Source organism: Ornithodoros turicata, unplaced genomic scaffold, assembly GCF_037126465.1.
Source record: "Ornithodoros turicata isolate Travis unplaced genomic scaffold, ASM3712646v1 Chromosome26, whole genome shotgun sequence".
NCBI lineage: Eukaryota > Metazoa > Arthropoda > Arachnida > Ixodida > Argasidae > Ornithodoros > Ornithodoros turicata.
In genome coordinates, this window is record NW_026999348.1 from 88,919 (window position 1) to 160,819 (window position 71,901).

At 47.5% G+C, this 71,901-nt stretch overlaps 5 protein-coding genes and 1 long non-coding RNA gene across 6 annotated transcripts; 5 read left to right on the plus strand and 1 right to left on the minus strand.

Moving 5' to 3' along the window:
- Window positions 1-2,679: 2,679 nt before the first annotated feature.
- LOC135373586 (uncharacterized) lies at window positions 2,680-6,357 on the plus strand. The gene has a single exon (XM_064606683.1). It carries the CDS (start codon window positions 2,680-2,682, stop codon window positions 6,355-6,357), a length of 3,678 nt encoding a protein of 1,225 aa, XP_064462753.1.
- Window positions 6,358-17,582: 11,225 nt separating this feature from the next.
- LOC135373587 (uncharacterized) lies at window positions 17,583-18,590 on the plus strand. The gene has a single exon (XM_064606685.1). The coding sequence runs from the start codon at window positions 17,583-17,585 to the stop codon at window positions 18,588-18,590; it is 1,008 nt and encodes a 335-aa protein (XP_064462755.1).
- A 317-nt stretch (window positions 18,591-18,907) lies between these two features.
- On the plus strand, window positions 18,908-21,204 carry LOC135373588 (uncharacterized). Its single transcript, XM_064606686.1, has 2 exons — window positions 18,908-19,354; window positions 19,450-21,204. Exons 1-2 carry the CDS (start codon window positions 18,908-18,910, stop codon window positions 21,202-21,204), a joined length of 2,202 nt encoding a protein of 733 aa, XP_064462756.1.
- Window positions 21,205-21,218: 14 nt separating this feature from the next.
- Window positions 21,219-22,553, plus strand: LOC135373589 (uncharacterized). The gene has a single exon (XM_064606687.1). The coding sequence runs from the start codon at window positions 21,219-21,221 to the stop codon at window positions 22,551-22,553; it is 1,335 nt and encodes a 444-aa protein (XP_064462757.1).
- Window positions 22,554-42,865: 20,312 nt separating this feature from the next.
- LOC135373606 (uncharacterized) lies at window positions 42,866-45,194 on the plus strand. Its single transcript, XR_010416510.1, has 2 exons — window positions 42,866-43,293; window positions 44,463-45,194. It is a non-coding gene; the product is annotated as an uncharacterized LOC135373606 (long non-coding RNA).
- Window positions 45,195-46,617: 1,423 nt separating this feature from the next.
- LOC135373590 (uncharacterized protein K02A2.6-like) lies at window positions 46,618-47,973 on the minus strand. Its single transcript, XM_064606688.1, has one exon. The coding sequence runs from the start codon at window positions 47,971-47,973 to the stop codon at window positions 46,618-46,620; it is 1,356 nt and encodes a 451-aa protein (XP_064462758.1).
- Window positions 47,974-71,901: the final 23,928 nt, after the last annotated feature.

Genomic DNA, 71,901 nt, shown 5'->3' on the forward strand with positions numbered 1-71,901 from the left:
CTTAGTTATTGTGTATATTTGGTAGCGCCCCTTCGCGGATTGTACGCGACAGTTTTCTTCGTTTTCATTTTGGAACCGGGACTGTTGTGCTGATGCATGGAGCGAAGCCGACGTGCTCCCGTCCCGCTTATGAAGACTGTCTTTTTACCGTACTTTGAGTTATGTATGGTTTAGCCTTCTGATTAAATGTGTGCAACTAAGTAACGTCCTCATTGAGATCAGAAAAGTAAAAAGACACTTCGCTCTGACGGCTGCTCTCCGTACGCAAGGCTTCGGGACCATCATGGAACACAGCACTAGCAACGAGGCTGCGGGTGACGCTTCCAGTGTTGGAGCATCTCAAGCTACTCGACCAAAACGCAAGGTGACTTTGTCGCTAAAGGCATTGGAAAGGTTCGAGTCTGATAAAGAAGAATTCGAAGTCAAGTTAGACAGGGCATGGGAGGAAACGGAAGTGTGCCTGTCGAACATTTCAACTACTGCTTCTGCCGAGGTCATACAACGGACGCTGAACGAGTTAAGGGCCAGCTTCAAGGGGTATCAACTTCTCTCGGAAAAGTATTTTACCTTCCTCACACGGATCGACACCGAGGAGAGCCTCCAAGTACGAGACGTACAAAAGGCTATTGATAAAGAACGCGATACTTTGGTCCAGAGGACAGTTATAGAAGCAAAGCAGCGTTTGGAGATCCTTCTGGAAACAGCTTCGCTTCGTTCTAATTATTCCGGACATTCCACGCTTTCAAGACGTTCCATGAGATCTGCGCGGTCCAACATTTCTTCTGTGAGTGCGTCAGCAGCGAGAGCGAGGGCCGATGCTGAAGCTGCCAAGGCCCGCTCGGCTTACAGTAGGAAGGAGGCAGAAATGAAACTTGAAAGAGCTCGTATGGTGGAGGAAGAACAGATGGCAGCTGCTGCCGCCAGGCGCAAGAGAGTGGAATGGGAGGCCAACTTACAATTACTTCGGGAAGAGAAGGAAGCAGCTGCGGTCGAAGCGCAGGCCAGGACACTTGAGGCAGCTGCTGACACAGAAACCGCTAAACTCGACGACGTTACAGTGGATGGAGATGGTTCGGTCCAGCAAGCCAAAGATTACTTGCTACACCGAACTATAAACCTAGACGACGGTTCACGTATGGCTGGACGAAGTTCACTTGGAACAGGCGACTTACAGCTTCAAAGGACTGATGTTCACGGCGGAGACATACACGGAGCACAGACCAATACGAGCACAAGTCTTCCACGCTGTAATCCACACGCGTCTTGGCAAACGGATATACCAAAGCAGTCTTACAACGCAAGCACGCTCGGAACTGGTTTAGAGATGTGTTCTTCTGCTCCTTTTAACGTAACGCCTGCGAGCATTATACCTACTGGTCAACGGATGGAAATGGACCCTCTTCACACGGCTTTAAGGCCTGAAGTCGAAGAATTTAGAATGGCCAACGCTCGCCACGAGCCTGTTAACCATGTGCCAGTCACAGAGGCCGTCGACAGAACGACGACAGATTTGGCAAAGTTTCTTCTCCGACGAGAACTGGTTAACACTGGCCTCGCCAAATTTGATGATCAGCCCGAAAACTACATGTCGTGGAAGTCATCATTCAAAAGCTCTATCGACCACTTGGGTATCACCGCAAGTGAAGAATTTGACGTTCTGGTGAAATGGTTGGGAAGCGAGTCCTCGCAGCACGTGAAACGGCTCAGATCAGTGCACGTAGGCAATCCTTCTGCAGGGCTGCAGTTAGCGTGGGAGAGGTTGGAGGAATGTTATGGTAGTCCGGAAGCCATCGAGAGTGCTCTCCTGAAAAGACTTGAAGCCTTCCCCAAGATCTCCAACAGTGACCACCGCAAGTTACGAGAACTGGGAGACCTGCTTTTAGAATTGGAATCAGCAAAGGCAGATCCTCGCCTACCGGGACTGGGTTACCTAGACACAGCTCGAGGTGTGAACCCCATCGTGGGAAAATTGCCATATGGCCTTCAGGAGAAATGGATCACGCAAGGGTCAAGATACAAAGAAGAAAAGAGGGTAACATTCCCTCCATTCTCCTTCTTTGCAAAGTTCATTCGGGACATAGCAAAGACCAAAAACGACCCAAGCTTTCATTTCGGTTCATCCACTTCTTTCAACACTACTCGTCTGAGAGACGACAGAACCCCACCTAGGAATGCCAGTAACAGGACATCAGTCGCTGTCAAGAAAACAGATATTCTGTCAAAGGCATCCGATCCTTTCCCTACGGCATCTAGGGGCAAGCCTGTCAAAGATGCAAGCAAAGAATGCCCTCTGCATCGGAAGCCACATCCGCTGAACAAATGCCGTGGCTTCCAAACCAAGCCTCTGACGGAACGGAAGGCTTTGCTCAAGGAGTTCGGGATCTGCTTTAGGTGCTGCTCGTCGTCGGACCACTTCTCCAGAGACTGTGTGCAGGTCATAAAATGCGCGGTGTGTGGCAGTGAAGGACATGCATCTGCCCTCCACCCAGGTCCTGTCAAGACACCAGCACATCAGCAGGTGATGTGCAGCACGGCGGGGAGGATGACGTTCATCCTTTGTCAACTAAAGTGATGTCTAAATGCACAAGTGTGTGCGGAAGCAACACTTGGGGTAGGTCTTGCTCGAAGATATGTCTAGTCAGAGTGCACCCAAAGGATAAGCCGGACCTATCATTCAAGATGTACGCTGTACTGGACGATCAGAGCAACCGGTCGCTTGCCAGGCCGGCCTTTTTCGATGTGTTCGGCGTGCAGGGAGATGAATCCCCCTACACACTCAAAACATGCGCTGGGGCAGTTGAGTCATCGGGAAGACGAGCAAGTGGATATGTGGTAGAGTCCATCGATGGACGTGTAAGAGTTCCACTACCCACACTCATCGAATGTATGCAAATTCCCGACGACAGGAATGAGATTCCTACGCCAGAAGTGGCGCACCATCATCCACACTTGAAGAAAATAGCTGGTTTAATCCCGCCTCTGACGGACGACGCCGAAATACTGCTTCTACTCGGCAGGGACGTTTTGCAGGTACACAAGGTACGGCAACAACTGAATGGTCCCAACAATGCTCCGTATGCCCAAAGGCTGGACCTCGGCTGGGTGGTAGTTGGTGATGTGTGCATCAATGGGATGCGGAAGCCAGACCGTATCAGTACATTTACCACTACACTCCTAGAGAACGGCCGCGCGAGCACTTTTACTCCGTGTCCAAGTCATGTCTTCATCAAAGAGAATGTCGCACAAGGTGCTGCGATAGCCAACTTGACGTCGATGCCAGCTTGGTCATGCGATACGTTGTCGTACATCCAAGGGCTGGGTGACTCTGTGTTTGAGACGTCGAAGGACGACAACAAGCTCGCTCCTTCAATTGAGGACAAGCAGTTTCTGGAAATAATGAACAAGACATTCACCAAGGATGAAGCAAACAGTTGGGTTGCTCCGCTTCCCTTTCGCACAAGGAGGAGTCCACTACCGGACAACAGGGAACAAGCACGAATTCGGTTTGCCTCGCTCTGCCGTACCTTGGACAAAAGACCGGATATGAAAGAACACTTCTTTACGTTTATGGGCAACATCTTTGCCAACGGACATGCTGAGTTAGCCCCGGAACGACAAGAAGGAAAAGAAGTGTGGTACCTTCCTATTTTCGGCGTATATCACCCGAAGAAGCCGGAACAGATACGTGTTGTTTTCGACTCGAGCGCGAAGTTTCAAGGGACATCCCTAAATGACGTCCTTCTAACTGGGCCTAATCTTGGAAACAGTCTTTTAGGAGTACTAATTCGGTTCCGTAAGGAACCCTTCGCCATCACCGCAGACATTCAACAAATGTTTTACTGCTTCATCGTTCGTGAGGAGGACAGGGAGTACCTAAGATTCCTCTGGTTCCGCGACAACGACACGAAGAAGGATGTTGTGGGGTACAGGATGTGCGTCCACGTATTCGGAAACAGCCCATCGCCAGCTGTTGCAACGTATGGACTTAAGCGAACCGCCCTTGAAGGTGAAAGGGAGTATGGTACCGACGCCAGGCGATTTGTAGAGAGAGATTTCTATGTGGATGACGGGCTGAAGTCCCTCCCTACCGAAGAAGCCGCCATCGATCTACTCCAGAGAACGAAGGACATGCTGGCTGTAGCAAACCTGAGGCTGCACAAAATAGCCTCCAACAGCGTCGCAGTGATGAAAGCTTTCCCATCTGAGGAGCATGCGAAAGATCTGAAAGATCTAGACTTGGGAACTGACTCCCCTCCGACACAAAGAAGCTTGGGCCTAAGTTGGAACATTAAACATGATGCCTTCACCTTCCACGTTCCTCCCAACAAGAAGCCACACACCAGGCGGGGTCTTCTGTCTACAGTTAATAGTTTGTACGACCCTCTTGGATTCGCAACTCCTGTCACTGTACGTGGTCGGCTGTTGTTGAGGGAACTGTCCACCTTGACAGAAGATTGGGACGTCGAACTACCACAAAGTAGTGAATGGGAAGTTTGGAGGGACTCTCTATCAGATCTCGAAGATATCGAGATACCTCGTACCTACTCGGGTATATCTCTCGCCACTGCGTGTCGTAAGGAGCTCTGTATATTTTCAGATGCCTCAACAGAAGCCATTGCTGCCGTGGCTTACTTAAAACTCACGGATGCTCGTGGTCATAACCATGTCGGGTTCATCCTCGGAAAAGCCAAGCTCGCACCGAAACGTGGACATACAATTCCAAGACTCGAGTTGTGTGGGGCGGTGCTCGCAGTGGAAATGGCTGACGTTATCATCAGCGAGCTCGACGTTTGCCTTGACGAGGTGAAGTTCTACACCGACAGCAAGGTGGTACTCGGCTACATATACAACGAGTCCAGGAGGTTCTACGTATACGTAAGCAATAGGGTCGAAAGGATCCGGAAGTCATGTCAGCCCAAACAGTGGAATTATGTTCCCACTGAACAGAACCCTGCTGACATTGCCACACGGGCAGTATCGGCTGATCGCCTTGCAAAGACAACGTGGTTAACTGGCCCTAACGTTTTGTACAAGACAGACGACTCGGGCTCAGATTTCGAATGTCAAACGTTTCGATTGATAGACCCTGAGGCAGACGAGGAGGTTCGTCCTGTGGTGACCACCCTTGCTACCAGCGTGTCGTCGCAGCGTCGGCTGGGTGCTCACAGATTCGAGCGGTTTTCAAGATGGACGATTCTCATTCGAACAATAGCGAATCTTCTGCACATCGCTCGCTCATTTCATTCTCGGGGTGATACTGCATCGGTGTCCTGTCGACACTGGCACATTTGCCTCGAGCCCAGGACTAATGAAGAACTTTCCGCTGCGAAGAAACTCGTCTACAGAACCGTCCAAGGCGAAATGTTCTCGAGTGAGATTCGATGCATCCAAAATGAGCACAGACTACCGAGGGGCAGCCCACTTTGGAAGTTGAACCCCTATATGGACGAGGATGGCGTCATGAGAATCGGAGGACGACTTCAGAACTCGACACTTGACCAAGACGAACGGCACCATGTCATCATGCCCCGTCGACATCATATTACTACACTACTGGTCCGACACCATCACGAAAGGGTTGAGCATCAAGGCTGCCATTTCACTGAAGGTGCACTCAGAGCGGCAGGATTGTGGATTGTGGGAGCAAAAAGCTGCATTGGCTCGATGATTCACAAGTGCGTCAAATGCCGCAAACTGAGGAGCAGACCTCAGAAACAAAGCATGGCTGATTTGCCAAGAGACAGACTTAGCATGGACCCACCGTTCACCTATGTGGGCCTCGACGTGTTTGGACCATGGAAGGTTAAAGCGCGCAGAACTAGAGGTGGACTCGCACATAGCAAAAGGTGGGCTGTGTTGTTTACTTGCCTGTCCGTACGTGCGATACACATTGAAGTCATTGAATCGATGGATTCTTCGAGCTTCATCAATGCTCTCAGACGGTTCTTGTCTATTAGAGGTCCGGTTAAACTGCTGCGGTCCGATTGCGGAACCAATTTCGTCGGTGCGTGCAAAGAGTTGAAGATCAACACTGCGTCGCCTGGTCACAACGATGTTGGCAAATATCTGCAAACTCAAGAATGCACGTGGGTTTTCAATCCACCTCACGCCTCTCACATGGGTGGTGCTTGGGAGCGCATGATCGGGATTGTTCGTCGCATCGTGGACTCTGTGCTTCTAGGCACGAACAAGTCAATGATTTCGCACGATATGCTTGTCACACTCTTTGCGGAGATCGCAGCGATCGTAAATAGCAGACCTTTGACTCCGGTGTCAACAGATCCGGAAAACCCAACGATTTTGACTCCAAGTATGATTCTCACTCAGAAGACGGGCATAAACCCTCCACCTCCTTGAGAATTTGGGCATGACAATGTCTACCGACGGCACTGGAAACAAGTGCAGTCAATGGCCAACACCTTTTGGGACCGCTGGAGGAAGGAATACCTTCCAACATTGCAGGGCCGTCGCAGGTGGCAAACAGCTCAACGAGACGTCCGAGAAGGTGACATTGTCTTGCTGAAGGACAAGGATGCCGAGAGAAATGAGTGGCCTATGGGTCGCGTTATCAAGACTCTACCCAGTTCTGACGGGAGGGTGCGTAAGGTAGAGCTTAAGATCCACAAGAACGGACTAGTGAAGGTTTTCCAGAGACCCATTTGTAAATTTTCCTTTTATTAAGTGATCATGAACTGTGAACATTTACATGCTTGTTGGGGAATTTGTGGTATCTTCAGATACCAGACGGGGAGTGTGCTGCCTCTACAGGCTTGTCTTAGTTATTGTGTATATTTGGTAGCGCCCCTTCGCGGATTGTACGCGACAGTTTTCTTCGTTTTCATTTTGGAACCGGGACTGTTGTGCTGATGCATGGAGCGAAGCCGACGTGGCTCCCGTCCCGCTTATGAAGACTGTCTTTTTACCGTACTTTGAGTTATGTATGGTTTAGCCTTCTGATTAAATGTGTGCAACTAAGTAACGTCCTCATTGAGATCAGAGAAGCTACTAAGGACAAAAAGTGAGCGTCAAAGTTTCGATTTCTGCAATTATGAAAGTAAAGTTAAAAATAGCTACGCTAAATGTAAATAGCTTAGTACGACATGAGAGAAAAGTGTGGCTAAGGAATGCTCTGTATGGAGAAAACGTTCACATAGTCTGCCTACAAGAAACAAAAGTGTCATCGAGGGAACAAGAGATCGAATTGGTCAGTTTTTTTCAACACGAGTTTACGATGCTTCATGCTTCTGGCACGCCCGGGAGCGCGGGAACCGCCATCATGATTAGGAAGGCCAGTAAGATTACCGTAATCGATTTTGAACTTGAACAAAACGGTCGTCTGGTGAGTGCGGATTGCATGTGGAACGGGGAAATAATACGAGTGCTTAGCATCTACGCGCCGAATGAAGATGCAGAGCGTAAACAGTTTTTCGAGACCAGTGTAGCCCATTTTACGGATACAGATAGCAAAGTGATAATCGCCGGCGATTTCAACTGTGTGTGTCGGAAGGAAGACTGCACTTACAAGAAGGCGCGAACAGATAGCAGCGTGAAAGTGTTAAAGGGACTGCTGCACGACCATGACCTTCAAGATATAGCTATCGGGAATGACAACAAAACAATAAAATACAAGCACTGGCAGGGAACTTCGCACGCTAGGCTGGACCGTATTTATACCTCTGGCGATATCAATTTGCCCTCTATCACTTACAAAGTCGTTCCACTGGCCTTCACAGATCACGGTTTAGTCATGGCGGATTTGCAAAAAGGCGATCATAAGATCAATCGGATTCGCAGCTTGCCATGGAAAATGAACAATAGTCTCCTAGAAGATGAAAAGTTCAAGGACGAGATTAAAAGCATGATAGCCGATCTAAGAGAAGGAGAAGCAAATGCAGTGTCCTGGGAGATATTCAAGCATGATGTCCATCTGAAGGCAGTTGAATACTCCGAATCAAAGGCATTAGAAAGAAAAGAAGAAATGAAAGCCTTGACCAAAAGCCTATTGAGAATAGTAAAAGAAGAGGAAGCAACCCCTGGCCGTTTTATTGAAGACATAAGAGAAATCAAGAAGCAGATAGTGCAGCGAATGCGAGAAAGATATGCGGGAGCTCAAGTTCGGAGCCGTGTGCAAGCCATACAAAGGGACGAAGCACCAACGAAAGTATTTCGTGTTTTGGAAAGAAACAGAGTCAGAAGCAACGAAATCAATAAATTGAAAACTGATAACGGTATTGTAGAAGGAACTGATGAAGTTGAGAGCACGCTCCACAACTACTACAAAAATCTGTTCAAGTGTTCGGATAATCCAACCTTCTTTGACGCCAGCATCTTCAAGCATGTACCAAAAGTGACAGATGCGGAGAGGGAGAAGGCAGAAGGAAAAATAACAGCAAGTGAGATCATGCGGGTGGTTAGAAAGCTCCTACGAAATAAGGCTCCGGGACCAGACGGACTAGGTTCCGCCTTCTACAAGACTTTTCAAGATCAGCTGTGCCCCGTCCTGGAGCGTGTCTTCGACGACATCCAGAAAAGAGGGCTGATGCCGCCATCCATGAGGAGAAGCCATACGGTATTAATTCCAAAAAAATTGGTGCAAGAAGAAGCTCCAGCTGTGTCAGATCTTCGCCCCATCAGCTTGCTGTGTTCGGACTATAAAATATTAGCGAAAGTGATCACGAGACGTCCGGACAGCTTGTTGTGGAAGGTGATCGGGAAGCATCAACGATACGGCATTAAAGGAAGATCTATCTCGACCAATCTTCATGTTATGCGTACTGCATGTGAAATGGCCAGAGCAGCGGGCCGCCAACTGGCTGTCTTCCAAGTGGACTTGCGACAGGCGTTCGACAGGGTATCTCATAAGTTTTTGCTGGAACTGTTAAGGTGGATTAACATCGGAAAAGACTTAGAAAACTGGATTCAGACCTGCTACAGGGGCATCTCGTCGCAGCTGGTCGTGAATGGGTCTTTGGGTCCGAGGTACGGCATTACAAGATCTGTCCGGCAGGGTTGCCCTATGTCCCCCACATTGTTCTCTATCTTCGTGGAGCCGCTGTGCCGACTAATTGATATGAATGACAACATCAGCGGGCTAGAGCTCGGTCAAGAAGAGATTAAGATTTTGGCTTTTGCAGACGATCTGGCTGTTATCTGCAGTAGTGAAAAACAGGTGGGGACAGCTATCGCGTCCTTCCAAACTTTCTGCGCGGCGTCGGGAGCAGAGATAAACACGAAGAAGTCGAAAGGATGCTGGTTGGGTGAGTGGCAAAACAAGCCTTGTAACTTCAAGGGTATTGAATGTTCGGAAGAACTCGGTAAATATTTGGGAGCCAAGTTGGACCCGGAAGCAGTAAACGCAGATGTGTGGCAACGGAAGCTGAATATGTTTCATGGAAAACTTCAGCCTTACAAGGGCAGGGAGCTATTGATTTTGCACCGAAGTGTCGTCTGCAACGCGGTGCTGTACCCAGCATTGTTGTATACCGCCCAAGCGATTCCCATCGATGCCACCACTGTGCAACGCTACCACAGACTTTGCGCTACGTTTTTGTGGCAGTCTCCATTTGAGCGTATGCGCAGATCAAACCTTTTTTGGCCCCTGAACGCTGGTGGTCTGAATGTAGTGAATCTCGAAATCAAGATCAAGGTACAGCGTTTCATTTATTTTCGGGAGCAACGGGCGCCAGAACTAAGGGCAGCATTGCAATCGTTGGGAACCTGTCACCTTTTGCAGTGGATCGTAACGACTCAACCTGGCGTAAAGAATTCCTCTGCTCTGAAATTCTACCAGGAAATTGCACAGAGCATTAGGTTCTTCCTTGACAGATTTTCCTGGGAATATCTAGCAACCGTAAAGAGCAAGACTCTCTATTGGGACACAGTCACCAGCACCTTACCACCGCCACTCTACCGTCAGATGTACCTCGGGATCCAACGGAAGGACGTACTTCAAAGGATCCGCAAACGGCCAGTGCCAACAGGAACAAAGGACTTCTTTGTACGCTTCCACTTAGAGGTACTCCCGACGAAGCAATGGCTGAAGGGCAAAGGTTTCTTTGTTCCCCTGGATGACAAGTGTGAAGTGTGTGGTCAAGCTGAGAACATTCGCCATGTGTTCTATGAATGCAGGAATGCGGTGCTTTTCTGGAGTGACTTGCGTGCTACACTGCATGTAAACGAGGAGCTAACCTATGAAACCCTGAAGTTTCTGAATTTCGCAGCTTCCAAGCATCGTGACGTGCTCAGTGTTATAACGATGGCGGGACTTCATGCTTTGTGGAACGCACGAACGGCCCGTGTTGAACGAGACGTCAGAGCAAGGTCTGTCGTCGGCTACCTGAAGGCGAAGCTTTTGTGGACATTATCGTTAATCGGAAGCAAGAAGCTCCGTGGAGAAAAACAATGGGAAAAACTATCTCCGATAGTAAACTGGTTAGATTGTGCGACATTCGGCCGCATCCTCAAAGTTAGAGGAATGTCTTGAGGAGGGTCTATGTAAGCCCGTGTTTTAATACGAAGGCACACGAGGGTGTGCTGTATGTACTTTACTTGTTTTATATTGTGCAATAAAAAAAAAAGCCGGCTGGCTCAGAGGATACAGCGCTTGCTTCTCATGCGATGGGTGCCGTGGGTGACGTGATCGATGCCTCGTATACTCAGTATTTTTTTCTGATCTAATACACAAAGAGACAGCAGACGTGTTTTTTCTACATGCAGGTTGGAGGTGCCGGCTGGCTCAGAGGATACAGCGCTTGCTTCTCATGCGATGGGTGCCGTGTGTGACGTGATCGATGCCTCGTATACTCAGTATTTTTTTTCTGATCTAACACACAAAGTGACAGTAGACGTGTTTTTTCTACACGCAGGATGGAGGTGGGCGGCTGGCTCAGAGGATACAGCGCTTGCTTCTCATGCGATGGGTGCCGTGATCGATGCCTCGTATGCTCAATATTTTTTTTCTTATCTAACACACAGAGACAGTAGACATGTTTTTTTCTACATGCAGGATGGAGGTGGGCGGCTGGCTCAGAGGATCCACCGCTTGCTTCTCATGCGATGGGTGCCGTGATCGATGCCTCGTATACTCAGTATTTTTTTTTCTGATCTAGCACACAAATAGACAGTAGACGTGTTTTTCTACATGCAGGATGGAGGTGGGCGGCTGGCTCAGAGGTCATTCTACTTCCGGCACCGGTAGCGAAAGGTTGTGGAAATCATGAGCTCCGCAGGAGCAGCTAACCCTGACGCAGCTAACCCTGACGCGGCTAACACTAGCCGGGATTCTACAGCATGCTCTTTGGCAAATTCGTAATCGGAGAATTACAGACTGCTTCTGCCCACACTGCCCACAGGTAACGTGTCTTTCAACACTTTTTTTCTGCACGCGGACCCATCAGCGAGGCCATATCGGGCGGATGATTTTGCCGAAGGCGTCTTTTCGGTTATCGACAAAGAAGATGTGGCCCAATTTTGCGCCTATCTGTATAATCATGTCTGGCCGCTGACGCTCCATTCAAGGCTGCCCAAGGAAAAACTTGCAAGGATGAAACAGATCGCTGTGAAGAATAAAAAGTGCATCATACAGGATCCTAATCTAAAAGAAATCCAGTTGTCAATTCACTGGCTGCCGATGCATGTGTCGGATGCTGCTGTGATCAATGAGCTAAGTACATACGGCAAAGTTGGAAATATTGAAAGAGAACGCTGGAGATCCACTGCTTTCGCAGGCGCTGAAACCACGACGCGCAAGGTAGAAATGGTGCTGCGGGACGGGGTGTCCGTTGAGGGCATTCCACATGTCATGAGGATCATGAGAGGCCAGGTCTTAATTGATATTCCCGGAAGACCCCCAATATGTCTCAGGTGCAAGAGGATCGGCCACCTGCGGAAGGTTTGTAGGTCGCCATGGTGTAGAACATGCAGGAGCTTCGGCCACACACAGGAGGACTGTGTCAGCACCTATGCATCGAAGACCAGAACACCTGCGGCAGATGTAGCGGCAATAGACCTCATGGACGTAGAAGAAAATGCTCAAGCGAGGACCGCCGAAGAAAAGCAAACTCCCAAGGCCGAGTCCAATGAAATGTTGAGCGGTTCGGACTCCCGTCCGGAGCGCAACTGTGAAGCGCCAGCAAAGCAAGATGAAGTCATCGTGCCGTTGGCTGGACAGACTGGCGTAGAGACAATTGTGGTTGAGGACAACGCAGACGTTACGCCGGATAAAGAAATGGGTTCAGCAGATCGTCGAAGTATAGCAGACCCTTCAAACGAGGACCCTGATCACAGCCAACAACACAGTGCTAGAGCACATGCATCAAATGAGGACCTTTTGGGGGGTACAGTGTCCGACGCTCAAAGTGAGGCGAGCGTTGAGCAGGAAGATTTTACCTTGGTAAGGGGCAAGTCACATGAGCATGATGAAATAAAGGACGGTCCATGGATCACGATGGGAGCAGGACAAGCCACTCTCAACGACGGCAGCAAAGCGTCCGACCAGGGTAGGACAGAGTTCAAGTGGAAGGACGTTGCAATCAACCTCAAGAGGTCCAGGTACACACCGGCCCCATTAATAACGCCCGAAGAAAGAAGGCAAGGACTACTTAAGGAAAAGAAGTAAGCTTCCGTTTTTATATTGTGCGTCATGGAAAGCAACATAAAAATAGCCACCATCAACGTCAACAGCCTAATTCGTAATGAAAGGAAAACGTGGCTGAGAAACATTATTTTCGAGGAAAATCTGGATATTGTTTGTATTCAAGAGACGAAAAATCGTCCCAGGAGCACGAGTTTGAACTTGTAGAGTCTTTCAAGCCATGGTTTATTGTACGACACGCGTCCGCGATAAACAACAGTGCAGGAACGGCGATATTGATAAGAAAAGGAAGGAAGATTACCGTTGTCGATTGTGATTTGGAGCAAAATGGACGGGTGGCGTGCGTGGACGTCATCTGGAACAACGAGATAATAAGGATCGTCAGTGTCTATGCCCCGAATGAAGATTCGGAAAGGAAGCTTTTTTTTTTTGAATCCAACGTTCGGCATATCGTCACTACGGATAGCCACGTCATTTTAGCTGGGGATTTCAACTGTATATGCCGCAGGGAAGACGGCACATACAAAACTCATAAGTCTGATAGCAGTGTGAGTGAGTTAAAACGACTGCTACAAGAAAATGATTTGGTAGATGTGACCACTGGAAAAGAGCATACCACAGCTAAGTACACACATTGGCAAGGAAAATCTCATGCCAGGTTGGATAGGATTTACATCTCTGGCGGAATTCATCTAGAAGAAATCACGTACAAAGTGGTGCCTGTGGCTTTTAGTGATCACGCCCTCGTCACTGCGGAACTGATGAGGAAAGCCAAACGTCACACTCAGCAGCGGAACACACCTTGGAAAATGAATGAGAGCCTCCTCGAAGAAGATGCCTTCGTGGAGGAAATAAAGAGGTTAATCGATGCTCTGAAGAGGGAAGGAGCGAGCGCACAGGCTTGGGAATCCTTCAAGCAGAAAGTTCGTGCCTACGCTGTGGAATACGCAGAAAGAAGAGCCTTCGAAAGGAAGAAAGAAATGACAGCTCTGATGAAAAGCTTGTGCAGGTTAGTGAAGCAAGAAGAATCCAACCCAGGTCACTTCACGGAAGACATTAAAGCAATAAAAAAAGAAATGACTGACCGTATGCAGAGACAACATGTGGGAGCGCAGATACGCAGCCGCCTGCAGATCATTGAACGTGATGAGATTCCGTCCAAAGTCTTCCTATCACGTGAGACAGAAAGAACAAGAAAGAACGAGATCTTGAAGATCATGTCGGGCGGCGAGCAACACGAGGGATCGGAAATTGTCCACGATATTCTTCACAACCATTATAAAGACTTCTTCGGAGAGCAGGGCGGAATACATAGAAAGGACAACGTGGACATCTTTAAAGGTACCCCGAAGCTGACAGAAGAAGACAGGGAAAAGGTCGGCGGAAAGATAACCCAAAAAGAAATAAGGCATGCGATAAAGAAGCTGCGGTGGAACAAAGGGCCGGGACCGGACGGCATAGGCTCGGCCTTTTATAAAAAGTTCAACGACGAACTATGTCCCATTCTCGAAGAAGTATTTGAAGACATTAGAAGGCGGGGTCTAATGCCTCCGTCGTTGCGGACAAGCCACACAGTGCTTATCCCGAAAAAAATGACGAAAGAGGGCGCCCCAACGGTGCTGGATTTTCGTCCGATTAGCCTTCTCTGCTCGGACTACAAAATACTAGCTAAAGTACTCACGAGACGTCTGGATCAGCTGTTGTGCAAAGTCATTGGCAGGCACCAAGCATACGGTGTCAAAGGGAGAAGCATCGGGGACAACTTACACATCATGAGGGCGGCATGTGAAGAAGCTCGAGCGACGGGAAATAAACTCGCTGTCGTCCAAGTAGATCTTAGACAGGCATTCGACCGGGTGAGCCATTGTTTCTTGTTCGACCTTCTCAAGTGGATTAATATCGGAGAGGAACTGCAGAACTGGTTACAGATATGCTACGCAGGCATTACGTCCCAGCTACTCATTAACGGTAACGTTGGAGCCAAGTTCGACGTTAGGAGGTCTGTGCGGCAAGGGTGTCCCATATCTCCCACGCTTTTTGCACTATATCTGGAGCCATTATGCCGCCATATTATAGAAGACGAGACAATCCAGGTACAAAAGTAGCCCAGGAGGAAAAAGAACTTCTGGCTTTTGCCGACGGTGTAGCCATCATCTGCACGGAGGTGACACATGTGGAGAGAGTGCTCGAGATCATCCGTCACTTCTGCGAAGTGTCGGGAGCAACATTGAACCTGGACAAGACGAAGGGCTGCTGGTTGGGCGAATGGGCGAAGAAGCCAGAAAACCTTTTGGGAATCGAATGGACTACAGAACTGGGCACTTACCTAGGAGTAAAACTAGATCCAGAAGTATGGCACCCTGGGATATGGAAGCAGAAGCTAAACCAGCTGCAGGGAAAGCTCCAGCCATTCATGGGAAGACAGCTGTCCATCCTACATAGAAGTGTGATAATTAATACTGCTCTCTATCCTGCCATCCTATATTGTGCACAGGCGATTCCTGTAGACGGGGGAACAGTGCAGCAATTCCACATGCTATGTGCAAGGTACCTGTGGCAGTCGAAATTCGAGCGCATGCGCAGGTCAAATATCTTCTGGTCACAGGAGGCAGGCGGACTGGGCGTTGTAAATCTGGAAATAAAAATTAAAGTCCAACGCTTTCTGTACTTCAGGGATCAAAGAAGACCCGAGATTCGTGCTGCCATGCAAGTAATGGGAACCAGACACCTGTTGGAGTGGATAGTGACGACGACGCAAACTACAGCGCTCGATAAGACAACCCTGACTTTCTACAGGGAAATGAAGCTCAGCATCAGGTTTTTCTTAGAGATCTTTACGTGGGAATACCTGGCAACAGTCAAAAAAGAAGTTGTATTGGGACACCGTGGCCATGATGTACCCACCTCCACTCTACCAGCAAAACTTCCCAGAAATCTCGCCGCGGGATGTTCCAAAGCGGATAAAATACCTGCCTATTCCAACGAGCTCCAATGACTTCTTTGTGAAGTTTCACATAGAGGTACTTCCTGCAAAACATTGGCTCCAGGGCAAGGGATTCCTGGTACCCTGGGAAGGAAGATGTGATGTGTGTGGCGAAACAGAAACCTTGCGTCACGTCGTGTATGAGTGCAGGAACGCTTTTCTCTTTTGGAGCGATCTCCGTACATCTCTGCAGATTGAGGAAGAACTTCCATACGAGGCCCTGAAGTTTCTCAATTTCAAGCGCAAGGAATTCACCGAAGTGAAGAGCGTTGCTGTGGTAACAGGGCTTCAAGCTTTATGGAAAGCGCGAACATCCCGGGTCGAATGTGACGCAAAGCCCAGATCACCCATCCATTTCCTGAAGATACAACTGATGTGGACGCTTTCACTGATAGGCACCAGGAGACTAAGAGAGGAGAAGAGATGGAAGGACCTAGCGGATACCATACAACAGCTGTCCCCGAAAACTTTTGGTTGCAGAAGAAGGAACACTTGCAAGGAAAAGGACTAAGAAAACTGCACAGACAGAGCGAGGTTTTAAGGAAGAAAAGAAAAGTGTTGTGTACAGAAGTACTGTATGCGTTGACATGTTTCCTGTGATTTTATTATAATAAAAATGTAAAAAAAAGGGGCGGCTGGCTCAGAGAAAAAAAAAAGGGGGGCGATTTGGCTCAGAGGACACAGCGCTTGCTTCTCATGCGATGGGGTGCCGTGATCGATGCCTCGTATGCTCAATATTTTTTTTTTTCTTATCTACCACACAAAGAGACAGTAGACATGTTTTTTCTACATGCAGGGTGGATGTTGGCGGCTGGCTCAGAGGATACAGCGCTTGCTTCTCATGCGATGGGTGCCGTGGGTGCCGCCTCGTATAGTCAGTATTTTTTTCTGATCTAACACGCAAAGAGACAGTAGACATGTTTTTTCTACATGCAGGATGGAGGTGGGCGGCTGGCTCAGAGGATCCAGCGCTCGCTTCTCATGCGATGGGTGCCGTGATCGATGCCTCGTATGCTCAATATTTTTTTCTTATCTAACACACAAAGAGACAGTAGACATGTTTTTTCTACATGCAGGATGGATGTTGGCGACTGGCTCAGAGGATACAGCGCTTGCTTCTCATGCGATGGGTGCCGTGGGTGCCGCCTCGTATAGTCAGTATTTTTTTTCTGATCTAACACACAAAGAGACAGTAGACATGTTTTTTCTACATGCAGGACGGAGGTGGGCGGCTGGCCTAGTGCAAAAGTAGCAGCCATTCGCCCAAAACTGGACGCTCACAATGGCAGGGTGCTCTCACTCTTCAACAGGACTTTTTGTGTAATGCTGTGGCGTACCCAAGTTTTCTTGTTCTGGGCAAGAGTTATTCCAGTGGAAAAAGCCGCAACAGGGAAGTTTCAACGAGCAACAGCCACATTCATATGGTCTTCTACCTTTGAAAAAATGCGAAGGCCCAACCTATACTGGCCACAAGAGGCCGGAGGTTTTGGTCTTGTGAACGCGGGTATGAAAATCCAAGTTCAGCGTTTCTGTTTCTTTAGGGACACCACAGATGACTTCCTCATCTGTGCTCTTCAGAGCATTGGGTTTCCACAACTCGCCCCGTGACTTGTCACTACAGCTCCGCATATGCAACACCACGGAGGACTGGCCTTCTACAGGGTGTTACGGATTTCATGTTGCAACTTCGTCGTTGAAGGGATAGAAATAGAGGACGAGGAGGAGGAAGTTTGGGGTTTTTTCCGAGGGGTTTAAGCGTGGTAAACTGTGATTGGAGGAGCACTTGTTGTCTGTATTTCGTGATGGAATGATGTTCGAAGGACGATAAAGTTGGTTCCTGCGGTCACCTTTTGTCGACTCCGGTTCTTGGGGATTCTGGCGATTACAATTTTCTACATGGTGCCGAAACCCGGGAGCTTGCTCTGGGACTAACGACTGGGATCGACTCGAGAACCCGTGGACCCGGAGATATTGGACGCATTGAAGACTATCGTCGTCGGACAAAGAATGGATCGCCTGAAGGCGAAGCGAAGTGCGCGGCGAGCTCAGACAACAAGGATCGTCACCGAAGCTACAGCAGCCCTCGCCGACCCGAATAGCACAGCGGAAGCCTGCAGCGCTCTCTTGGAACGCCTTGAGTCATGCAGTAAGGATCTCGGCATTCTCGACAAGGAAATCGAGTCCCATGTTACGGACGAGCACATGGAACAAGAGTACGCAGCAGTCTTGGATTATGAGGATCGTGTGGTCCAAGCGACGGCGCTGCTCAAGGCCAAGATCAGAGGCCTGATGGGGGCTGGACAGGTCACACAGCCGACTACGCCATCGACTGGAACGAACGGTGGGAGATCAAGCAGAATAAGGTTGCCCAAGCTACAGCTGCAGACATTCCGTGGAGAGCTGTCACAGTGGCTACCATTCTGGGAGCAATTCAGAGCAGCTATCCACGAAAACGACGACCTTCCGCGAAGTGAGAAGTTTCACTATTTACGGACGCTGCTGTCTGGTCCGCCGGCAGCTGCGATTGCCGGACTGCAAGCCACAGAAGCATGCTACCAAGACGCAATCAAAATACTGGAAAGTCGGTTCGGAGACCATCGAAGGATTGAGCAGGATCATCTTGTAAATTTACGAAATCCGCCTGTAGTGACGGCAGTAGACGACGTACGGGGACTAAGGAAGCTGTATGACCACATGCAAAGCCACATTCGAGGTCTACAAGCACTGGGGGTTTCCACGGGCACGTATGCAACGCTACTAGTGGACATTCTGCTGAAGGCACTTCCCAGCGAGATGGCCGTAGAGTATCATCGTCAGCTGGCGCACGACGGAAGGGCCGGCCAGCGGCAGGCCGCGGGGTCACAGCATGACGCGGGTGAACAACGGCCCGACGCCTCCGCAACGACAGTGTCAGAGCTAGACAGGATGTTGAACTTCCTTCGAGTAGAAGTCGAGAGCAGGAAAGAACTGGAAGCAACAGCGCGAAGAAAGAGGACGCTAGTCGAAAGTCTATAACAGATCGTCGAGGAAGAAACCGACCATCAGCAGCAGTCTTGCATGCGGCAGCTAAGAGCGGACATGGCTGCCTGTTTTGCAGCTCCGAGAACCACGGCACGGAGGTGTGCGACGGTCTAATGGATCTTGAACAAAAGAAGAAACTTCTGGCATCACAAAGTCGCTGCTTCAGGTGCACAGTAAAGGGACATCGGGCAAAGGATTGCAGGTGGAAAGTACAGTGCTCAAAGTGCAAAGGCCGTCATGTGACGTCTCTCTGTGACCCCAAATGGCGCTCGTCAGCGGCGACACAGGTGAAGTCGCTAGAGACTACCAGCATGTACACCGCAAGTACGGGTGAGGACACGAGGGATAACGTTGTCCTTCTGCAAACGTTTCGTGCGTGGGTCATCGCTGATGACCGCTCGGTGTACATCAGAGGGATATTGGATGGCGGCAGCCAGAAGACTTTCATCAGGCAAGACATCTCCAGGAAATTGAAGCTGCAAGTGCTGGGAGAAATAGTTGTACGGCTGAACACGTTCGGTGATGCCACAGGATCAGAAACAGCTCACAGACACCGCCTGGTACAAGTACGACTGCGAAGTCAATACGATGAGAAGGAATACCTGCTTGAAGCGGTGGAGATCCCGTTCCTCTCCAAAGACATCGTAGCAGCATCCGTGAACGACAGTTTTGTGGCAGCAGTCAAAGCCGAGGGTGGATGCATCGCCGACGAGGTTTTCTTCGCTGGAGTAGAGGCCCAACCTGGAATCGGGCTATTGGTCGGAGCAGACCAAATGTGGCGACTGAGTTGAGACGCTCTGCTGGTTCTGAGAGCACAGTGGCTGTCAACACGCATCTGGGATGGACGTTCCAGGGACCCAGCCTACTGAAGTCATCGGTGACTAAGGGTACGAATGCTCTAACTTGCGTGCTCCACGTTCAAGCCACGACAGAGGGGCATTGCCTCGACATCAGGAAGTTATGGGAGTTGGAGAGCCTCGGGATCACCGACGACACAAGTGACAAGCGACTTGAAGATGACGTGACCTTGAGGGACTTCGACAGCACAGTCGAAAATAAGGATGGTCGATACCAGGTCGGCCTACCGTGGAAGGCAGACAGTACTTACCTGGGGGACAACCGCAAGGTAGCGGAGCGCAGACTGGTGAAGAGGCTACGCTCCAACGAGAGTCAACTGCTTGGCTATGATGAAGCAATGAGGAACTACTTGATCCAAGGCCACGCAGAAGTGGTTTCCGAAGACGAGTGCACTTCCGCAGAACACATTTACTACATGCCTCACCAAGCAGTATTCCGGGAAGATTCGGCAACGACGAAGCTTAGGGTGGTCTTCGACGCGTCTTCTCACGCACCAGATACAGCATCGTTAAACGAGTGTTTGGAGAAAGGCCCGAAGCTTAACGCCGAATTACTGCCACTACTCTTACGATTTCGCACGGAACGGGTTGCTATTGCTGCGGACATAGCGAAGGCGTTCTTACAAGTCTTGGTGAGAGAGGAAGATAGGGATGCGCTGCGCTTCCTCTGGTTCCAGGAAACTCCACCAGTGGATGGCCCTTTGCCCGAAATCCAAATCTGGAGAATGACTCGTGTACCGTTCGGTACGACTTCAAGTCCGTTTATTTTATCGGCAACGATCCAACATCATCTGAAGAAAGTCGAGGGACCCCTTAAAGAAACGGCAGAGAAGCTTAGAGAGTGCTTCTACGTAGACGACTTGCTCACAGGCGCTTCTACCGAAGCAGAAGCCGAACGACTGTACACTGAAGCGAACACCATCATGCAGCTGGCTGGGATGGATTTAAGAAAGTGGGCGTCAAGTTCATCAGTTCTCAGCCAACGTTTGCAAGAGCACGACGACAGGTGTCCTGGAGGGTATTACGCAGCGACGACAGAACTCGGCCTCCTAGGATTGCTGTGGGACCGAGAGACGGATCAACTGAAGCTCTCTCGCAACAGCTGGAGCCTCTCCTCAAGAGGGAACACGAAACGCGCGGTACTGAAGGTCTCCGCCACCGTCTTCGACCCGCTCGGCTTCGTCGCACCATTCACTATACGAGCAAACATGCTGTTTCAACGAATTTGGCAAATTGGGCTCGACTGGGACGAAGACTTACCGGACGCGATGGCTGAAGAATGGGCGTGGTGGAGTGGTGAGCTTCCACAGATAAAAAGCATGGCAATACCACGCTACCTTTGCCAAGGCATCGGATACTCGTCCAGTCAGGTCCAGGTGCATGTGTTCACGGATGCAAGCCCGGCTGCGTACGGCGCGGTAGCATACATGCGGACACAGGATGACTGCGGGGAAATTGCGGTAGTCTTCCTTATGGCGAAGGCACGAGTGTCACCTCTGACAACGTTGACGCTGCCACGTCTGGAACTGATGGGAGCTTTAATCGGATGCAGACTTGCGAAGACCATTCGTACATCTCTCACGCATCTCTCTACTTCTGGACAGATTCAAGCATCGTCCTGTGCTGGATTAGAGGATCAACACTGCGGTGGAAACAGTTCGTCAGAAACAGAGTTACCGAAATACAGGCTGAGACGGATCCAGCAGCATGGAGGCATTGCCCCGGGCAGCAAAACCCAGCGGATCTTCTAACCAGGGGAGAGACGATGAAGAAGTTGCTAGACGACTACAGATGGCTGAAAGGTCCCGAATGGTTGGCTAAATCGTCTGAAAGATGGCCGAGCACATTTCCGACAGAGTCGGCAGACGACGAGACAGTGGAAGCGGAACGAGTGAGGACCCAGGTCCTGCTGGTAGACACCGATGACATGCCGTCTTCAGTTACCAACATCGAGAACTACAGTCGACAGCATCGGCTTTTGCGAGTCACGGCTTGGATTTACCGCTTCGTCAAGAACTGCCGACTCGCAGGGAATAACGTCACCGGACCACTAAGCGCTGAAGAGATCTGTAACGCTGAAGTCTATTGGATCAAGGAGGCGCAGAGAAGCGAGTATCAAACGGAGATACAGCAATTGCGTCGGGATGGATATGTCAACGAGAGCTCGCACATTGCGAAATTTCAACCAGCGTTGGACGGAAATGGCATCTTGATGGTTTCTGGCCGTCTACAGCACTCTACACTACCACTTCACGTAAAGCACCCGGTCCTGCTACCGCATGGACACCGGTTCACCGAGCTGGCAGTGGATGCTGCGCATCGTCGGCTACTCCACGCGGGTGTCCAAGAGACAATGGCAGATATGCGAGACCACTACTGGATCCCTAGGTGCCGACAGCTGGTGAAGAAAATTCTGCACCAGTGTACAGCGTGTGCACGGCACAGAGCTAAACCAGCAACCGCACCCGTAGCACCACTTCCGGGAGACCGAGTATCGCAAAGTGGACCATTCGACGTGATCGGGGTGGACTTTGCCGGACCCTTGTACGTGAAGTCTGAGGATGGAGAAGATCAAAAGGCGTACATCGCCCTATTCGCCTGTGCGGTTACTCGAGCCGTCCACCTCGAGTTGGTCTCCAGAATGACGACACCGAGTTTTCTATTAGCCTTTCGACGTTTCACGGCACGACGCGGCGTTCCTTCCGTAATCTATTCGGACAACGCTACGACCTTCAAGAAAGCAGAGAAGGAAATTTGGAAGGCGTTGAAAGGCCAGGGTTTCCAGGACCACCTCGCCGATCACAAGATTCACTGGAAGTACATAATTGAACGGGCGTCGTGGTGGGGCGGCTTCTGGGAACGCCTGGTCAGAAGTGTGAAGACAGCCTTAAGGAAGACCCTCGGGAAAAACAGGCTCACCTTCGAGGAGCTGACGACCGTTCTGCACGGTGTCGAGGCGGTCATTAACTCTCGACCCCTTACGTTTGTGAACGACAGCCCTGCTGACGAAGGACCGCTTACCCCCGGCCCACTTCTTGGTGGGAAAAAGGACAACTTCGCTTCCACCACTGGACGTCGTACCTCCGAGACCATCCACTGACACACGTAACCGGTGGTTGCTTCACCAGCAGATGATCGACAGCTTCTGGAGGCGGTGGCGGAACGAATACCTCCTTCAACTGAGGTCTGCGCACCAGGTCCCAGCGGTTCACGGACGTAACTTGCTGCGAGTGGACGACTTGGTCATCGTCCACAGTGAGCGGCTGCCACGACACATGTGGAAGACTGGACGAATAGTTGGACTATTCTTCGGTAGAGACAATAATGTCCGCGCCCGTACAGTGAAAATGGGTGATGGAACAGTACTACGAAGACCGGTCCAGTTGTTATATCCGCTAGAGATTCGTTAGTTACCATAGAGTTCGTTTGTTGTTGGTTAAAGTCGCGATATCAAATGAGGATCCTCATTTCCGGGGGGAGATTGTTACGGATTTCATGTTGCAACTTCGTCGTTGAAGGGATAGAAATAGTGGACGAGGAGGAGGAAGTTTGGGGTTTTTTCCGAGGGGTTTAAGCGTGGTAAACTGTGATTGGAGGAGCACTTGTTGTCTGTATTTCGTGATGGAATGATGTTCGAAGGACGATAAAGTTGGTTCCTGCGGTCACCTTTTGTCGACTCCGGTTCTTGGGGATTCTGGCGATTACAATTTTCTACACAGGGAAACTGCACAGGCTATCCGTTCTTCGAGAGCCAATTCAGCTGGGAGTACATAAAAACAGTGACACCCATGAGGCTGTACTGGGACAGCATCGCCAAAGTGTTTCCGCCGCCGTTGTATAGAGCAGGAATCACTGAAGGACCATACAAACACGTCTTCCAGAGCGTTAGGAAACTGCCCGTGCCGACGGCTACAAAATACTTTTTTGTGAAGTTCCACGCTGAGATCCTACCTGTCACAGTATGGCTGAAGGAGGGTTTTGATCTACCGGAGACTGACAGATGTCGTGTGATTCGCCCGAAACGCTAAGTCACCTTTTTCTGGAGTGCAGAAACGCCAGGCTGTTCTGGGCTGACCTAATGGCATCTCTTGGGCTAGACTTTCACTTGACTTGGGAATCGCTGAAAGGACTAGAAGTTGGAGGGTGCACGGATACAGTTCTCAAACAGGTTCTTCTAGTGTCGGCTATGCATGCTCTATGGAGAGGAAGAACAGCTTCTGTGATGTGCCAAGAGAAGCCCATGCCACTATGGTGGTATTTTAAGACGGGTGTGCTGTGGTCTTATTCCATTGTGGACGAAGGGTCACCAGTTTGGTCAGAAAGTTGGAGCAAGTTAAGGAAAATTGTGACAGCACTGGACAGTTCATGGTTTGGTTGTCGGTATAGGGGAGCCACAGCATGATGCCTGTCAGGTTAACCGGTACTATACTGGTTTTCTGGGCAAGAGGCCCGAAGCAGACACCCCACAGAAGCAAGCTGCCCCGGTGGGAGCTCTACACGCGAGACGACACAAACGAGTTGTGCATGACCCGTGTGATATGTACATAGCACGGTTTTATCCTCAATAAAAAAAGGGCGGCTGGCCTAGTGGATACAGCGCTTACTTCGCATACGATGGGTGCCGTGGGTGCCGCCTCGTATAGTCAGTATTTTTTTCTGATCTAAAACACAAAGAGACTGTAGACATGTTTTTATACATGCAGGATGGAGGTGCGCGGCTGGCTCAGAGGATACAGCGCTTGCTTCTCATGCGATGGGTGCCGTGATCGATGCCTCGTATGTTCAATATTTTTTTCTTATCTAACACACAAAGAGACTGTAGACATGTTTTTTATATATGCAGGATGGAGGTGGGGCGATTTGGCTCAGAGGATACAGCGCTTGCTTCTCATGCGATGGGTGCCATGATCGATGCCTCGTATGTTCGATATATTTTTTTCTTATCTCACGCACAAAGAGACAGTAGACATGTTTTTTCTACATGCACGATGGAGGTGGGCGGCTGGCTCAGAGGATACAGCGCTTGCTTCTCATGCGATGGGTGCCGTGGGTGCCGCCTCGTATAGTCAGTATTTTTTTCTGATCTAAAACACAAAGAGACTGTAGACATGTTTTTATACATGCAGGATGGAGGTGCGCGGCTGGCTCAGAGGATACAGCGCTTGCTTCTCATGCGATGGGTGCCGTGATCGATGCCTCGTATGTTCAATATTTTTTTCTTATCTAACACGCAAAGAGACAGTAGACATGTTTTTTCTACATGCAGGATGGAGGTCGGCGGCCGGCTCAGAGGATACAGCGCTTGCTTCTCATGCGATGGGTGCCGTGATCGATGCCTCGTATGTTCAATATTTTTTCTTATCTAACACACAAAGAGACTGTAGACATGTTTTTTATATATGCAGGATGGAGGTGGGCGATTTGGCTCAGAGGATACAGCGCTTGCTTCTCATGCGATGGGTGCCATGATCGATGCCTCGTATGTTCGATATATTTTTTCTTATCTCACACACAAAGAGACAGTAGACATGTTTTTTCTACATGCACGATGGAGGTGGGCGGCTGGCTCAGAGGATACAGCGCTTGCTTCTCATGCGATGGGTGCCGTGGGTGCCGCCTCGTATAGTCAGTATTTTTTTCTGATCTAAAACACAAAGAGACTGTAGACATGTTTTTATACATGCAGGATGGAGGTGCGCGGCTGGCTCAGAGGATACAGCGCTTGCTTCTCATGCGATGGGTGCCGTGATCGATGCCTCGTATGTTCAATATTTTTTTCTTATGTAACACGCAAAGAGACAGTAGACATGTTTTTTCTACATGCAGGATGCAGGACGGCGGCCTGCTCAGAGGATACAGTGCTTGCTTCTCATGCGGTGGGTGCCGTGATCGATGCTCAATATTTTTTTTTCTTATCTAACACACAAAGAGAACGTAGACATGTTTTTTCTACATGCAGGATAGAGGTGGGCGGCTGGCTCAGACGTTTCTACTTCCGGCTGCGAAAGCATACGGACGTGTGAAACATGAGCTCCGAGGGAGCGGCGCCTGTTACAGCTAGGCCTAGCCGGGATCCCACGACAGCTTTGACAGCATCGACTCCAGACAACTACAGGCTTTTGTTGCCAACTCTGCCAACGGGAAACATCTCGCTGAACACTTTATTTCTTCACGTGGACCCTTCGGGAAGACCATATCGAGCAGATGATTTCGGCGAGGGCGTGCTCAGTGTAATCGAAAAGGACGATGTTGCCCAGTTTGGTGTCTATCTATATAACCATGTGTGGGCATTGACGCTTCATTCGAGACTTTCGAAAGAACGTCTAGCTGCGAAAAAAGAGATCAAGGTGAAAGGGAAGAGATGCATCATTCTGGATCCAAACCAGAAGGAAGTAAGTGTATCAGTCCATTGGCTCCCCATGCATGTTTCCGATACCGCGGTGATAAATGCCCTGCAAGCTTATGGCAAAGTTGACAGAATTGACAGAGAAAGATGGCGATCGACTGCCTTTGCTGGAGCAGAAACTACGACGCGGAAAGTGTCACTAGTCCTGCGGGAAGGCGTTAACGTAGAAAGTATTCCCCATCTCATGAGGATTCTGGGAGGACAAGTTTTAATCGACATCACTGGGAGGCCACCCTTGTGTCTACGATGTAAGAGAGTGGGCCACGTCCGCAGAACGTGCAGATCGCCGTGGTGTGGAACATGCAAAAGCTTCGGTCACGAGGCAGACGATTGTGTAAGCACATACGCGTCCAAAACAAGAGCAGCAGTGGAACATGCGATGATGGCGGACCTTATGGATGTTGAGGAGAGTGAGTCAGCGAGGAACAGGGATGGTGCAGGAAAGCAATGTGAGCAGAGCGTCGGAATGACGGAGGATCGGGAATCGACGTTAAAGCAAGTCGAGGAAGATAACTTTCACCACTCGTCCAAGCAGGCAGGAACCTATGAGCATCTGAGCCGTAGTCATCAGTGTGGCGAAGGTCGAGGATGACAACGGTTCGGAGAAGCAGGGGAAGCTAAGAAGGGAGACAGACGAAGACGACCGCGCTGAAGTCCTACCAGAACAAGCAAGACCGCCTCAGCAACTCCCAGAAATAACGGAAGGTGCAAAATGTCAGGAAACTACTGCATATTCAAGGCCGACGAAGTGAGGGGATCTCAACGAAAATGCGACAAGGGTGATAAGGTTTTGCTCTCATCAGAAAAGGAAAAAGTGGAAGAAAACAGCCAATGTGCGGCAGAAACGATAGTAGGAAGCAAAGAAGGAAGCAGCAAGCATGAAGGAGGAAGGAACGACTTAAAATGGAAAGAAATAGGTTCGAACCTGGAAAAGTCCAGGTTTTCGCCGACGCCTACAATGACACCGGAAGAGAGGCGGCAAAGGTTACTGAGGGACAAAAAGTAACTTTTTTGAAACCCCAATATGAAAACCAATCTAAAGATTGCAACACTGAACGTCAATAGTCTCGTGCGCAAGGAAAGGAAAACGTGGCTAAAAACCGTCATTCTACAGGTAAAGTTAGATATTATATGCATACAAGAGACAAAGATATCTACAAAAGAACAAGAGAGTGACTTTGTGGAAGCCTTCAAAAATGGTTCATCGTGCTGCATGCGACAGGTATCAACGGAAGCGCGGGGACAGCGATCCTGGTTCGGAAAAGCAAACAGATAAGAATGATAGATTGTGATCTGGAGCAGAATGGAAGAGTGGTATGCGCTGACTGTATGTGGAACGGAGAGATAATCAGAGTGCTAAGTGTATACGCCCCGAATGAAGATGCAGATCGTAGATTGTTTTTTTAAACGAGCCTGACTCACTTCATAGACACGGAAAGCAAACTGATAGTGGCGGGGGATTTCAATTGCGTCTGCCGTAAAGAAGACGGAACATACAAAAAACCGAGGAAGGATAGCAGCGTAGCACAGTTAAAAACACTCTTGCAGAACCTACAGGACATGGCCATAGGTAGAGAAGTATCCACAATGAGGTTCACTCATTGGCAGGGAAGCTCACATGCAAGACTGGATGGAATTTATGTCTCCGCAGAATTCTATACAAACATAATAAATTATAAAGTCACTCCATTGGCCTTTACCGATCACGGTTTAGTCACAGGAGAACTAAATAAGCCCAGGAAAGCAGTCCGAGTAGGAACCTCTATTGGAAGATGAACGACAAGATTCTCGAAGCGGAAGACTTCAGAGAAGAGATCAAGGGTATGATTGCCACTTTAAGCGAGAAAGGCCTGATGCTCCTGCCTAGGAAGCTTTCAAATATCAAGTCCGTGAGAGGGCCATCGAGTATTCCGAAGCAAGAGCACGATCGAGGAAGGAAAAAACGAAAGCGTTGAAGGAAAGCTTAATGAAAATATTGAGAGAAGAGGAAGCGACGCCAGGCTATTTCACTGAAGACATAAAAGGGATTAAGAAACAGCTATTGGAAAGCATGCGTGAAGCGTACGCGGGGGCACAGTTGCGCAGCCGCGTACAGGTCCTTGAAAGGGACGAGACGCCAACTAAGGTGTTCCTAACGAAGGAAAGAGAGAAAGTGCAGAGAAACAACATCTCGAAGCTAAGGATAAGTGATGTTGTAATAGAAGGAACCGAAGCTGTGGAAGGCGCGCTGCATCAGCACTTTAAGACTTTGTTCGACAGTGGTGAGGACCTGCCACCGAGGAGTGCTGAAATATTCAAGTGCATGCCAAGGGTCAATGAAGAAGAGAGGGAAAAAGTGCAAGGAAAGATAAGAGAGAAGGATATTGAATATGTCATCAGAAAGTTAAAAAGGAACAAGGCCCCAGGACCGGACGGTCTAGGTGCAGCTTTCTTCAAAACGTTTCAGCCAGAATTGAGCCCGGTGCTTGAAGCGGTCTTTGAGGACATCCGAAGACGAGGACTGTTGCCACCATCAATGCGGAAATGCTTCACAGTGCTAATTCCGAAGAAGTCGACCCTGGAAGAAATACCACCAGTGTCAGATCTGAGACCGATAAGTCTGCTATGTACTGATTATAAAATACTGGCAAAGGTGCTCACTCGACGGCTGGAAAGTGTGTTACGGAAAATAATCGGCAGGCACCAGACTTACGGCATTAGAGGAAGATCCATCGCTATAAATCTTCATATAATGCGGACAGTGTGCGAACTGGCTAGAGCAACAGGAGAACAACTAGCCATTCTCCAAGTAGATCTGAGGCAAGCTTTTGATAGAGTATCACACGGATACTTATTCGAGCTGTTACACTGGATCAACGCAGGCGAAGAACTAGAAAATTGGATCGGAATATGCTACAGAGACATATCTGCACAGCTTATTCTGAAGGGAAGCGTCGGCCCAAAATATCCAGTTACCAAATCGGTGCGTCAAGGGTGCCCACTCTCCCCCGCATTGTTCTCACTATATCTGGAGCCGCTATGTCGTCTCATCGCAAACGATAACCAGATCAGCGGTTTGAAGATGTCAGGAGAAGAAATGAAAATCATGGCGTTTGCCGACGATGTAACCCTTATCTGCAAGATCAAAGCACAGGTGATAGCGGCGCTTGCAGACGTCCAGACCTTTTGTGAGGTTTCAGGAGCCGAAATAAACAAGAGTAAGTCGAAGGGATCTTGGCTGGGTGAGTGGGGAAGCAAGCCGTCCAATTTCATGGGCATCGAGTGGTCACAAGAACTTGATAAATATTTGGGAATCAATCCGGATCCAGAAACAACGGACACGGAGGTATGGAAGCGAAAGATAAACGGCCTGCAAGGAAGGCTTCAACCTTATCAAGGAAGAGAGCTATCGCTGTTACATCGCAGCCTAATATGCAACACGGTACTCTACCCGGCAGTGCTCTATGCCGCACAAGCAGTCCACATAGACAACATTGCAGTGCAACGCTTTCACAGAATATGTGCCACCTATCTGTGGAAGTCGAAATTTGAGCGCATGCGCAGAGCCAACATATACTGGCCACTGGAATCGGGAGGGCTGAGCGTCGTCAACTTGGAACTGAAAATAATGGTGCAACGTTTTTTATATTTCCGGCACCAACGAACGCCAGAGCTGCGAGCGGCTATACAGTGGCTGGGAACACAACACCTCGGCGAGTGGATTGTCTCCACTGCGCACTGCGTCGTAGATTCAGGCATCCTATCCTTCTACAAGAGCACAGGACGCAGCATAAAGTTTTTTCAGGAACGCTTTTCGTGGGACTATCTGGAGACCGTAAAAAAGAAGGCTCTCTATTGGGACACAGTGACCAGTGTATTTCCGCCGCCATTATATCGGCAGCCGTTCGCAAGTGTAAAGCAACAGGACGTGCTGAAGGGGATCCGGAAGGCACCCGTTCCCACCGCAACCAAGGACTTCTACGTCCGCTTCCACATTGAAGTACTGCCCACCAAGCAATGGCTAGAGGGCAAAGGCTTTTTCGCTCCACGAGCAGCAGACTTTGACATATGCGGGGAAGCGGAAACTATACGGCACACTTTCTATGAATGCAGAAGGGCTGTACTCTTTCGGAGTGACCAGAGAGCTTCCTTTCACCTCAACGAGGAAATATACTACGAGGCTCTAAAGTTTCTCACCTTTGGGGACAACAGCCGTGCAGAACTGCTAAGCGTCCCAGCACACATGCTCTCTGGAAGGAAAGAACAGCTCGGGTGGAATGTGATGTCCGGGCGCAATCCGCGGTCACCTACCTGAGGGAGAAGCTAATGTGGACTCTATCTTTGAGGGGAAGTGGCAAACTCCACAACGAGGAGGACCGGGAGCGGCTGGCACCCGCATTCCCCGCTTGAACCCGAAGACCTTCGGCACATCATCCAAAAAGTGGCTAGGACTTCCTGGAACGCGGCATGCTAAATAAGCAAAGATGATTTTAATTGGGAGGTACACAAGTAGTGTATGACTCCTGTATCACGGTTTTTACGGAAATAAAAAAAGGGCGGCTGGCTCAGAGGATACAGCGCTTGCTTCTCATGCGGTGGGTGCCGTGGGTGCCGTGATCGATGCCTCGTATACTCAGTATTTCTTTTCTGATCTAACACGCAAAGAGACAGTAGACATGTTTTTCTACATGCAGGATGGAGGTGGGCGGCTGGCTCCGCGGATACAGCGCTTACTTCTCATCCAATACGTGCCGTGATCGATGCCTCGTATGCTCAATATTTTTTTTCTTATCTAACGCACAAAGAGACAGTAGACATGTTTTTTTTTCTACATGCACGATGGAGGTGGGCGGCTGGCTCAGAGGATACAGCGCTTGCTTCTCATGCGATGGGTGCCCTGGGTGCCGTGATCAATGCCTCGTATACACAGTATTTTTTTTCTTATCTAACACGCAAAGAGACAGTAGACATGTTTTTTCTACATGCAGGATGGAGGTCGGCGGCTGGCCTAGTGGATACAGCGCTTACTTCTCATGCGATGGGTGCCGTGATCGATGCCTCGATTTTTTTTCGCTTTTTTTTATCTAACACACAAAGAGACAGTAGACATGTTTTTTATACATGCAGGAGGAAGGTTGGCGGCTGGCTCAGAGGATACAGCGCTTGCTTCTCATGCGATGGGTGCCGAGATCGATGCCTCGTATGCTCAATATTTTTTTTCTTATCTAACACACAAAGAGACAGTAGACATGTTTTTTCTACATGCAGGACGGAGGTGGGCGGCAGGCCTAGTGGATACAGCGCTTACTTCGCAAACGATGGGTGCCGTGAGCGATGCCTCGTATACTCAATATTTTTTTTCTGATCTAACACACAAAGAGACTGTAGACATGTTTTTTATACATGCAGGGTAGAGGTGGGCGGCTGGCTCAGAGGATACAGCGCTTATTTCGCATACGATGGGTGCCGTGATCGATGCCTCGTATACTCAATAATTTTTTCTGATCTAACACACAAAGAGACTGTAGACATGTTTTTCTTCATGCAGGACGGAGGTGGGCGGCTGGCTCAGAGGATACAGCGCTTGCTTCTCATGCGATGGGTAGGATGATCGATGCCTCGTATGATCAATATCGTTTCTTCTCGTCTAACGCACAAAGAGACAGTACACATGTTTTCTCTAGATGTTGGGGGGAAAGGTGGTCGGCTGGCCTAGTGGATACAGCGCTTACTTCGCATACGATGGGTGCGGCGATCGGTGCCTCGTATGCTCAATATTTTTTCTTATCTAACGCACAAGAAACAGTACACATGTTTTCTCTACATCCTGGAGCAAGGTGAGTGTCTGGCCGAGAGTTCGTGTGGAATGTGACGTCAGAGCCGTCTCAGTTGTGACATACCTCAAACAGAAGTTGATGTGGACGCTATCGCTGTTGGCTTCTAACAAACTGAAAGACGAAGACATGTGGGAGAAGTTGGCTTCGACAGTGCAGTGGCTCGATATCAACACGTTCGGGCGCGTGTGCAACAGCGAACTGTGAACGCCATGAACCATAACTAACTTAGTGAGGTAGCGTGAGACCCGTAGATTGCTGCGAATCTTGCAAAAGTTTGTTTGTTTTTAATTGTGAGGTACACAAGCAGTGTACGACGTGACCCTTACGATTTTTAGGCAAATAAAAATGTCTAAAAAGAAAAAGGTGGCTGGCCCAGAGGATACAGCGCTTGCTTCTCATGCGATGGGTAGGATGCTCGATGCCTCGTATGATCAACATCGCTTTTTTCCTCATCTAACGCACAAAGAGACAGTACACATGTTTTCTCTACATGATGGGAAAAGCTGGGCGGCTGGCCTAGTTAATACACCGCTTACTTCGCATACGATGAGTGCGGTGATCGATGCCTCGTATGCTCAATATTTTTTTTCTTATCTAACGCACAAGAAACAGTACACATGTTTTCTCTACATCCTGGAGGAAGGTGGGTGGCTGGCCCAGAGTATATAACTGGCCTGGCCCAGAGCTGGAGCAGCTGACAGTATATAAACAACTGCTCAGCAAGTGTTGTCTTGTGGACGGCACATTTGGCTACATGAATCCAATTGTTTATTGCGAAAAATTACCAATTACCGCTCAAAAAAAACCAAAGTTGTCAGATTTTATCTGTCTCTCTGTGTTTATGGAAATTTTCCTCGGTAAGAACGTTAGTTTTCACCTGCGTATACATGTATCTATATTCATGTGATCGCAAAGAAACAGTGTAATCGACAAGTATGGAGTCAGACTAGTCAGACGTATAAGCGATGGAACTCATGACCTTTCCATTTCATTTGGAAGTCAACAGATAATCGTTTGATATTCCTCATTAGAAATACAATCAGGAAAACCATAAGAAATTATTTGGACTTTCTATGGAGGAAACTCATTAGGAGCTAATTTTCTATTGAGTTTCTGTAGACTCAATGAAAATACATTTGGCTCTCTATAGGTACTCATTTGGCAGTTTGGCCGCTTTGCATGTGTTTACCCCTGCGCGCAGGTACTACGGCCGTTGACGGGAGGGTCGTGCAGTCATTGTGTTGCCACCCGCGCTGTGTGCAACGGTATGTACTATATATGGATGCTCACTTACGTTGACATGCTGCTGTTCCAGCACCTTTTGCATTAACTTTCAAAATGTTATTACTTGAAGGTTACCTTCGTACGACGCGGCTGGCATAGGGGCGTCGGCATTTGTCAGCAGGTGGTCAAAACGGAATCTCATCGAAGCTGGACCTTGACGCAAGAAAGGCAAGCTGGACGGGCATTAGAAATCTCACACGAAACACAGAAGAACGTCATGCCATCTTTTTTTTTTCGTACGCAGGAACGGTGTGTTGTGTATTGTATTTCATTTCTACAGCGAAAACATGCTTTCAGATGCAACAGAATAGTGACTGCACATTGAAAGAGTGCATCGGCAATGAGAATGTCAATGTGACTTCAGTGGGAACATCCTTGCTGCTGTACATTTGGCCAATGGGAAACTAGGCTGGCCTCCAATGGGTTCGTTCGGTCCCACTTCGTTCACATTGACATTTACAATGATTTCTCATTTAAACCCCCTAAATCCTTGTTGTTTTATATAATATGGTAATATGTCCAAAACTGTCGATTTGGAATGACAAATTTTGGTCACTTTCAATGAGAATTGTGAATGTGATATCCACTGAAACCGAATGAGATTTCTGGTCTATTTTGAATTGGACTATTTCGAGCAGGGAAAGACACCAAGTTGTTTAATTCCACCCATGGCAATGCAGCAAGAAAGATACTGTGGCAGATACTGTGAGGCATCTAGCGCGGTCTACTATAAGGCGTAACGACACAGAGACCAGTGTAACCCCTGACGCTATCAGCTCTCTCCGTCATCAACTGAAAAATGGCCCATACCATGTCTTTGGCATCCATGACGGCTGTCCCAGTGAATACATTGAAAAAGTTGCTTAAGCAACTTTTTGCCCTGCCGCCTTCCATGTACATAATAGCTCATGGTAAATAAATTTCAATTCAATTCAATTCAATACTGTCCCGTGAAGTGGGGGGAACTGTCGAACTACCGCAACGAACAGAAAAAGGAAGTCTGTCGCTTCGCGTAAAAGTAATGGTGGAAATACAGAAGGCTGTAGATACCTTTGCCGACAGATCAGACATGCTGCTCCTGGATGCAGTAAGTAATGCTGCAAAAACGTACATGAGCCTTGTTGCCCGCGCAGTAGGAGGGAAGCGAATACACTATGCTAAAGGCAGGGGATACGAACATCGATGTGAAATAGAGCCCTCGGGTACAACATGCGCGACCGCAAGTGGCACTCCGTTTTTATGAAGAGAACGGTGGGAAGGAGCCCCGGATCTGCGATCAAGAAGCTCAATCGATGCAAAGAGAAGGAAATACAGCGACGATGTACGAGGGCCTAACTTCGGCAAGTCTACAGCGTCCAAAGATCCCAAGCTCCGAAGCATAGGGGGGGACAACGACTACGGCACACGGTCGGCGAAGCCAGATCTGGACAGAACGATATATATTGCAAAAACAAATGAGTTTCTGTCTGGTATAAGGATAACTATATAAGAAGCTGAGGACCTTGAAGAGGCTACTGTAGCGCAAGGCGAAACAAAACTATGGCACGAACAAAGAAGAATTAGGACCCATTCAACATCTGTGTACAGTATTTGCAGGCCGCATCGAGCATCTTTCAAGTACAGTCGCATGGTGAACGAAATGCTGTATCCAGAAAGCTTGAAAAACAATCCTCACGTACAATATGGACTAGACCACGAAAATGGTGCGACTGAAGAATTTCAGCTGTGGTTGTCCATCCTGAATTGACATTTTTATGCACAAGCCCCAACAGGCTGATGAACAACGACGGAATTTTAAAAGTAAAGTGTCCTTCGTCAGCTGAGAAATATGACACCGTAGAGGAAGCATCGAGACATCATGCAATCGGATCCTGCAACTACCCAGCCTCATGAATATTTTTATCAGATACAGACGCAGCTGAACATAACTAAGCGACGGTTCGGCAAGTTTGCCGTGTGGTCACCATCAGACCTCAAAGTACTCTACATTCACTACTCTACATTACTCTACATTCAAGACTTCTGGGCGAATACTCTTCCGGAGGTGAAGAACTCGTCGATCCAAGGGTGAAAAGAACCATGACACTGAGGGGGATATGTTTATTAAGAAAAAGAAAGGAAAGGTCAGCCAGTCGAAGGTCGGCTTGCTATTCCAAACAAAAAAAGGAAAAGAAGGGAAGAAGGAAAGAAAAGGGGACGAAAGGGGACACTGAGGATTGAAGCAAGCATGTACAATGAACTCCGTGATGTGCTATAGATGCATGCAAATTTGTTGTTGTTTGTTTTGAAACATCTCATTGTCATCATCATTATTATTTACATGTGGTTTCAGACAAACCTGAGGCTAATAAAACCTCAGTTCTGTATATGTGCAGGAATGGCGTGAATGCTGTTATGTATCGTAAATAACGCAGTAACGTGCAACCTAGTGCAGCATTACCTGCGGCAGTTCAACTTCACTACACTCATTTATTTCATGTCACTACTGTCACTACAGGGCCTTGACCTTCAAGGAAAATGTAAATTTTTGGATCAGTCCTATGATGTATATTTTGCGGTGGGTCAGTGGGTCACATGCCTTCTTTCGTGATACCACATGATTATACTTCTTCACTTGGGAGTCTCTCACTTATTAAAGAAAAATTTATTCGACGGGTACAACACCAAACATGCGGAGCGCTAAGACCCGCAGTGAGTCAGTTTTATGTTTCCGCGATGACTGCTCTCACCTGCACGCGGCGCTCTTATGGTACTGAGACGAAACTAGCGCTAAATCGACTATCGATATATCGTTATTGCAGAAAAATGATCGGTACTTTTACGGTCGCAAGCAGCACAATGTACTGAATGTCGAGTGCAATAAGGGTGGACGGTATGTGTCTAATCAATGTTCTTTAGTTTCACGAGTCTGTTCAAGGCCTTCCACCTACCCGTCCACCCCTATTGCACTCGACGTTCAGTACATTGTGCTGCTTGGGGTAGTACACACTGGATAGTAATGTCGAATTTCTTCTTCTTTGTTTTTGTTTGTTTTTCCTAGATTTGGTTCTCACTATCGGTATCATCTCACTTTGATCATCTCGTTCTTGTACCTCTCTTCATTTTTCCACTCTCGCGTCAGCTATCGGTAGTAACACAATGCAAGGAAGAAACTTGGGTAAGGACGACAACGAGTCCTGACCGAATGTTTGTTTGGCCACTTCGTCACGTTTTATTATTTGCGCTAGAATTCTGAATGTGCTACTACACATTTACAATTACTTCGATTTACAACTTAATGGCAGTTGATTTTGTAATATTTTCCTCGGGTTGTCTTTGTTGAATAGCTATTGTGCTTGTGATAGGTACTGTCGTAAACAGGCGGTATATAGTTCTCCAATATTTCACTATCGATAGTACTACATCGATAGACTTACGATAGTCTTTCAAATTTACTTATCAACTTATCTTACGATAGTTTACGGTAGCGGATTATTGATAGTACTATCGATAGTTTTCTGCGACAACTGAACATGTAACGAACTCCTTTCGCCAGCTTCCCTTTGTTTGTGCAGGAGAACGCTTTCCTCGAATATGAGATTTTTGCGAGGCCCGATTAGAATTTGTTCAGAAGTACGAAAAAAAGGATGATGTCACTCGTACGCACGTGCGCACGTATGTGCTGCGCTTTCAACCGGACATCAGCCCATGAATCACGGAGGAGAGAAACTTCTATGCGCGACCGGCAGCCGTCTCTTCTTTGCAAATCCTACGGCACAAGAGGCGAGAGAAACACAAGGAATAAATTTTCTTGAACGCCGCGAAGACGGGGAGAAGACACACAGGCGCCGGTTACATCATTTCCTTGCAGTGCGGTAGGAAAGCAAAACAAATAAAACAGTTGTCCGACGGTGCCGCCATCCCTTGGCGGTAGCGAACGTAACTCGATCAGTGAGTCAGCATTAAACAAAAGATATTTCACAAAAGAAAACTCTCACAATTTACATCATTTTCGTGAGCATGCACCTTAACCCAGAGCGCAGTCGCAGCCGCTGGTGTAGTAGACAAACTACAACAACAACAACTTTATTTTGGCTTTGGAGAGTGGGGAGGATCATCGCCACAGGCGATACTCTACCCCATTGCTGGTGGGAATGTGGGGAATAAAATAATGAGCCCCGTCACAATAGCGATCGAAGTCCGATGGTGTCCAGAAATGTCAGAAGAGCTTTGAGCGCAGAGCGTTGCTGGGCTGGATTAGGCCAGAGGCCAAGCAATTTCGATAGGGAGAAGGGACGAGAGTCCAGCTGACGAAGAGATCGGAGAGTGTGGTTCGGGAAGGTGGGTAGTGGGAGCAATGAAGAAGAATATGCTCCAGATCCTCAAGCACACCACAGTGGCAGCAGGTGGGAGAGTCAACTTGTCTCAAGCGGTAACGCCACTGAGCTGGCCACATCGAGACGCATTCGGTGGATTAATGCAGCATCTTGACGAGAGGTGTTTCGTGGCATGCGGAAAGCGAGCGTTGGATCAACTCTGCTCAACATAGAGGGGGGAAGAATGTCGGTTGTCCATTGGCGGGAAGCCAGGGGTGTCACGAGGCATCGGAGAATTCAACGGCGGTCTCCTCTCAGCAGAACAATACTGCTCCGTTTCCGATACGAGAGTGCTGCTTCTGCGGCGCTGTCGGCCTGCTCCTTCCCCACGACACCAAAATGGGCTGGAACCAACTGGAGAACTAGCCTGTGGCCTGCTGCGTAGATAGTGTGGTAAGCCATTAACACATCTGTGACTAGGGGTGCGGATGGGCCTCGTATGCCGAAATTTTCAATTGCTTGAAGTGCAGATTTGGAGTCTGTGAAGACTGCCCATTCCTGCGGTGTAAAATCAGCGATGTGTTGTAGAAAGAAAAGGATGGCATAGAGTTCCGCAGCTGTGGATGGACAAACTACGCAAAGCTACGAGGGACAAACGCAGCTGTGGACAAATTACAAAAGTCGTTTCGTGCAATATAATTTGCATTACTAATTGCTACAAAAGCCAGATACATGGCCACTTCGCTCTTGCTTCGCGCTTAACGGTGCGAAACCAAACTTCCTACTTGCTAATTAATTCCTAATTAATTAATTGGCGATGTCGCATGTGACTAAAAATTCCTTGCAAGTTAAGGCTCATTCACACATGCGTTTCAAAAAGGCGCCGCCTCAGCGTTCGCGGTGCCGCCGAGAGGGGCCTGTCACACATAGCCGAGCCGCCATCTTGAAAACGCGCTTCGTCGTTGTTGCTACGTCAAGATCGTACCGACACTTCCAGCTCTCCTCCTCAAAATTTACATCGTGAAGCATGTAATCCATTTTATAATTATCGTGAAGCATTTCTGCTGGAATCAGCAATCGTTGGTACGGCAGACGTGACAAAATAGCAAAGAAAGAACGGCAGAAGAAGCGAGACACAGGTTTACCTACCGACGACCAACACACGGTTACACACAAGTCGTATTTATTTTCGTCGATTCCGTGGTTTGCGCAAATTCTCAGCTCATCGTTGACAGCTCAGACACCAAACAACTATTGGTGACAAGGAATTTACTCACGCGGAAGCACCAAACACATACACACGCACAAATGACAAAAGATCCCAGCGCGGTATCGGGAGGCCCGCCATTGCCCGCCGGCGCCAAAAGGTCGCCACCTCCACCCCTGCGAGCGCTCTGATTGGCTGGATGAAAAGCGTTCGCGTTTCTGCCCTCCGAAGCTGCAGCACGGAGCGGTTCTCGAAAAGCGGCTGGAAACGCTCCGCGGCTCGCGTTTCGCGGCGCCACGAATGCGAAACGTGTTCAAAAAACGCATGTGTGAATCCAGCTTTACGCAGTTGTCCGCACGACGACTATCCGCACGACGAAGCTATTCAGAATGTGTGTGAGACTGATATTTAACTTTTATGTAGACGAACCCATATGTATCAGAACGCCAACGGATGATCACTTTTCATAAAGGGTACACAAGTACGAAGACGTATGCAGCAGATCCACGCCACTACGTGGACAGCAAGGTTCTCTTACCTTAACTTGTGATGCCCACTTCCCAAATACCCAAGCCCTCATGGGTGCGCATAGCCCCAGCTTCGATGCAACTGTAATGACATTGTCAGCATTCAGTATTAACGGTAATACTGCAGCGCCGAGTGTCTCAAAGGAAGTCGTCTTTTCATCCCTTCTGGCTGCACTGACACTCACACACACTGCACTGACACGCTGAAAACGCGTACGAAACGCGATAGCATTGTAGCAGACGAAGGACGGTATCTGCGCTGTGAGCCTACATGATTTGCATGCAGCGCAACGGCAGACATGAGCATATGTGCCTCGTGCAGAAATACGGGTGTCGTCTGCAAACGCACTCACTTTTTGTTTTAGTCACATTACTTTCTGGTGCGCATTTGTGAACATATGGCCGAGTGTAATGGCGAGACGCTTTGTCGCAGCGAGCAGAAGCGAACCCGAACTGAAATCCGTTATTAACCGTTATTTTTGGCCGAACCGGAACTGAACCGAAGCAGTAAACGCCATCTTGGAGCTGAACCGAAACTGAACCGTTAAAAAATGCCGGTAACCGGTTCAAATAGCGGTTCCTGCGGAACTATGGGAAAAATGCGGAAGAATATACGGAAGAATTGGCCGAGGCAGACCACACTTAGGGACGATACAGACAAGGAGGCCTCAAACTCCCGGAAATATTTTAATTGGTAAGGGCGGAACATTGCAGATTGTGCATGGGCATAAAACTACTTTTTCTCCTTTTAAAAGCTTCGTAGTTTTATGTAGTCTGCCGAAAAAGTCGTGCCGTGCAGGAATGCTTTAGATTTGCTGGAGCCGCGAGATACATACAAATGTGGCAGCTTCACTTCTTATGACTTGCAGAACTCATCGTTGACACATATCGCGTGTGAGGTTACATAAGCCACTCACAAAGTAAAGGGTCAGCCGCCCTTATGGTGGTGAGAATTAACAACAACTTTATTTAAAGTTAAGAAGATACCAAAGCTAGTTTTCTTTGTGCATCTGATATTAAAGAGGTGAAAACAAATATACGTATTGACATCGCATATAAGAATCGCTAATGTGTTGAAAATGGGTCGATCTTCTCTGTTTGCACTTACTTTGCCCGTGCTCTTTGTTCCACAGACACCAGCTCCCGTGGCATAGTGGTTAGGGTGGCCGCTTTCCACGGTGAGACTGGGAGGTGACAACGGGTTCGAATCCTGTCACCGGCTGTGCTGTCTGAGGTTTTCCCTGGGTTTTCCGAAGACTTTCCAGACGAATGTCGGCACAGTTCCCCCTGAAATCGGCCCAGGACGCATACTTCTTAAACCTCTGTCGCCCGCTCGTTCCTGCTGTCCATCTGTCCACGTCTGTACGCTGCTCATAGCCACAGTTGCTTCGTGGCGCTAACACGGAATTAAAAAAAATGTTCCACAGACACTTCGCTCTACAGTGACATGGTAGCACGGCGGCGGTCAGTGATAACACGTTAACGTGCCTTTTACATAAAGAACCCGGGCTCACAATGCCATCGTTCTAAACAAACGTAAGATAATGTCAACCCCATGCCTGGGAGCTAAAATGAGCCAATCCAACTACCATGTGCCCAAGCAGCACACAATATTGGGCAATGTCGGCTGGTCATTGGCGATACGGGTCCTGACCAATTAGACTTGATGGCGTTTTGGTACACAAGAACTTCGTGCTGGCAGTCGCCTTTTCAAAGCTTGTTGTGCAGTCATGCCGCAAGTCTGTTCAAGCCAATAACGGAAGCCAATTAAGCGAGCTCTAGTGACCCTTTCTGTGCACAAGTTTCTGGAGGATTTTGTGGTGAGGAATGCACACGCAAAATAGACACAATTTTCCTGCATATCTACGCGACGTCGCGGGATGCGTGCCATGCCCAGAATCACTTCTGCTGGGGTCCACTAGCTGGCAAGCAGTCAGTTGAAGAGAGCGAATGGGGAACCGCAAGAAGAGCACGAAGTTCACCAAACGTTTACGTCGGATAGGCGCAAGCTAGTATGCATAACGTGATCGTAATCGATGCTTCGGTGTTCACATATAGCAGCATTGCCACATTCACAATGCAAACTACGTCGGAATGAAAGCATAACGTGTTCATGATGGTAGCTGCACACTAAGGGAATTCGTGCTTTCTTCCCACAAAAGCCAAACGAGGACAAAAAAAAAAGGAATCAGCATTGCACATACGAAAAAGGCAACGAGTGCAGGAGACAGGGACATGCATTCAGTACATACATAAAGTTATCGTGCCTATCGGAAGCAGTAGCAGTCGTGTGTGACTCAGAATCTTATCCACGGATTGGTTCAGGTTGATATGGTTCGACGCAAGCCACGTTGTTGAGGGATTGCTAAAACCCTCTATTTATTGAAAAGACAGGACAGAGGTCGGCATTTTGGCTCACACTAACTCACGATCACAATTATCTGATAAGGCGTATCGACCTCACAGTCACTTTGAACCATAGGTCGGCGCGATCATGATCGCGGCAGCCTTGCCAGTGCTTCGTGATCGCACTCATGATCGCGATCATCAGGCTTTGAAAAGGCATTACGATCATGATTGCGCCGACCTATGCTTTTAACCCAGGTGAAGGTCAACATCGCGCACTGTATCCCGCATCCGCGACCACAATATTTTGAGCAGTTTAATATTGCCGCATCAGTATAGACGATAAAAACTGTTGACCATAGACAACAACGCCGCCAGACGGGTCTCACACCGGTCACTATGACTGAACGCACTTTAACGATCGCGCAATCAAGGACCAACAACATACGCAATATCGGTTATGGCATATATTAGTGGATTCATGAGATAATGGGAAATATCACACACAGACATGTACAGCCGAGTTACTAGATGACAAAGCTTGTTTGTAGCGACCTTGGTCGAGACTGAATGTCATGCAGGGGTGGTGTTTGACTGAACGTATCTCTTCTAGAGAGTATACTCTCTAGAAGAGATACAGAGACACGTTCAGGGGTGGACGGTTAGGTGGACGGCCTTGAACGCACTCGTGATGCTAAAGAATATTGATAAGACACATATTGTCCACCCCTATTGCACTCTACTTTCAGTACATTGTGCTGCTTGCATATACGGTTCTGAATTTTCATAAACGGATTGGGAACACAATGAATATCCCGCGTTGTTTTTCTTTTGCCTTTTAAAAGCCTGAACGCATGATGCCAATTATAGCTGCCTGAATACGCAGTGTGAGAGCGACGTGGAAATTAAAATTTTATGCATAATGCAAAACTCTCTACCGTGTACTCAAAAGGAGGAAAGAACCCAGACAACCATCAACGTCCACAGGACATCCCAGTTTGGTCATAACGTCCAGATCCATGATGGATGTCCAGTGGACATCCTCTGGATATCCCAAAATATCAATAAATATCCTGGTTTCATCCAGTGCTGACGTTACAAGCTGGACGTCCCCTGGACGTCCTGTGGGTGTATAATATCGGACGTGTTGTGATACAGCCAATTAGGCTAACAGCTTGCATAACAACGAAGGAAAGTGTGGTGCACTCCGGTTGCAACTAATAACTGCATGCGTAAAATTACATAGCACAAGATTTTGATGCGAGATCTTAGCAGCCATATTTTGATTGGCATCCTGCGAGTAATATTGCACCAGTTTCATTTACTCAATAGCTCCATAAAATAACGTGCACAGAACTGCGACAGTACCAACCGTAATGCGAGCTAGATTCCCTGGGATCAAAAAGCAAGAAACGTTCCCCGCCGTTCACTGCTGAGCGTTGTCTGCTGCATTAACTTGCACCGCCGCGCAAAAGCAGAAAGCGCCATGAGCATCGACAATAGCGCACGTCATCATCATCATCATCCGCTCGCCGCTGGGAACGTTCAAATCCCGTTCTGCAGTTTTAAGTTTCAAGGTGAGCCTATGAAATGTGCAGTGACGCCGAAAGTCAAGGGTAAAAATGTGTGTGCATGAAGGATCGTCGGACTGCAGAAAGAAACTCTCGCTATCAACACGATCAACACAAAACAAAAACGCGATCAACACTAGTGACGTGCGTCTTGATCCCGGAATCAAGATGAGGTCTTTATAGTAGACATGTTGAGTGGAAGTGATGATAATTGTGAGTCCTCAGTACTTCTCCAATCATCCGTCTCAGGAAGGTTGTGGAAACTTATTGTTCAACGTCAGAGAGTGCTGAACAGTTTGAAACAAAAAGTACTCAACGTGATTTCCAAGACAGAAGAGAACCAAGCCGGGTTGTACGTGGTTCGTTCGTTCGCGAGCGATGTAATGAAGTAAGTAATGATGTAAGTGATGTGAAGCATACGGCTACCAGTGCCGTCATCTCGAATGACATCGTTCACGCCCGTGCGATGCTGAACAAGGGAGGCGTACGCCTTTTTTGTACCACTTATGAATTTCATAATGGTACAAAAAAAGGCAGCGCCTCCGGTTTTCAACAAATCAGGGGCGAGAAGTCTGTCATTCGGGATTGTGGTTGACGAGGAGCGGGCTATCAGGTAAAAATCTTCGTCAAAAGCTGCACAAGTGTGCCTAGAAGGAAATAAGACTACCAAGAGGTACCAAACACAAAATGAATAAGAGTGTCAACCCTGTGCTCCTTTCTACCGTGTTTTTTGTGAAATGTTTGATTTGGTGTATTGTTATGTATGCGGCATCTTCTGAACTTGTGAACTTCTGTCACATTTACAGGGTGTAGCTCTTTTAGCTTAACTTATGCCTACTGTTTGCTGTGTTCTACAGTTACCGACAAAAGTTAACGGAACACGTGAGCTGCATACTTTTTCTCTGGTGCGGCACCCAAGCGGCCTTCGGGAGCGGTAGAGTTCATTGCTGAGAGAGCGTGGATGAGTGTGCTGCTAGTAACTCGCTACAGTAATTTCGGTATTGTTTGTCTTGAACGTGCCCACGACGCCCGTTGGATTTCACTGCAGTGCTCTCCATCAACACGTGACTGAAATACTGTGTATGTAAGCTGTCATCTGGTCACGTCTGATATTTAATATAATCACAGCTATGTTCCGTAACGATTAATGTATTTAGAACATTTGTAATGCTTCTTCGCTTTTTAATTTGGGAAACACAGTATCGTGTTTCCACAATGACTTATTCTTATGTCCCCAGTAATACCTGGGGTCTCCCAGTCTTCATAATCTTTCAGTGACGTGGCCTTGCAGTACACTGCAGTGGTTTCGAACTCACTTAGCAGGCACTATCGTGAGAAGCAATACCGAAACTACCGCAGTATGTAGCTTGCAGCACGCCCATCTATCCCTCTCAAACAATGACCACGCTCAAACTCACCTGCTTGTGTCTGCCGCTCGGGTGTCTCGGCGGAGACAAAAATGCGTAGCTCGCTTATTCCGTACACTTCTGTCGGGGCCTGTACCGTTTTCGGAAATATTTAATGGTGTTGGTTAGCACGTACATACTTTGTTTCTAGCATTCGATATGCAACGGCCAAGACAGCTATGCAAGGTGTGCCGGGGACATTCTTTCACATGAAGTGTCGGCAGTGTGTAACTGTGATATACCTGTACCTTATTTCTTTTAGTCTGGGCATACAACTCCCACCTCAGTCATAAGAAAGTAGCTGCAATTATTGTTTTGCTAAAAGCACCAAAGTGGCTGTGATAAATTATGTGTCGATATGAATAGTTAATGTACGATATGTGTACAAAGGATGTTGCACGAGACAGTGACCATCAATTATTGCAAAAAAAACTACGTGAGCTAAAAATTGAAAACGTTCTGCATGACACTTGTGAGGGTTTTTGTTCCGAAACAGTGGTTTTCTATGAGTGTGCCTCGGTGCCATTTCACTCACAAATACAGGATGTTTCGCGACGTTTCTACAAAAATTTGGCACCCAAAAACACCGAACAACCGCCTGAAAAACCTTTCCGTGACAAAATAATGAGTTCAATTAAGATAATTAGCCTAATTATTGAGTACTCTCATGCAAACCGCCTGTTTGGGTGGCAAAAAGCTTCAAAGTGCCGTGCAGTAGGTTTCGAATTTTTATCTCACGTAATTTTTTTAAAAATAATTAAGGGTGACTCTGTCGTGCAAATACCCTATACTATATATGATGACAAGCGTTTCATAAATGTTGCTGCACTGTGATTTGCTGCGTACCTTGCAAACTCCTCAATAAATTGTTTTTCAATATATATTTACACTCTTTCCATTTGTATTGTTACACATGCAAGCACCAAAAACTGTCAGGGAACAGATTAACACGTGCCATTATTTCCTTGTACGCTGCAGTAGATTATAGTAGTTTGGGATGCTGCCTCTGCACGCATAGGTGCAGGAGCATTAATGAAATGCACGAAATATAGGTCCCATATAGAGTACGTGGCAACATCCTGGTTCACTCCTCCAAATGTCATATATGACATCCTATGGACAAACAGGGGACGTCCATGGATGCACCTTTGACCGTCCCGCGGACGTCTACAGGACGTCCTGAGGACCTGTCCTGTGGATGTCCTCAGGACATCCATATGTCCAGAGATGGATGTCCAGAGGATGTCCTAAAGATGTACATGGTTGTCTGGGAAGTGTTGAGCGGTTAGAGATCTCTGGGTCTCTCGTTTGGTTTCCGGAAGCTACAACGAGAATAAAAGAGCTTGAAATGATTCAAAGACGAGCTATTCGTTTCGTGTACAACAAATTTTCCCGTTTTGACTCACCAACTCAAAAGCTCCAGTCGGCAGGGTTTCTGAATCTTCGTGTCAGAAACAAAATAATGTGGCTAAAAACTTAACGACGAAACTTGCATTCTCAAGGCCAAGTACTTGAAACTTTCCGACACTGGTAGTCGTCGCAGAAAGCACACCAAACATTTAGTGCAATATCGCTTCAAAACAAACTGCTTACGGTACTCCTTTTTCCCTAAAACCGTTGAAGAATGGAATAAGTTACACCAGACGGCCATTGATTGCGACACCCTCCCTTCTTTTGTCTCCTGTATTACTGAACTTTATCGTGACTCAGAACTGTGTTTCCTTTATAGATGTGTATGTGTGTACGTTTGTGTGTATATATGCATATGTATAGCTAATGTAGTTTATTCAGTACAGCTTCATGTTTGTTGGCATAGCGTTTTCCTCTTTTTATTTTATTATGATTATTGTTGTTGTTGTCGTTATATTGGTAGTGGAATATGCGCACTATGTATGTCCCTCCTTCCATGGCCAGTCAAACGCCAGAAGTATTTCAAATAAATAAATAAATAAATTTCTTTGTCGGCTAGTTAGCTTCAGTGGCTTCTGGTTCTCGGTAATTAGTGAAGAGCACCAATAAACGTAGACCGTGATCGATGGAAATGATTGTGGTGTCTTACACCGAATGTACAGGGCAGAGCCCAGTTACGCAGCCTGACTCCATCGTTCCATTCCCAAACCTTTTATTGCACGCGCCTCGAGCCATTATGACGATGCCTCGCCGATACCACATATCCCCCTTTGTTGAAAAAGACAATCCCATGACATACAAACTTCCAAAACAAAGTCAATTGCAAATTAGCACACAAGACGGCAAATGCTCTAGCATTCCACAATGTATATGTCCAGCGAAATGACATGTCCACTTTATGTTCCTGGAATGCTGTTCGGGTATCTCACAGGTGGTGCACGACTTCTCGCGCTACGTCGTAATGGCGGTGGTGGTGGTGGTGGTGCTTCAAGGGCATCCTGGGGTTGCTCTACCGGCGCAGATTCCGTTTTGGGAATTGAAACAGTACACCAGCCATGCCGTGACGAAGTGTCCACTTTGTCGCCCGCAGGTGGTTCTCGTGGCTGAGCCCGTGCAAACTTTGATGAGTGCCACACTCTCCCGTCTTCGAGGAGGTACGAGAGTGGACCACGGGGCGCTACAATCCTAAGAGGAGCTGAATACTTTGAATTGCCTTTGGTTTGCCTACCAGGCAGGCGAACGCGCACATAATCCCCTGGATGAAATCGTTTCTTGACGGCACGTCCCTTGTTGTCCTCGTTTGTTTTCTGTTTGGTTTGTCGGGCTGCTACACGACGCCGAATTGCGGGCATGTCGAGTTTCGGCGTGATGATAGGAATGCCAGTCGGCTGCAGTTTCGTTCTTAGGTTGCGGCCGTGTAGAAGCAGCGACGGTGAAACTCCAGTAGTTGCATGGGGTGTCGACCTGTACACGGTCAGATACTCCAGCACGGTGGTCCTAAGCGGCTTGTTTTCATTAGCGGCGATTTGCACGATGTCCTTGAGGACGCGGTTAAAACGCTCAACTTGGCCGTTGGCTTGCGGGTAGTAGATCGATACCAGAGTATGACGTATTCCACAACTGCGAAGAAAGTCTTGAAATTCGACTGCGAGGAATTGTGGCCCGTTGTCTGTGACAACTTCTTCCGGATATCCCTCACGGCTAAAGAGATGTTGCAAGAACGTAGTTACTGTCCTCGCTGTAACGGTGGATGAAAAAGAAACTTCCGGCCATTTGCTGTGATAATCCACCAGAGTAAGTGCATAGCGATACGGCTGTGGGTTCTGCTCAAATGGTCCAACGATGTCCAATCCCAGCTTCGACCACGGTGCTTTAGGGAATGGTACTGGATGAAGAGGTTGCTGGGCGGTCTTCGCGGACTTATCGCAAGCCTGGCAGACAGAGCATGATCGTACCATCTTTTCCACGTGAGAATCCATGCCTGGCCACCAGTAGTACTCTCGCAACCTCTGCTTCGTGCGGACAATACCACAATGGGTGTCATGAGCAGATGCTAGGAGCCGGTCAGTCACAGCCTGAGGAACGACAATGCGATCTCCTCGTAGTAGTAGTCCGTCCACGGAAGAAAGCTCATCTCGACAACGGTAAAACGGAAGCAGTGATGTCGGTAAATTGGCGCAAGGCCACGAGTTGTCTTCAATGAATTTGACAACAGCAGTAATCGAAGGATCGACTCGTGAAGCTTCCTGCATTTCGTTTTTTGATACTGCAGACGAAACTACGCAGACAACTTCCTCGTCGAAGCTATCTTGAGCAGGCAACGGTAGCCTGGATAGGGCATTTTGGTCAATTTTTAGGTTATTTTGGTCAATTTTTTTTTGGTCAATAGGGCGCAATTTTGGTCGCCTTTCTTGTATTTGATGGTGAAATTGTAGTAGAAGAGCCGAGCAGTCCACCGTGAGATGCGAAGGGGCCGGTGTCCACTTCCCTGTGAACCCAGGAGTGTGACCAAAGCCTGGTGGTCGGTGCGTAGTGTAAACGGTCGTCCCCATAGGTATACGTGCCAGTGTTCGCACGCCCACAAGCACGCCAATGCTTCCCGTTCGCCTACAGAATACTTCCTTTCTTGGGCAGACAGCGTTCGGGATGCAAAAGCAACAGTGCGCAGGTGGTTATCCTGCAGCTGCTGTAAAACGGCACCCAAACCACAAGAAGAAGCATCGGTGCTTACTACGACTGCTAGACGGGGGTCGAACATGTGGAGAATGGGACATGAAGCTAGCATTGATTTGATACGAATGAAAGACTCCTCTGCTTCTTGTGTCCAGGAAAATGATTCTCCACTTCTCAAGAGCTTCCTCAGTGGCTCCAGGACCTGTGCATAATGCGGAAGAAATTTGCCATAATAACCGACAAGGTCAAGAAATGACCGAAGAGATTTTATGTCGGTTGGCGGAGGGGCTTTCTCGATGGCTTCCGTAGCCGATGGCAAAGGTGAGAGCCCTCGAGCACTCACAGTATGTCCTAAGAAAGTCAGTTCGGGGACGTCAAAAATGCACTTGTGGTTGAGCCGCAAGCCTTCTTGCGAAAGTCGTTGTAGAACTGCTCGAAGGTTGTCCATATGCTCCTGCTCAGTTCGCCCGTACACGATGATGTCGTCAATATAGAATAATACTCCTTGACAGCCTTGCAGTAGGAGTGACATCATAAGCTGGAACGCTGACGGAGCGGATGCAATTCCAAAGCATACACGTTTGAAACGGTAGAGGCCATCGTGGGTTATAAATGCTGTTAGATCCCTGCTGTCTGGATGTAAAGGAACTTGATGATATGCTGAAGCTAAATCGAGCTTGGAGAAACGCGTAGCTCCAGACAGGGCATTTAACAGTTCATCTGTATGGGGCAAGGGGAAACAATCTGGTATGACTGCCTTGTTTGGCTCCCGGAGGTCCACACAAAGGCGGATGGAGCCATCTTTCTTTTTCACCACCACGATTGGTGATACCCATTCCGACGCAGTAATCTTCTCTATTATATCTTGCTCTTCTAGTCGTCGCAGTTCATCTGAAACTTGTTCGCGAACTGTGAGCGGTAGCTGTCGCAATTTACCAGTAACGGGCTTGACTTCCGACCGCACTTTCACCTTGTGCACGTAGTTCTTTGCAATTCCTAGCGTACCATCAAACAGGTGTTCGAAATCTGAAGCGAGTACTGACGGTAATGGAGTAGATACTGTGTTTGAGCACGTAAGGTGGAGCCGGTCGATCCTAAGTTCCAGTGCGGTGAGCGCGTCAAGGCCCAGTAGAGTTGTACCGCTCGAAACGACGTAGAAGATCACACACACTTTGCGGTTCTTCTGGGTTACCGATGCTGGGAAGCAACCGACTATAGCGATGCGGCTTCTTGAGTAGTCGAAGAGGTTGATGGACGTCGGCCTCAATGTAATGCCAGAGAAGTGCTTGTTGTAAATTGCTGCAGAAATAATGGATACTGACGAACCTGTATCCAACAGGAAATCGACGTTGGTGCCTTCAACATTTACTGTAAGATATATTCCAGTCTTGCGCCTCGTTTCGGGTGATGCAAGTTGGAGTACTGTTGGGCTGTCGTCTTGCGAGGTCGACCCAGAAGTGCTCGGATCCGAAGCTAATGTACGAACTCGGCCAGAAGATCGGCAGACCGACCGAAAGTGTCCTATCTTATTGCAAGCCAAACACTTTTTGTTTCTTGCTCTACATGAAGGTGAGTTCGCGAGATGATCCGCCGACCCGCAACGAAAGCAATGTGTGCCTGACGTCGGTACCGATGGTCTGTTACCAGTTCGGAACTGCTTGTTAGCAGTCTGCTTGAATCGTCGCTTGGCAACTTCTTGTACAGTGAAATCTTCTTCGTACTTGTGGAATTGTTTCACTTCCTTCTGTGTTTGCTCAAACTGACGCGCGAGAGCCAGAGTCCTATCCAAGGTAAGGCCAGAGCCTTCGAGCAGCAAGCGCTCACGGAGGTGAGGAACATTCGTACTCTCCACAATTTGGTCCCTGAGCATTGCGTCGCATGTGGATCCAAAATCGCAGCTGTTAGCTAGCTGACGAAGTGCAATGAGGTAGTCGTCCGTCGTTTCACCAGATTGTTGACGACGTTGTCGAAAATTATGCCGTTCGGCGATTGCGTTTGTCGCGACATCATAGTGCACGTCCAACGTGTGCAAAGCCTTTGCGAAAATATCCGGTTGCCCAGTAGAGTCTGCCGAACCTGATGATGTAGTTGAAGAATCACCCGATGGTAGCAAATCGAAGATCCGTTGACCTTCGCTTCCCAAGCAGTGGTAAAGAATCGCCTTGCGACGCGTTGCGGATTCACTGTCCAGTCCAGTTGCGATGAGGTAATTCTGGAACGATTTCCGCCATGACAGCCAGGTTTGCGGAGGCTTACCAGGATTTTGAAGAAAGAATGGTGGCGGCGGAAGACCAGACATTGTAGCAAGTCGTAAGTAGTTCCCGTCTTGTAAGTAGTTCCCGCTCGTCGCCAAAATATGGTGTGGTGTCTTACACCGAATGTACAGGGCAGAGCCCAGTTACGCAGCCTGACTCCATCGTTCCATTCCCAAACCTTTTATTGCACGCGCCTCGAGCCATCATGACGATGCCTCGCCGATACCACAATGATTTATACACGTTAATCACCGGAATGAGCGCGTCAGACAAATCAATATTAATTCCATTGGTTTCATGTTGAACTACAAGGAACAGATCAAATGAAATCATCACCAATAAAATAGGTAACCAAGTATTGTATCGTGCTGTCACAGCCCACACATTAAAATTAGTCCCGTTTCATAACGAAGCCCACCCCGATCTTCAATTTGACGTTACCCCACAATTCGGTAAATGCATCACTTCGACCTGGGAGTTGCCACGAGCCCTTTCGCGAACTTACATACCCGGTTTGGGTGCGCGAACTTTACTATAACGCTAACGATCGCTACATTGTAGTGCTACGGTGCTCAGGCCGTGTCAAGTAGCTATGCCGCCTTTAGTCTGTAGGTTCCTAGCTATGTTTGTAAAACAGTAACAAGCAAACAAACAAACAAACGTTAAAGTTGACGACTGAGACGGCTAGAGTAGAGCGTTCGAGGTGTACATAGGTCATTCCTGCTACACTTCCCGCCGACTGTCTTGAAATTTAAAATATGGCCATCAAAGGTCACCGATAGGTGGTAGACGAAATACTCACGCAGTTACTAATAAAACTGAATACACGGGTGACATCAGCGATTTGGCAAAATCAATGTGCATACGCACGTGTGCCAGCCCAAAATGACTTCCTCAAAACATTCAAATCAAAGTTTTGCAAATAGTGTGACAGACACGCAGGTACCCATTTATGTACTAAACGCATTTACAGTATTTACTCTGACAGGGAAAAATAGAAATAAAAATATCCTTAAAAACGCCCCAAAAGCAAGTGGGGGATATACGTTTATTTCGGAAAGGTCAGCAAGGAAAGGTCGGAAAGCAAGTGCTAAAGTGTAGTAGTACCACTTTGAACATCAACGTCAGATGGATGTAGCGAAAAACAGCGACCCTTGCTACGCGATGTGTGAAGGGAACGACTTCGGTCGGAGGCCCATACAGTGGTTTCGGTTAGTGTTCGGTTCCGTTCGGTTCGGTTAGTGGTTTCGGCTGTGGGACGTCGTAGCAAGAGTTCACTAAGCACGCATCACAGCAATCGCACTCCATTGTCAACGTGATAGCATATTATCGCATAGGTGCTGCGTGTGAAAACGAAAGGGACTCACACACTTGATACGGTCGGCGATCGTGATTGTGCGTATCGTGAGTTACACTCATTAATAATTTTATCCTCTCCCTCCAGTCACGAATATTGTTTACATTTGAACATACCCGGACCAATCAGTAAGCAATGTTGCACGTAAGCCTGTTACAGAAATCGATACTTTTTTCGGTGTCAGAGTGCAGATCCTCATACTTACTAAATCGGTATTGGAAAGCATTTACGTTACGAATTTACGGTAACGCGATCCCCGTATCGTTACCGATACTTTTTTCAGTGCCCAACCGTTCCTTCACCGACCATATTTTTTACTCTCATTCATTGTCACAGTGCTACTACTGCAGTGTCACGACGTGCTCCGTAAGGGGAATATACCGTTGAGGTCAAGTCGTTGTCTGTGTGCTCTAGATTTCACTGCTAAGTTGCCGTGTCGCACGTTGTCACGCTCACATCATATATGTGTATGTTAACTTTGAACAGGTTTTCTCGGTCATTGGATTCCACGGTATACGTGGGCGCCACACTAACGCAATTATCATATTGGCCTTTGTCAGCTGTCGGGGAGACCACGGCCTGCTATGGTGACAGAAGAAGACTTTGAGAACCTGCTATTTATTTGTTTCTTGTCGATACATTAAGAGCCCAAAGGCATTACATAGTGGAGGTGGGCACACGGTGGGGATACAGAAAAAAATGAAGACGAACGCAGTGCATGATAAAACTGATAATTGACAACATGCAGAAAAACAAAACGTACAAGATACTATACGGTATATACATATAAACGAGATACACAACAGCTAGAGATACAAGGATGTAATCGGTGATGGACAGTAGTAAGTAAACTACTTTCTATGTAGTTACAAGATAATTGCAACTATTCAACGGAGAGTAATTAGAAGCCAGTAGTTGAACTACATTTTTTGTGCTTAACTACGAAACTGTCGCCGGCTCAGTTGGACACGGCTGAGACCGAAGCACGATCCAAGCCAATCCAGGTAAAAAAAAAAAAAAAAAACATGTTGTGTCTTGCACGCTCATTGCTGTGTCTCTTCGCGTCCTGTTTGATGTGGCCGCGATAGACTCTTTCGTTATTGAACACTGCTATAAGGATGTCAACGTGAGAGCAGGAAGCAAAAACTTCACTGCAGCCTGCAGGTTCTCCCTCATCGCATCCTATCTGGGAGAGTCAAAAACTAAAGGGTCATAGTCAAATATATTGATGGTTGTGCTAAGAAGGCATCAGTGTCTGGACTACAGTCAACCGATCTCAAGATGGCACATTGTGGGAATGGCTATATCAGCCAGTCAACCAATCCAAAGCCAACGTCGGAAGACGTGGAAGAGTGGTCGTCAGTGGGCTCTGCGACACGAAAAGGGTTACATCTAAAGCACCCTTTTTGCGTTTCATGCAGTTGCTGGCATGTGTGACTTCACTCGGCAGCTATCACCGTTCGCGCCAGATTGTTCATCCAGCCACGTCCCGCTTCGAACCTGTGCCACTTGTTCTTCCTGATAATCGACACGAACCGGTACTTTTCGCTCCACGAGCTCTCACCGGCATCAGCCAGTCAACCGGAACTTCGACGATTCTGCCTAATCCTAATCCAAAGCCAAAGTCGGAAGACTGCCGCTGTATGGTCGTCAGTGGGCTCTGTGACACGAAAGGGATGACATCTAAAGCACCCTTCTTGCTTTTCATGCAGGTTGGTAATCATCATTCTATGTTCACTAAGAGGACCAGTAACCTGTGTCTGTTCGTGTCGCCGAGCCCACAGGCGATCGTTGTTATTGCATGCGAATGTCTGAGCGTACTTCGAATCCTGTTATTGAGATCTGGAGATGTCGAGCTGAACACGGGTCCCACAACTAATGAACAGCTTCAGAAATTGCTGGACGCAGTTTCAGCTTTGCCACAGCTGGCCAGTGGAGTAGCGCAGCTTCTTAGCGATACGGCTGACATTAAACGTAGACAGGCTAATACTGATATGTCATTCCGTGAGCTTAGCGCACGGATAGAGGCTGATGTTGCTTCTGTGAAAAGTGTAATTGACGAGGTGTCTGGGCTCCATACAGCCATAGGTGAACTGTCAGCAGAAAACGCAAGGATGCGATCTCGTCTTAACGATCTCGAATCCCACCAACGCCGCTCTAACTGACTGTTTTTCGCACTTCCTGATGATGAAGCAGAAACATGGGCGGAGCCAGAAAGCGCTGTTATCAAACTCCGCTCAGATAAGCTCAACATGAGTTTAGCAACTGACAACATCGAACGGGCACACAGAATAGGCCGCTACATACCCAAGCAGCACAATGTACTGAAAGTCGAGTGCAATAGGGGTGGACGGTATGTGTCTTATCAATGTTCTTTAGTTTCATCAGTCTGTTCAAGGCCTTCCACCTACCCGTCCACCCCTATTGCACTCGACTTTCAGTACATTTTGCTGCTTGGGTACCTAACAAGTCCCGCCCCGTTGTAGTGAAGTTCTTACACTACAAAAAGAAGAAACCAGTCTTATCGGCAGCTCCGGCTCTCAAGGGCACGGGCACAGCCGTGGGTTGTGATTATCCGGAATCAGTGTGTACGGCGCGCAGACACCTCATGGCCTTCTCCAAAACATTATCTGTTCCTTCGAGGCTCCGCTTTGACAAGCTGTACGCTGATAAGAAATGTTACAAGTTCAATCATACTTGTAATTATGTTGACGAAATAAATGAAAATAGCGCATAGCTATATGATCGACACACTCCCACTGTTACCGAACGACCACGGAACCCCCGCCTCTCCCTTCTTTACACCAATATACGTAGTATACTGTCCAAAGTTATCGAATATTCCGCAGTTGTGGACGATCATTCTGCTGATATCATAGCACTAACAGAGACTTGGCTGTCCCCGAATACGGTGGCGTTCTGTTGGCCGTGAAGTCCACATTTCGAACCAAGAGAGTTGAAATCAGTACGGAACAAGAACTTGTTTGTGTGTCACTCGAAGGTACCTCACCACCATTAATCATTGGCGTTTGCTACCGCCCTCCTCCCCGCACCTCAGACTTGAACTCATCGCTACATAACGTACTCGCTGGTATCAGGGACCGTTTCTCGCGGCACAGTATACTTCTCCTTGGAGATTTCAACATTCCACATATAGACTGGGCCGCATCACCCCCAACTAGTTCTGTCGCTGAATGCCGTTCCTTCATTGACCTATGTCTAGACTTCCAGTTTGACGCAAACGGTTCGTCTTCCCACACGATCCACCTTACAATCATCTCATATACTTGATCTTATCTTGTCCTCTGAGCCTTCTTTGGTCGGAGATGGCTTAAGTGACCATAGTTTAATATCTGCCACCATATCTGTCCCATTCTCCCAGAGATCTACGAGTAGGAAACGCATCCATTTATACAACAGAGCGAACTTTGAAGCAATTCGCGAAGGGTTGTCATCGTCGTATGACGACTTCCTGCTGTATTTTCCGTCACGCACGGTCGAAGAGAACTGGCCTTGCTTTAAAACAATGCTACTGGCGCTTGCCGACATGCACATTCGAAGCACGCTCATACGTGAGCAGCGTGAGTCCCCCTGGTTCACGTCCGCTCTCAGGCTCTTACGTAACAGGAAGCAGAGGTACTACCGAGTGGCGCGACGCCCTGGAAATCCAGATGCTTGGTCTAGGTACCAAACTACCTCTGTTGAATATAACAAGGCTGTTCTCAATTCCAAGCGGAAGTTCTAAAACACTGAGCTTCCTAAAATCATGGCGTATAATCCCAAGAAATTCTGGAGAATTATTAACCCTAGATCAACTGCAAGTGTTCACTTGGTCAATGATAGGGGCGGTTATGTACCTGAAGAAGAATGCGCCAGCGCTTTCAATACGTTTTTCTCGTCCGTTTTCTCTGACAATGATGGGTCTCAGCTACCACCAGGCCCAGTGCAAATCGACCAGCAAATGCCCATGCTATCAATTGGCGCACCTGGAATTGCCAGTTGAATTCAGTCGCTTAGGCGGAACACGTCAACTGGTTCCGACTCTATCAACGCCAAGGTCTTCATACAGACCAAGGAAATATCATCCCGCTTTCTATGCCACATTTTGCAACAGTCTCTGGACACTGGAATCGTCCCTCGGGACTGGAAGTTAGGTAGGGTAATCCCCATTTTTAAGTCTGGTAATAGACGTCGTCCGGCTAATTATAGGCCAATATCCCTGACGAGTATTCCCTCCAAACTACTCGAACACGTTGTGTATGCTCACATTGCGCGCTTTCTGGAAAATAACTTTTTCTTTCCAAATCAACACGGGTTTCGAAAAGGATTGTCTTGCGCAAAAAACTTGTTCTTGTTCACATTTGATATCGCTTCTGCATTGGACAATAACGTTGAAACTGATGCTATATGCTGATGCCTCTTGCAAAGCTCTCGTCGCTTAATTTTGACCCTTTCGTCATCAGGTGCATTAATACCTTTCTAACCGACCGCCATCAGCAGGTTTTCGTGAATAACACATCTTCCTCCTTCACTCCTGTTACTTCTGGCGCGCCACAGGGCACAGTCTTGGGTCCACTATTATTCCTAATCTATGTCAATGATATACCTCGCGGCATCTTATCGAAAGTGAGTCTTTTTGCGGACGACTGCGTCGTTTATCGCAGTCATCTTTCTGACGACGACAACCGGATCTTGCAGAGTGATGATGGGTGAATGGTGTAGCACATGAAGGATGCTTCTGAACCCGTCAAAATACAAACTGATTCGGTTTACTAGAAGGCGAACATCGTCCACCGTCAATTACACAGTTTGTGATGCACCAATTGAATGCGTCGGATCGTATAAATATTTAGGGGTCCACTTCACCGCTGACTTGTCCTGGAACACCTATATTACTAATATCCTTTCCGGTGCTAGTCGTAGCCTTGGTTACATCCGACGTCACATGCCTCATACCCCCTCATTACTCCTGGCCAGTTTATTTCACGTCGTGTCGATCACATGCATAAGGTCCATATACCTTTTCTAATTCATTCTTCCCGCGATCAGCATTGAAATGGAACAAGCTGCCATCCCACATTGCGACCATCACTGATCACGGCCACTTTGTCACCGCTATTACATCATATTTTGCCCCCAACACACCAGCATAACCATATAGTTCTCAACATTTACTACGCAGTAGACTTGTGTATCATCTTGACTCTATGTAGTAGGCGGTATCAGTATTTATTACGTAATAGAAGTGTGCTTTATTCGTTTCATTTTGACCGTATGTAGTGTTAGTATTGTGTTTTCTTTCCTGTTCTGTGTGTGTGTTACGAGTGCTCCACCCCCTTTGTATGGTCTAAGGCCGCTCGAAGGTTAGCTAAATAAATAAATGGCTTTCGTTAGCGCCAGACACTCGATGCGCCAGCACTATTTCAAATGGTATTGTTTTGTTTAAATTTTGTTACCTTTTGTAGCCCCTTTGTCTGTCCGCGAAATGTAGTGTGAGTCTCCTGTGAAAATGTACCTGAGAGTAAGTGTACAAGGAAAAATCGTTGAACATTGAAGCCGGATGTAAGCAAATTAAATATACAAGCTTGATATTCCACGGTATTCAGCAAAACCCGTGTGTGTCTGGTGATAAAGGTTGCGGTCCTTTTCTGGTCTCTCTCTATATACTGGCTTGCGGCATAATCTAGTGCACGTTTATCTCCGCATTAGTGTTTTTAGTTAGTTAGTGTTAGAGTTATGACCAGTGAGATCAAATGTAGTTGTAAAATTAATTGAAACTACTTTGTAGTAGTTGGAGCTGTAGTTTAATTACTGGTTACTGTTTAGTTTACTGTTTACTGTTTGTAGTTACAATTACTATTAATACAAGTGGTTAGTAGTTGTAGTTAAACTACTTTCAAAGTAGTTATAGCCCATCACTGGTAACACACTCATCGCGGAGATCATTCCAGAGGTGAGATCGTAATAGCAATTACTCCTGGAGGAATGAACGTCGACTTTGAATTGATGATCGAGACGTTCAGACACGTAAGGTGGAGAATTTAACATCGAATAGTGCAAAGATGTGTTATGAAATATCATATGAAAATTGGAACGTCCGGGTGGAGGACGACGTAGGCTAGTGGGGGTAGAGAAAGGGATTGCTTCATAGTAGTGACGCTCGAGTCATTGCTGTAGTCGTTGAGAAGAAAGCGTACGGTGCGATTCTGGAAGCTCTCGATATAATTTGAGAATTGTGTGGTAAGAATCGCAGATGGACGCAGTATATTCCAGTTTAGGTCCTACCAGGGTAGTGTAGGCTGGTTTCTTAATTGATGGTGGTGCTAGCTTTAGACTGCGTTGTAAGAATCCTAATGAGCGGTTAGCGTTAGTTATGATGTAAGTGATATGGGGGGGGCTAGACTAAGAGAGATTCGTCGTAAAGAGGGCACTGAGCTATTTAAATGAGGAGACACGCGCAAGGTCACAGGAACCAAGATGATAAGGTACAGTGGTTGGTATTCGCAGTGTGAACGACATAATTTTGAATTTGTTAGAGTTAACAGGCTTTTAGCTGGAGCACTAGGCGTGTATTTGATCAATGTTGCTTTGGATATTGATAAGGTCAAGCAAAATGTCCGGGCTATATAATATATATGCTGTTTTTTTTACTGCAGTTTGCTATGATACAAATGTTGTGTTCACAGTACTTTATTCACTTCTCCCCCATGCGAAAGTTTAATGAAAGAAGCTAGGGGAGATAGCATTCAAACGTAGCCGTGAGAAAAAGGTGCGATCCGGTGTTCTGTAGAGGCGCTAGCTGCGGGTATGGAGCACAGGGAGGAGACTGGAGGCGGCGCACTCGCTGGGGCCTGCACGGGGGATTGCCACGTTCGCCAAGGAAGTGGGATACTGCATGGTTGAAATTTTCATTAGACACACATCACACCATTGTGAAAGTGAATTAAAGAAGCTAACGTGAAGCTAGAGAGCTAGAAGTTACCGTGAGAAAAAGGTGCGTCTCACGAGGCATTCGGAACTCACCTGTGCAGTAGCGAAGCCGCCACGGGAATAGGGCTCAGGGTGGAGTCTAGAGGCACCAGACTCTCTGCCCGGGGGACGGCTCTGACATTCGCCCAGGACCTGGGAAGCTGCATGGTTAAAGGTGTGTACGTTAAAGGAACTGCAAAGTGAAAAATAACCCCCATATTTTTGCCCGCTGTCGTGCACAACATCATTGTTTGATAAGACACAGGAAGCATTAGTTCTTAATTCGGCATATTTTTACGTATAAATAGTTTGAAGATTGCCGGAACATGGACGGTGCTGCCAACGAGCGGCGAAAAAAAGCAACTTTGGTTTCAGGTCCTGGGCTCCCACGGATTGCTCAACCCTTACCACGTGAGAGTTAATTTTGTAGAGCAGAAAGTTGACGAACATTATCTTACAGCTAAACGCCATTATAAAAATGTCGCTCACTTCCACAGTTTCTACGTTTATGAAGCATTCAGCTACTTCGCCGCTACGAGCTACGATCCGCCGCGCCATCTGCAAAGCCGTCCGTGTTATCGAGTTTATTGTTTACGTCGTAGGTGGTCATGTTGCGCGCGATGCAGAAAATGGAAGTGAATGACATGTCCGTGGCTGCTGTGTCACGTATTCGAGAGACTTGCATATGCCTGGTGTAGTTTTCGTGTTCGGGGATGCAAAAATCGTGTTCGTTCATCTTCGACGGCGGGCGTTTTCTACGACAAGATTATACAGGAGAGTGCGCGAAAACGAAACACTGTGGCGAAAAAGTGTGGTTCGAAACACTTGGCTATTAGATGCAGCAGCCGTGTCCTGTGTGCTGAGCTCATTTTGTTGCCGATGACTACGAAGATGACGTAGAAAGCGAATTGCGAAGACGAAGCAAAAAGTTGCTTGATTTCGCTTGAGGTGATGAGTTCAACACAACGCAGGTATCTACAGGCGTCACACATGTATAAATTATAAGATAGTGATGACGTATACCATTTAAGTTATGTTATCCTACTTGTCCCGTACTCAAGGTTGCCAGCATCAACAAATTTAATTTTTGGGGGCCTTCCAGGGTTGAACTGGCGCCAGACTGCTTCGTGTGTGTGTAATCCAGGCACTCAAGTTGACATGACAGAAATAGCTGAAATGGATATAGCAGACGGAAGCACCAGATTTGTTACGTGTTGCAGACTTTGTGACATTTTTGGAGTCTTTGGACAGGTGCAGAACATTAGTATAACGTCAACAGTAGGAGAAGTAACTCATGAGAACTACCAGCGTGTTTGAAGGGTTGAAGAATACCTCCTGTTGAGGTATGGTTATGACTAAGAAACACTAATTAATTTTCTAGAGATGCATCCTCTACACTTGAAGCCCAGTGAAATAATGAAAGTGCATTGTCTTGGAAGCCCCACTACTGGAATTGTTCAAAGTGTGTCACAGCCGCAAGGTTATCACATTATATCGGTCCTAACTTTGCAGGGTTCTCCTAGTTCGGCACAACTGTCATTTCTCTTTATTGCTCTCCCGATCCTACCTTCTCAGAGATTAATGTGGTTCTCCATGCATTGCATGGCCACTGCCTTTTTCTACTCATTCTACTTTTTCGGTTTCTTGTTCTGTTGAATAAATCAATTGAGAGTTTGCAGCCATCACGCTGTCTACTGTGTTTGCCCCTCATCTATATTGATGTGCTATAACGGTATAGCATATCAACATGCCAAGAGCCTACCAACAACAACCAAACAACCTTGCTTAGTCCTACTTTTGGATGGAAACTACACCATCTGGTAACATCCACATATATAAAATTTTAGTCGACGGACATTTGCTGTTTTTGTACAACCTTCATTGTACGTTTCTTTTGTCTCACTTAGCAAGCCTGAAGAAAAGTTCTCATCTTCATCAAGATGAGAGGTCATTTTTTTGATCTGCAGCATTATTGTTCCTGTAACCTTTTCACCAACAGAGAATACAAAACTGCACAAATGATAAAATATAACTTGCTTGTTAAATTCAAAAGGGAAAGACGAAACCGTTTATACTTCTCTTGTTTATTTTGTTGCAGGTTTTACAACTCTATCAAGTACGTCAAAACATCAGGGGGCAGGAAGTCCTACTCTGTTTCCTAATCCCTGGATAATAAAAAAGAAATATATAGTGCAAGTTGCGACAAAATGTTGCATCTGCTCTTATATTTCAATTAAATGTTACGATGCGTTTGTCGTGCACCCTGAAGCCAATTCCAATTTGCAGGGCAGTACTTTATAGAAGTACACCTAAATTACATTAGCAGAGATCTTATGCAATAAATTATTTAGCCATTTTGGAGCACTATTGCCACCACCAATGTTGCATGGTGACTTCAAACCCAGATCAAGGGTCGCTAATACTTGAAGTCAGCCCTCAATTCCTTCTTTACAATGTTAGTTGGCAATATTAATTGGCATTTAGACACCTGGTCAATAAGAAGTATATTAAAAGGTTATGGACACAGTTCAGCTGAAAAACACTCATGAAAATAATAGTATTTACTCATATATACAAGACATGAGACTAATAATTATAATATGCTGTGACTGCAAAGAAAAAGCAATGAGAAAAACTGGCAGCAAGCAAGAAATAAAAAGTTGCTGACATTAATATATACATTTTTACAAGTCTGCACACATCCGCCTTGCGAATAGCCGACAGGTGAGTAACGGAATTTCCTGCAGAAGGGTTTTCCGTCCAATTTGCAGTTCAAGTAGCGCGTAAAGACCACAGGCGCTGCCGGGTATGTTGCCATGACCTTCGGTTTCACGGATGTATGTCAAAGGCACTTGCAGTACCTCGGTGTCAAGGCACAGTATTTCGAAATATTCGTTAGTTGTGATGCAATTGTCTGTCTGCTTTTCACACGCATTCTCTACCTCTCGGCAGCAAAGACACTGGTCCGTAGTATCAATCGGTTTGCATTTCCCACATGAACACCTGCACGACGAAAAAACAGCGCTTGTTTGGGCTTACACAAGTGCTTCTCCCTACCAGTTCCATTCCACAATTCCACAAACCAGTCCGTGTTCACGGCAGGGTGAGCTACTGGTGGGCACGAATGTGACTCCGGTAAATCTCAGGACGAGGAAGCACACACTATTCAGCACGCTATCGCATGAACGGAAGTTCTGTGTGAGCGAATGCGGAATTCCAGCGCACTCATGTTCGAGAGGTTCGACATTCTAGACGTAGAAAGTGGTCACAAATTCCCACTGCCATTTTCGTCGTCGCCGGATTAGCGAGCGGAACCTATTACATGCGTCCTCGACAGATGGCGTGGGGTGATGCAATTGTTGACAGACTGCTCGGTTTCGGACATGCAATCATCGAAAATTCGATTGTAGAAAAACTACAGCGATTTCAGCGGAGTTCTTTGATATTTTGAAGGTTCAAGCTTTTCGCTGAAGATGAAGTTTCGATAGATTTTTATTCACTTTTCGGTCCCTTTAAAGGAGATACCATTCGAATGCAGCCGTGACAAAGAGGTGTGTCCGAGGAAGCCTTGGACACTAACCTGTGCAGGGACCAGTCACGGAAATAGGGCTGCAGGCGTCTGACTCCCAAGGGACTGCACGGTGGTGGGCTGTCACATTTGTCACAGGAAGTGGGAAGCTGCATGGTTGAAATTTTCATCAGACACACATCACACCATTGTGAAAGTTTAATGCAAGAAGCTAGGGGGAGATATAATTCGAACGTAGCCATGAGAATGAAGTGCTGCTCAGGAGGCCTTAGAAACTCACCTGTGGAAGCGCCAGCCGCCATACGAATCGGGTTCATGGACGAGCCTGGAGTCTGCACGAGGGAGGGCTAGCACGTTCGTTCAGGAACTGGGAAGCTGCATGCTTGAAATTTTCATCAGACATACATCCCGCTATTGTGAAAGTTTAATGAAAGAAGCTAGGCGGAGATACAATTCGAGCATAGAGCCTTAGAGGCTCACCTGTGGAGTGCCCAGCCACGGGAATATGGCCCTGAGAGGAGACTCGAGGCGTCTTACTCCCTGAGGCATGCATGGGGGAGTGCCACGTTCGCCCTGGAACCGGGAAGCTGCATGCTTAACACTTTGTTCACGCACACTTCACACCAATGTAAAAGTGTAATGAATGAAGCTAATGGAGATAGCATTCGAACGTAGCCGTGAGAAAGAGAGGAAGCCTTCGAAACTCACCTGTGGAGGGACAGCCCACGAGAGAGGAGCACGGAGGTATGGAACTCCCTGAGGCCTGCACGGGGTGCAATCATGTTCGCCAAAGTACTGGGAAACTGCATGGTTAAAATGTTGATCACACACGCATCACGCCAATGTGAAAGTTCAATGGAAGTAGCTAGGGGAGATAGCATTCGAACGTTGCCGTGTCAAAGAGGTGCGTTAAGAGGTGGCCTTAAAAACTTACCTGTGGAGAGGTCAGCCACGGGCATAAGGCCCACTGTGTGATTATCCCTGAGATTACCAGCTTGACCAAAGAGGGCAAGGATTAGAACCTTTGCCACTTGGCGGTTGTCTCTTAAGGTAGCTGTGGCGTTCTTTAATGTGTGATCTTTTGTGACGCGCAGTAGAGTTTGAACACAGAACTTAGCCATTTTCTTGTCTTTCTTTTTTTCTTTGTTTCTTTTGTCTCACTTAGCAAGCCTGAAGAAAAGTTCTCATCTTCATCAAGATGAGAGGTCATTTTTTTGATCTGCAGCATTATTGTTCCTGTAACCTTTTCACCAACAGAGAATACAAAACTGCACAAATGATAAAATATAACTTGCTTGTTAAATTCAAAAGGGAAAGACGAAACCGTTTATACTTCTCTTGTTTATTTTGTTGCAGGTTTTACAACTCTATCAAGTACGTCAAAACATCAGGGGGCAGGAAGTCCTACTCTGTTTCCTAATCCCTGGATAATAAAAAAGAAATATATAGTGCAAGTTGCGACAAAATGTTGCATCTGCTCTTATATTTCAATTAAATGTTACGATGCGTTTGTCGTGCACCCTGAAGCCAATTCCAATTTGCAGGGCAGTACTTTATAGAAGTACACCTAAATTACATTAGCAGAGATCTTATGCAATAAATTATTTAGCCATTTTGGAGCACTATTGCCACCACCAATGTTGCATGGTGACTTCAAACCCAGATCAAGGGTCGCTAATACTTGAAGTCAGCCCTCAATTCCTTCTTTACAATGTTAGTTGGCAATATTAATTGGCATTTAGACACCTGGTCAATAAGAAGTATATTAAAAGGTTATGGACACAGTTCAGCTGAAAAACACTCATGAAAATAATAGTATTTACTCATATATACAAGACATGAGACTAATAATTATAATATGCTGTGACTGCAAAGAAAAAGCAATGAGAAAAACTGGCAGCAAGCAAGAAATAAAAAGTTGCTGACATTAATATATACATTTTTACAAGTCTGCACACATCCGCCTTGCGAATAGCCGACAGGTGAGTAACGGAATTTCCTGCAGAAGGGTTTTCCGTCCAATTTGCAGTTCAAGTAGCGCGTAAAGACCACAGGCGCTGCCGGGTATGTTGCCATGACCTTCGGTTTCACGGATGTATGTCAAAGGCACTTGCAGTACCTCGGTGTCAAGGCACAGTATTTCGAAATATTCGTTAGTTGTGATGCAATTGTCTGTCTGCTTTTCACACGCATTCTCTACCTCTCGGCAGCAAAGACACTGGTCCGTAGTATCAATCGGTTTGCATTTCCCACATGAACACCTGCACGACGAAAAAAACAGCGCTTGTTTGGGCTTACACAAGTGCTTCTCCCTACCAGTTCCATTCCACAATTCCACAAACCAGTCCGTGTTCACGGCAGGGTGAGCTACTGGTGGGCACGAATGTGACTCCGGTAAATCTCTGGACGAGGAAGCACACACTATTCAGCACGCTATCGCATGAACGGAAGTTCTGTGTGAGCGAATGCGGAATTCCAGCGCACTCATGTTCGAGAGGTTCGACATTCTAGACGTAGAAAGTGGTCACAAATTCCCACTGCCATTTTCGTCGTCGCCGGATTAGCGAGCGGAACCTATTACATGCGTCCTCGACAGATGGCGTGGGGTGATGCAATTGTTGACAGACTGCTCGGTTTCGGACATGCAATCATCGAAAATTCGATTGTAGAAAAACTACAGCGATTTCAGCGGAGTTCTTTGATATTTTGAACAGGACACTAACCTGTGCAGGGACCAGTCACGGAAATAGGGCTGCAGGCGTCTGACTCCCAAGGGACTGCACGGTGGTGGGCTGTCACATTTGTCACAGGAAGTGGGAAGCTGCATGGTTGAAATTTTCATCAGACACACATCACACCATTGTGAAAGTTTAATGCAAGAAGCTAGGGGGAGATATAATTCGAACGTAGCCATGAGAATGAAGTGCTGCTCAGGAGGCCTTAGAAACTCACCTGTGGAAGCGCCAGCCGCCATACGAATCGGGTTCATGGACGAGCCTGGAGTCTGCACGAGGGAGGGCTAGCACGTTCGTTCAGGAACTGGGAAGCTGCATGCTTGAAATTTTCATCAGACATACATCCCGCTATTGTGAAAGTTTAATGAAAGAAGCTAGGCGGAGATACAATTCGAGCATAGAGCCTTAGAGGCTCACCTGTGGAGTGCCCAGCCACGGGAATATGGCCCTGAGAGGAGACTCGAGGCGTCTTACTCCCTGAGGCATGCATGGGGGAGTGCCACGTTCGCCCTGGAACCGGGAAGCTGCATGCTTAACACTTTGTTCACGCACACTTCACACCAATGTAAAAGTGTAATGAATGAAGCTAATGGAGATAGCATTCGAACGTAGCCGTGAGAAAGAGAGGAAGCCTTCGAAACTCACCTGTGGAGGGACAGCCCACGAGAGAGGAGCACGGAGGTATGGAACTCCCTGAGGCCTGCACGGGGTGCAATCATGTTCGCCAAAGTACTGGGAAACTGCATGGTTAAAATGTTGATCACACACGCATCACGCCAATGTGAAAGTTCAATGGAAGTAGCTAGGGGAGATAGCATTCGAACGTTGCCGTGTCAAAGAGGTGCGTTAAGAGGTGGCCTTAAAAACTTACCTGTGGAGAGGTCAGCCACGGGCATAAGGCCCACTGTGTGATTATCCCTGAGATTACCAGCTTGACCAAAGAGGGCAAGGATTAGAACCTTTGCCACTTGGCGGTTGTCTCTTAAGGTAGCTGTGGCGTTCTTTAATGTGTGATCTTTTGTGACGCGCAGTAGAGTTTGAACACAGAACTTAGCCATTTTCTTGTCTTTCTTTTTTTCTTTGTTTCTTTTGTCTCACTTAGCAAGCCTGAAGAAAAGTTCTCATCTTCATCAAGATGAGAGGTCATTTTTTTGATCTGCAGCATTATTGTTCCTGTAACCTTTTCACCAACAGAGAATACAAAACTGCACAAATGATAAAATATAACTTGCTTGTTAAATTCAAAAGGGAAAGACGAAACCGTTTATACTTCTCTTGTTTATTTTGTTGCAGGTTTTACAACTCTATCAAGTACGTCAAAACATCAGGGGGCAGGAAGTCCTACTCTGTTTCCTAATCCCTGGATAATAAAAAAGAAATATATAGTGCAAGTTGCGACAAAATGTTGCATCTGCTCTTATATTTCAATTAAATGTTACGATGCGTTTGTCGTGCACCCTGAAGCCAATTCCAATTTGCAGGGCAGTACTTTATAGAAGTACACCTAAATTACATTAGCAGAGATCTTATGCAATAAATTATTTAGCCATTTTGGAGCACTATTGCCACCACCAATGTTGCATGGTGACTTCAAACCCAGATCAAGGGTCGCTAATACTTGAAGTCAGCCCTCAATTCCTTCTTTACAATGTTAGTTGGCAATATTAATTGGCATTTAGACACCTGGTCAATAAGAAGTATATTAAAAGGTTATGGACACAGTTCAGCTGAAAAACACTCATGAAAATAATAGTATTTACTCATATATACAAGACATGAGACTAATAATTATAATATGCTGTGACTGCAAAGAAAAAGCAATGAGAAAAACTGGCAGCAAGCAAGAAATAAAAAGTTGCTGACATTAATATATACATTTTTACAAGTCTGCACACATCCGCCTTGCGAATAGCCGACAGGTGAGTAACGGAATTTCCTGCAGAAGGGTTTTCCGTCCAATTTGCAGTTCAAGTAGCGCGTAAAGACCACAGGCGCTGCCGGGTATGTTGCCATGACCTTCGGTTCACGGATGTATGTCAAAGGCACTTGCAGTACCTCGGTGTCAAGGCACAGTATTTCGAAATATTCGTTAGTTGTGATGCAATTGTCTGTCTGCTTTTCACACGCATTCTCTACCTCTCGGCAGCAAAGACACTGGTCCGTAGTATCAATCGGTTTGCATTTCCCACATGAACACCTGCACGACGAAAAAACAGCGCTTGTTTGGGCTTACACAAGTGCTTCTCCCTACCAGTTCCATTCCACAATTCCACAAACCAGTCCGTGTTCACGGCAGGGTGAGCTACTGGTGGGCACGAATGTGACTCCGGTAAATCTCTGGACGAGGAAGCACACACTATTCAGCACGCTATCGCATGAACGGAAGTTCTGTGTGAGCGAATGCGGAATTCCAGCGCACTCATGTTCGAGAGGTTCGACATTCTAGACGTAGAAAGTGGTCACAAATTCCCACTGCCATTTTCGTCGTCGCCGGATTAGCGAGCGGAACCTATTACATGCGTCCTCGACAGATGGCGTGGGGTGATGCAATTGTTGACAGACTGCTCGGTTTCGGACATGCAATCATCGAAAATTCGATTGTAGAAAAACTACAGCGATTTCAGCGGAGTTCTTTGATATTTTGAAGGTTCAAGCTTTTCGCTGAAGATGAAGTTTCGATAGATTTTTATTCACTTTTCGGTCCCTTTAAAGGAGATACCATTCGAATGCAGCCGTGACAAAGAGGTGTGTCCGAGGAAGCCTTGGACACTAACCTGTGCAGGGACCAGTCACGGAAATAGGGCTGCAGGCGTCTGACTCCCAAGGGACTGCACGGTGGTGGGCTGTCACATTTGTCACAGGAAGTGGGAAGCTGCATGGTTGAAATTTTCATCAGACACACATCACACCATTGTGAAAGTTTAATGCAAGAAGCTAGGGGGAGATATAATTCGAACGTAGCCATGAGAATGAAGTGCTGCTCAGGAGGCCTTAGAAACTCACCTGTGGAAGCGCCAGCCGCCATACGAATCGGGTTCATGGACGAGCCTGGAGTCTGCACGAGGGAGGGCTAGCACGTTCGTTCAGGAACTGGGAAGCTGCATGCTTGAAATTTTCATCAGACATACATCCCGCTATTGTGAAAGTTTAATGAAAGAAGCTAGGCGGAGATACAATTCGAGCATAGAGCCTTAGAGGCTCACCTGTGGAGTGCCCAGCCACGGGAATATGGCCCTGAGAGGAGACTCGAGGCGTCTTACTCCCTGAGGCATGCATGGGGGAGTGCCACGTTCGCCCTGGAACCGGGAAGCTGCATGCTTAACACTTTGTTCACGCACACTTCACACCAATGTAAAAGTGTAATGAATGAAGCTAATGGAGATAGCATTCGAACGTAGCCGTGAGAAAGAGAGGAAGCCTTCGAAACTCACCTGTGGAGGGACAGCCCACGAGAGAGGAGCACGGAGGTATGGAACTCCCTGAGGCCTGCACGGGGTGCAATCATGTTCGCCAAAGTACTGGGAAACTGCATGGTTAAAATGTTGATCACACACGCATCACGCCAATGTGAAAGTTCAATGGAAGTAGCTAGGGGAGATAGCATTCGAACGTTGCCGTGTCAAAGAGGTGCGTTAAGAGGTGGCCTTAAAAACTTACCTGTGGAGAGGTCAGCCACGGGCATAAGGCCCACTGTGTGATTATCCCTGAGATTACCAGCTTGACCAAAGAGGGCAAGGATTAGAACCTTTGCCACTTGGCGGTTGTCTCTTAAGGTAGCTGTGGCGTTCTTTAATGTGTGATCTTTTGTGACGCGCAGTAGAGTTTGAACACAGAACTTGTGTAGCAGCATCCTCGGTCCGTAATGATTCTAACGGGGCACCCAAGGTCGCCACAATGTCCTGCAGTGACCGCTTCGCTACTGTCGCACTCGTGAAAGCACCCACGCACGCAATCATGTAAGCTCTGGCCTTTTTACTTCTCACGAAGGATATCTGGTGGCGTATGTACACGGTAAGCCAGAGCGTTCCCACTTTGCCAATGCTGTGCAGTTCACCTGGGCTTTCTCCAACGGCATCTTGTGATAGAGGCACTCTAAGCATGAGTCAGTGTACCTTCTAACGCAGCAGCGCATTCGTGGAGACCAATGCGTTCTCTGCAGCATTCGCATTCTCTTCTCAAGGTCGAAGTGGCTGATTCATGTTGACATCAACGCTATATTTGCAACCCATTATCGGGCCCCTCACACTAGAACTTCCTTCTCTCATTGCAACGTTCCTTGCAAAAAAACGCTTCAGATCCTCTGTTGCAATTCAGCTTCATGCGTGTTTCACTTTTGTTCTCTGCCAGCTATTCAAAGCTTCTTTCAGTTCCTGTATGTGGGGGTCAGTACATTGAGCTGCGGCGGGCCAGTCTCGTACCGTGCCTGTATCCAATCGATGACGTCCATTTTTTCGACAAATGCTCCACGTGGCTCATTCTTTCGCGGCGCTGGTGCTAAACGCCGAAACTGAACTTCCGCAGGCGGCGGAGACACCAACCTCCAATTCGTGGGACGATATGTTTCTTGCTGAAGGCCATTGGGGAGGCGTTGCTGTCAATTTTTCTACCGTCTAAACTGCTGATAAAGCTTCAGGCATGTAGGAGCGGCATTTCTTGCTGCCCCGTTTCGTCCTACGGCTGTAAATAATTGGGTGAAGCTGTCCGTCTTCCTGCTGTTGCAAGCTGCCTCCTCCCAGGCATCCACGTGACAGTTGTGGCCATGGGTGAGTAAAGTGCCAACATCGACATTGGTATTTAAGAAGAATTTCAAACGCTTCTGCTCATGATCCGCACAGCGCCTTGTTTTGCCTTTACTGACCCCGCGATCAATGAAACAGTTTGACTTCAAGTACCTGCACAAACCAGGGTAGCAACGCTGTTCGTGCACTCCAAATGAGTAAGAACGTTGTCATTAGGGATATGGTTGGCTAACGGCGTGCTGTGTGTGATGAGGATACGGGCGTATCACATTCGTTGACAAAGAAGGTGTCACATCCAAGTCGAAATTGCCATTTGGAGCCGTTTGGGAAACGGCTCCACAGTCTAGCTTGGTAGAGCTCAGTCCCTTTAATGGGCCTTGTAGAACTCGTAGACTGTAGACTTATCAGCTTGTTGGCATCCGGACAAATTCCGGATGGCGCTTCGCCATCGTCCACGCTACAGCGCTCCCTCTCCTCAGAAGCTGACCGATGCTTGCAGTCGTTACGGGGAGGTGGAGAATGAGGACACCACGTAGATAAGGAGCAGGTGGGAACACGCCTTGTGGTTATGGCAGGGGGGTAGAACAGCTGAATGATGGCATATGCGCAAGAGCGATGTAAGCGATGTAAGTGAGGAGCTGAAGCAATCTGGGCTCCAGGGAGAGAGGGCTACAGTAATGCAAACCGATACGTGAGCGGTGATCCTGTAGGGTTGTCGCCTGGGAAGTGCAGAGGAGGAACGTCTTGCAGCAGGTGGATGTCAAGAGCGGAGCTTACTGTGGTCCCCGGTGGAACAGTGGTCCCGATGACGCCTTTTCTGTCAGGAGGCGTTTGCATGCTGGCTTTGCCAAGATCATGAACTGATAGGATATGCCAGGTAGGAAGGAAACGTGGGCTGGGTTGCTGGACTGCATGGGGTATAGGAGATGCATCTGGTGCGGTCGATAGCCGCGACCGGTACTGGAACGTGTGTCTCTGTGTCTGTGAACGTGAGAACCGCCGCGGTGACCATGGCGCGTTGAGAGTGATTCGGCCGCCGTGAAATGCCAGGTCATTAAGTAAAGGTCCCAGCAAATCATAAACATCCAGAGGATGACTTCGAGATAACACTCGAGGGACATTAAGGACATCCTGTGAATGTCCATTATGATCCACGTGCTGTCAAGATGGACTGCATGTGGACATTCAAACAAGCATCCATTTCCTGTCCATGAGACATCCACATGGATATTTTTGGACCTTTCTGGGAGATTTTACGTACAGGTATTACAGCCGCAGTAATGACAGTACAGTGTACCTTAGCTTTACTTTAGCTTTATTATAGATTATTTAATGGGTATAAACAGCATACATTCACAATATATGTAAACGTACAGTCTGACAAGGTTGATGCAGCACAGTGAGTATTGACGGGAAAGTATATAAACGTATCAAAAACTCAAACACAACAGATCCTTAGGCTTGGATACATATCACAGTGTAACAATGACTGCTCTTGACAGTCGGTATCACACTAGCGCCCCTTGAAAACTGGTGCAGACTAGGATTAAGAGTACTACAGTAAGTTTCACAATTCCTCAGGCGAGGTCACCTGTATATATGTCTATATATGTCTCTATATTAGAATATCATGTAAGCTCCTCGAGGTTAGATTAGGCATGGGAGTGTGACATATATCGCCTTCACCGACACACCAGACTAGATATATTTATCAACATATATATATATAAAGTGATATGAGTCGTCTCACAGTTCACTCAGACTAGCACACTCAGATATGCATGACAGTATTTCAAAGCCCCCTTGGACGGAAGTATGCAATAACAGCACAACAGGGAAGGCGCCCTAGCAGTTCCTTAAGAACTCGGCATACATGACAGGAGGTGCCAAAAAATGCAGGGAATTTTTTTTGCCTGAAACAGA

Coding starts and splice junctions, on each gene's coding strand:
- LOC135373588 (XM_064606686.1), top strand. CDS start 18,908: ATGTACACCGCAAGTACGGGTGAGGACACGAGGGATAACGTTGTCCTT. Junction 19,355..19,449: donor AACCTGGAATCGGGCTATTG/GTCGGAGCAGAC, acceptor TGGACGTTCCAG/GGACCCAGCCTACTGAAGTC.
- LOC135373587 (XM_064606685.1), top strand. CDS start 17,583: ATGGATCGCCTGAAGGCGAAGCGAAGTGCGCGGCGAGCTCAGACAACA.
- LOC135373590 (XM_064606688.1), bottom strand. CDS start 47,973: ATGCAGGAAGCTTCACGAGTCGATCCTTCGATTACTGCTGTTGTCAAA.
- LOC135373586 (XM_064606683.1), top strand. CDS start 2,680: ATGTACGCTGTACTGGACGATCAGAGCAACCGGTCGCTTGCCAGGCCG.
- LOC135373589 (XM_064606687.1), top strand. CDS start 21,219: ATGAAGAAGTTGCTAGACGACTACAGATGGCTGAAAGGTCCCGAATGG.